The 60,948-nt window shown below is 29.2% G+C and overlaps 2 protein-coding genes across 4 annotated transcripts; one reads left to right on the forward strand and one right to left on the reverse strand.

The window, feature by feature from the left end:
• Positions 1-2,816: 2,816 nt before the first annotated feature.
• Positions 2,817-8,224, forward strand: LOC122502974. The gene is made up of 4 exons (XM_043613343.1): positions 2,817-2,913; positions 3,667-3,782; positions 7,154-7,241; positions 7,431-8,224. Exons 2-4 carry the CDS (start codon positions 3,667-3,669, stop codon positions 7,527-7,529), a joined length of 303 nt encoding a protein of 100 aa, XP_043469278.1. The 5' UTR covers positions 2,817-2,913; the 3' UTR covers positions 7,530-8,224.
• Positions 8,225-8,563: 339 nt separating this feature from the next.
• LOC122502965 (TWiK family of potassium channels protein 7) lies at positions 8,564-36,619 on the reverse strand. Of its 3 annotated transcripts, XM_043613326.1 has the most exons (9): positions 36,503-36,619; positions 32,500-32,605; positions 28,905-29,494; positions 25,549-25,691; positions 19,050-19,261; positions 10,349-10,551; positions 9,836-10,210; positions 9,626-9,706; positions 8,564-9,012 (listed from the first exon to the last, which is right to left on the reverse strand). In XM_043613326.1, the coding sequence occupies exons 3-9, from the start codon at positions 29,181-29,183 to the stop codon at positions 8,824-8,826; spliced, it is 1,482 nt and encodes a 493-aa protein (XP_043469261.1). In that variant the 5' UTR covers positions 29,184-29,494; positions 32,500-32,605; positions 36,503-36,619; the 3' UTR covers positions 8,564-8,823. The 3 variants fall into 3 exon arrangements, with proteins under 3 accessions (XP_043469261.1, XP_043469262.1, XP_043469260.1); XM_043613327.1 differs by lacking the exons at positions 32,500-32,605; positions 36,503-36,619 and adding an exon at positions 32,060-32,197; XM_043613325.1 differs by lacking the exons at positions 19,050-19,261; positions 25,549-25,691; positions 28,905-29,494; positions 32,500-32,605; positions 36,503-36,619 and adding exons at positions 12,672-13,319; positions 13,402-13,787.
• Positions 36,620-60,948: the final 24,329 nt, after the last annotated feature.

Consider the following 60,948-nt stretch of genomic DNA (forward strand, 5'->3'; position numbering starts at 1 on the left):
TAAAATTTCATTAAAATCGGTTCAGTAGTTTTCGAGAAAAATAAGTTTTTTGATTTTGCTTTCCCCCTCCATAACTCCCCCAAAAAAGCGAATTTTGAGTTCAAAATTGCAGAAAGTTATAGTCATATGGATTACTATCCATATATGGGCCAAATTTGAGAAAAATAGATGCGGGGGCAGTTTTTGCACTCTTAACCCCCTAAGCCCTTACCCTTTATTGAACTTACGTGAATTGAGATTATATTACATTAATATAATTATTACATTATTACAAATGAATAGACACTATATAGCACAATTTTCTGAATTAACGCTTTATTGCACTGGCGTTCGAATAAATACTATATTGGGGGGCGTCGAAATTAACAATTCATGGCTAATTAATGTAAATAAGTTTAATAATTTTTTTCCAGTTAATGAAGAATATTTTATTGTAAGATATTCAATATTGTTGGTAATTTTTATTTTATAGTAAAAATAACATAAAATAATTATTATGTAGTAGAATTTATCACTCGGTAAAAGATAATATTAATTGTCAAGAAATTTATCAATCCTCCAACACTAACAATCTAAATCAACATTATGAAACTTTTTTTAAAAAATTCAAATATTAATTTTCAGAAATCAATACTCGATCTCCGTGTCAAGTGTGTATGTGTGTGTGTGTATTCATTGATACTTATTGTATTTCTTTAATGATTGACACCTTTGTTTTATGATAAGTTCACTGACCCTCGATTTCGTACTTTTATACATTTTATTTATAATATTTGTCAGTCAACTTAAGCCGGTTGTGTTGTTCGCACAAAATTTAAATTAATTTGCGGTAAATTTTTCTTTCATCAATTTATGTTTTTTATAACGTTAGATTCTAATTTTGTAATAATATTTAAAATTTTAATAAATATTTTCAGTTTTCTGATGATGTCGAAACGTTAAATTGAGTTTTTAATATTTGTTTAATATTTGACTTAGAGGTTTGATAAATTTCTTGACAATTAATAAATTAATTATGTTAAAACATGTCAATAAAACAAGTACACTGAAAGAATTTAGGGCAGGCTGCAGGCTTTACATGAGTGCCGCTAGAGCTCGCTGCCTCAAGCTAAGCAGCAACTCCCCAGGAGCAGCTGCTCACCTTTCGGGAGTAGATGCTCGCTTTTTTGAGGTGAGCTGCGAGCCCTGAGCAAGGGGCACTAATTTCGGACATAAAAAGTCAGCAGCCTGCCTAAAATTCTTTCAGTGTAGCAATAAATCAAGAATATTTTATTACAAAATTTGTTTTTTGAATTTTTACAGGAGACACAAAAAACTGTTTATTTCAAGCAGCTTTAATTAAAAAAAGTCCAGCTTTTTTTAGTAACTAGGTGCTTTGTTATATGAGAAAATGATAAAATAATTGTTCTTAATGACAGTAGGTTGGTGAAAATTGATATTATAGTTGTCAGAGTTCAGCCCTTTTCGAAATTCATAAACAAAATTTAATCGTTTTAATCACAAAAATATATTAGGGGAATGTAAGGTATCGTGGCTTGTAAGGTATGGTGGCGGACTTGTCAAATCTGGCATGTAACGTCACATCTGAAGCGCCTTATCACTATGGTCGATGTCTTTTATCGTGATGACATTTTATATGCAGTAGTATTAATGATCAAACGCGTGCTTTGTACTTTAAGTGATTTTGAATAAAAAAGTAGTGAAAAAAAGAAAAATAGTTTTATTGGATATGTGTGTTAACAGTGCCAGAGTGAAGATTTTTTGAAAATTGAGTCTGGTAAATGTATGGAACGTATTGTTTAGACCTTGGACAACAGTTTTTTGTATTTTACATTTTTCTCAATTCGCGCTGTATGAAAGTAACACCATCATATTTTCATCAATAGCTTGTAAGGTATGATGGCGCAATTTTTGTAACGTAAAGTGGCGGATCATTTTTTGCTCGAGTTTCAATTGTCTTTGCATTTTTTGTGTACTAATGCCTCATGTGCTCCAACGCAACAATTCTCGAATATGTGACACTTGCGGTCTTCTCTTATTCTAGTTGCGTTAAAACAGCCACCAGCTACTTCACATGTCCAAATTGTAACCATAACTGAAGTGAAACTTTTTTTTCTATAATGTAAAATCATCAGTTTTTTCTCTTTTTGTTATTTTTCATCATTTCTAGTAGTGTTAATAAATAATTTTAACATCTACATAATATTTTAGTTAAATACACCAAATGCGCCACCATACCTTACAACTTTCAAAAATAAAAAAAATCAGTTTTTTGCGCCAAGAGCTGTAAAATTTCACTGAATTTAAATTTTAACAGCCGCTTCTGACAGAAATATGCTTAATAGATGTCAGCAACTGCCTGCTTTTGAAATTTTGAAAAATATTGTTTTTTGAGAGAGAGAGACGCAAAAAAGAAAGTGTCCGCCACCATACCTTACACTCCCCTATTGAATTAAATTTATGTATACTATTAGTTACTTTTTTACAACATTAAATGTATTTCTGAAACATTGCATGTTTAGAATCACTTCTATTAAATAATATATATACATTAATTGTAAGTAAACTATTGTAATTATCAAAAGGAAAATATTTAACATTTAATAAACTATCGAAGTGGTTATTTCCTAGATAGAAAAGACTATGCAGAATGTTGACGCACATTTAAATTATTTTCTGAAACCTTAATTTCAAAATTATTGTACTGTAAAGAAAATTACCTTAGGTGTTAAAATGAGTGTACTCTATGCTTGACGGAACAACGGCATGGAGTGAAGAACATAAACAGGACGTTGTTATAAACCAGTATAGTTTTGAAAGCGACAAGTGTTAGTAATAGCAAACTGGAATAGAGTTATTTTTTTAATTCGTATACTTTTTGGTGGATCCAGTGTCAACGCACTCTAAGTGATTGTAAGTTATAATTTATACCAAAAGAATTAATTTTATAGATTTTCACATTTACAATTTTTTAATTGGTTGTTAAAGTATTATTAAATTATATTACAACTATTTACAATGCCGGTGGTAATTGTATAACCGCTACTTTTTTATGACTATTTAATAAATTTTAACTTGAAAAAAATTATTGACAAAATTTTTTTCTTTTTATTTTTAAAAAACTGATAAAATTCTAAAATAATTACACCTTAACGCCAATTAACCTTAAACGTTTATTTTTTTTTTATTTTTAAAAATGAAAAATATATTCTTAATCAGAAATTATATTCGAAGTTTAAACATTTTTTTTCAAATAACGTATTTTACTAATCCTTTTCTAGCATCTTAATAGTAATAATAATGGTTCGAATTTTCTTGATACAACTTTTAGGACTTGCATTTTCTAAAAAAATGAACGTAGATAAATTCTTGTAAAAAATCAAAATTCTACAAAAAATGTTATTTTTTAGAAGATGTGAAGAAATTGGACAAATCACTGAAAATAAGGTTTTTGTTGAACATCTTACTGAAAAATAATCATTTTTTTGCCTGGAAGGTGCATAATGTTATTGTCTTTATATTATTGAATGACAGTGAGCACCGAGGCATTAAGTGTCTTTAGAATAGCCTTATGGTATTTATGTTTGTTCAAAGAACGTCCTAAGGATATCTCATGTTCCACTGCCCACCCTATATTTTGAATATAATATTAATATTTTATTTCAGATGACGTTCAATGTTTTAATGGATATTAGTGGAAAATTAAATAAAAAGCATTTTGGTGTTGAAAGATATCATAGCGGACCAAGTGGTTACTCTGATTCCAGGCATTCTTCTTATAGGTAGAATATTAATTATCACTGGCTCACAGAGGTCTGAAATCACTGAGACATTTGAGAAGTTCATTTGAAATTCGTTACTCTGGGGGGGGGGGGTTCGGAGTCACTGATTACGAATCTAATGTCAGCTTTTAAAAATTCAATATGTCGGATCCAATGTGGCGGACAAAAAGTTTAAAATTTAGTGGATTCAATTCTAGTTCGATTTTCAACCTTTCATATATAAAATGTTTATTAATTTCACTGTCTTACAAGAATTAAATAAAAATGGACAAGGAGTTTTTCAGTATTCAAAGTAAATTAGTGATAAAATTTTCAAATTTCTATATAGAGACCGTCCATGAATTACGTAAGGCATTTTTCTTAAATTTTGACCCTGGCACTCACGTCTGTAAGGCTCCTAAGTTTTTCAACCACCCACCACCCCAATCTTACGTAATTTTTTGCTTATGTATTTTTGACGAGAATTTATTATTAGCATTGCAAAAAATTATTTAATTAATAAAATTCTGTATTTATTAGAATATACTTTTATATAAAATTTTTAAACATGTTTCACTTTGGTCAAAATAATAAATATTAATGCAGAAATTTAGCTTAGAAATATTAACATCTTCGGTACTTACAAATATAATACGATAATTTTCATATTTATAAATTTTTTCGTAAGATTCTAACGTAATATAAAACATTTTCAGTTTAACAAAAATGTAAATATATTAATGAATTATTTTAAACTGAGGTCCACGGGTTTGACATTCAATCTGCTGGTTATTCTAAAATCTGAATGGAATGTGAAGCGTTTACAGATGATCTTGTTCTAGTGGAAACTGGTAAATCTTTAGCATTTATATCTTTTTTCGGAATCCATTGATCATTTTCTGCTTTAGTTTTTTCTTCGTATAAAATACATATAGCTTTATCCTCACGCTCAGCTTCTATGCGAATCGATTACTCTTTTTTAAACATCTTATTAAATGTTTAGCTGTCGTCATATGAGAAGTCTCAGACCAAATGCTAGCTAAAGTTTCTAAATCCTCATTGATGCAAGTATACTACTAAGAAGAGCCATCCTCCTTTCTACCCTATTATAGGGGAGAGTGGGACAAGACGGGGTACTTAAGGTTTAAAGCGCAAAAAAACGAAAATTATCGAATATATACTTTATTATTTTATTTAATAGCCATCTTTGGGAATCAGTCTTTCGTAATAAAGGCGTACAAAAGGCCATCTGCTTCTTAAAAAAGCATAAAATTAATAATATGGAAAAAATTGCAAATCTCCCCATCTTGCCCCACCGGCGGGCAAGATGGGGTACCCTAAGGGGTAAGATGGGGTACTCAAAAAAGCAACCCATTGGCCGCAGACAGAACAAGCAGCCCAGCCTTCATTTGAGTCTAAATAATATAACCATTACAATAGAGACAAGGTGTATTTTCCACTTTACTATCGGTAATAGATGTTTTAACCTGACAAGCTTTTTTCTTTTTGGCCACTCTTATTTTATTCAGTCTGGATTTAAGTAGCTTTCTTAACTTCTCTTATTTCTCTTTTCTTTTGCTTCATTTGTGTACCCCGTCTTGCCCCACTCTTCCCTACCCCATCTTGCCAGCACCTACGAAATTAAATAAAAGGATTAATTACTATAATTTACGATTCAACAAAGAAAATAAACACATGCTTCCCTTCTTCTGTAACCCTTGCCAGTTATAAAAAATTTTATATAGTTCATTAACTGTTATTATTAAATAATAAGCACCTCCTAAAAAAAGTGAAAAAATCACAAGAAAATCGTCGAAAACAGTTTTTTTAGTAAAACAGATAAAAGATTTGTTCTCATGGCTTTTAGGTTTTGTAAACAAGAACGCGATAGTAGATGTTCATTACCATTGGGGATTGATTTTTTCTGCTGTAATGCCTATCTGTACTATCGCCTTGTGAAAGGAAAGCAACTTCTTGTGGTCCTAAAAGAGATGACAATGTTTCTAAATATCGTATCGAAGTTGTGCAAAATCGACCATCTGGATGAGCTTTATGACAATCGTTTTGAACTTTGCAAAGTTTTTTAGGTGTTTTTTCCCTTTAATTGAAGCGGAGTTTTTAGGAAGAAGTCTTAAGCAAGTAGCTGCTCTAGATATTTTATAACCACTTTCTAACAGTTTTGCGTGTAAATTACCTAGAGTAACTCTTATTTCTTCAGTTCGACGTCTATCTTGTGCAGCCGCGCCAAAGGTTTCTATTTCTACTACACCTTTCAAAATCTCCGGCTGATCCACTTCAACTCTTGGCCTTTCAGGATTGTTAAGTCTCTTTTCAGTTGGCCTAAACTGATTTAATTTTGTTTTTACAGATAATCTGTATTTTCTTTGGTAATCGGCATTTAATTGTTTTTTCTTAAATTCTTGTTTCGCTTTTTGTAAATCCCGTTTAGTTTTTTCAATATCACTTTGGAATAATTCACCTCTCAAGGAATCCCTAGTAAGGATTTGACTATTTAATCTGGAGTCTAAAACTTGAATCTTTAAAACAGTTTTTACTTGAGAGGACTTTTGGTAAATTCGTTTCAAAATGTCAGAAGTATCGTCTGGAATGTCATCTTCAGATTGCAAATTATCTTTTTCATCTCCTTCAAAAGTCTTGCTTTCAGATGCTGAAGGTTCATTTGTTATTACCGAAATTGTATGACGTGAGCTCGATGGAACTAAAGCATTTATATTTTCTTTGTTTTGAATCTTGATTAAATTAAATATTATAAATAATTTTTTATAAAGTCTTTTAACACACTTTAGAACTGTTGAGAAATTAACCATTATTCGTTGTAATTGTTTAGTTTTATGTTTATAAGTTTATCGCTTGGGTTTCACTTATCTTATTTAGTTAATCTTTGTTTAATACTGGCAAGCTTAACAGTCTCCGTTATTAGTTCATTATCACAAGTATACTCTAAAATCAAATCATTCTTATTGCTCTCCTCCCTTTCTTCATATTCTCAAAATATGTTTTAGGGGAAGCTAAATCAACGTGGTATTGAAATATTAAATAACTGATATCACACTTATTTCATGGCGGATTTTTTAACATAGCGTACTCACCCATGTAAGTTAACATAGAAAAATTTTAAACACACCCAAATGACCTTACGTAACTTATGGATGGTCCCTTAGGGTACAAAAATGCGTACAACTAGGATTTCGTTCTAATCCGATTGTGACTTTCGAAATGCTTAGTTCGATTTAAGAGACCTATAAACTAATTCAAGCAATTTGAAAATGTGGAGGCCGGACACTATTTATACATTATGCATTTTTCAATATTATTTGCTTATTTAAACATTTAGGAAGCCAACTGAGTTTAAAGTTAATATCTTGTTTTAGAACATCGAAAGGAGGTGGTAAAGGTCATGGAGCCGCTTTGAGTGCTCTAGCATTGCTTGCTTTTTTATTTCTTCTTAACATAATGCAGGTAAAAGTGAAATTACATTCCATTTATGAACTAGATTACTTTTTCACATTTTAAGATATATTCTTTATACCATACGTATTATTTAAGGTATATTGTTATTTTCCGTGTATAGGTGTGAAGAAATGTTATTTATCTTAAAAATTTGTTTTTAACTGTTTAAATTTATCTATCTTCCTTCTATGTTTTCAGCAATCTTTACAAGACACTAGTACAACAACAACAACTACGGCAATGACAGTTATTTTACGAGATCAAGAGCAAGCTGGAGTCATTGAAGGCAGATCATAAGTTAAAAAATTTTAGGATATTTAATATTTTTTTTAGAATTTATCTAGTTATTCTGCATAGTATCTTCACTTTTTCAACTGTCTCGATATTATTTGATTAAAAGGGTTGCAGATGACAATAAACTCAATATAGAAAACTTTCTAGAAACAGTAAAGAATCGAGTACTGCGATACAGAGCCTATAAACTTCCATGATAAATTTAGAAATGGTGTAGACACCATTGATTGCTTTTATTAATACAGTCAGGTCTCGACACTGTAAAATTACCTGAACCTTTCTTTAATCCTTCTCCTGGACTTGACACTGCAACCCAACTTAAAAGTACGACACTGATAGTTGACTCAATACTACGTAAATTAAGTGTCATCGTTTCTTTAAGTTGATTTTTCTTATTATTACTTTTTTCATACATCATAAGTACATTTGTACGAAAGGATACTACCTGTATTAAATCTAATAAATAAATAATCAATAATTTACGAGTCCCACGCTTTGTTCTCGTAAAAAACCAACGACGCGCCAGACCACCTGTTTTTTGGGGATTTTCCTCTGCGCCAAGTAGAAAAACAACCTGAATCTCAATGGTTGCAACAAAGTGTGAACTCTCTCGGTCAGAATAACATACGACAGAGGGAAGAAATAAGGCAAAAATTTACTACAAAAAGTCAAACACAATATTACACTTTAATTTATTTTATTATATTTGAGAAATAAGCGGACAAACGTGGATAAGTCCATATTTTACTTTTCTGAGAAATTTAAACAATAGTGTCCTTACGTGTTTATTTTAGCCTATGTAATTTTTACTTTTTGAAAAATAAACTTTTATACATCTGTTGAAATATTATTTAAACTAATTTTTATTATTTTTATAAATAGTTAACCATTAAAGTACAAACACAAATTCTTGAAATAAATTATTCTTATATTTATTACTTTTTTTAAAATACATTTAAAAAACTCGTAACATTTTCTACATTTTCCAAATTGATTTAATGTTTACGAATTATAATAAATAACAATAAAAAGTAGTTGTTTAAAAAAATAAATATTTCTTACATGCTCAGATAGGGTAGTTGGAAACAAATTTTCTAATTTTCATTTGTAGAAGAATTTTTTTAAAATTTAAAAATTTTATTTAATGAATCCAAAATGTGATGATGTAATATTAATTTCTAAAATAGTATGACACTTTTTGTATAGTTTAACAAACTACAAAAGTTGCTAAATTAGTCAATATAATTTCGGAATCGCAAATAACCATCTGTCACAAATAACCATCTCACTGTAAATACTAGCTACTTTTTGCTACTTTCAAATTTGAGTCATTATCATGTGAGTCCGCTTCTTGTGTGCATATATCTTTTGCATCTACTGGATGTAATAAAATTGGTTGCATTTGTGCTCCATCCCCAGAGACTTCCAAACCAATTGTAGCTCCAAGCTTCTGAGAAGCTTGTTTAAAATGATCTGATAACATTACCTAAAAACAGAAAATTTTATTATATCATATAAAACGACTTGTCATCAGGCATCGGGCAGAAAAAGTCGGGCCTTAAAGGGAATAAAAACTTGTTTACTCTTTTATCTTCTGAATTAACCCTCACAGCACTGGATATCTCAGGTTATCATAAAACATCCCGTAGATATCCAGTAGATATTACCCTAGGGAAATCTGAGGATATCCATAAAATACCCTCTAGATATCCGAAGAATGATTAATTTGTTTGAAACCCGGTAAAATTATGTATTTAGATAATATTTCCAGCTCTTCAAATACGACATAAAAAATAATTTTTACTAACAGAAATAAGCATGAGTGCGAGTGAAGTTCACTGGAACTGTGCATAAGAGTATCATTGCCGCACTTTTTCTCAAAGAAGAGAAAACATAACTTAATGTGCATGAGTGTAATTAATGAGCAATTCCAACGAAAGAGAAATTTTTGTCATGTACATTTTCTTATATAAGTGCTTGCATGTTGGACATACAGGACAGTTTGATATTTCGTTGAAAAATAAATATGTCGAAAATACATTTTTACCTTCATAAAATGTAATATGTTTCATTGTAGTAATTGAAAAAAATAAACTTACTTGCACAACATTGATGCACATAGACGTCAAAGCTAAACCAAAGACAAGATAAATGATGGAACACATCATATATATTGGATGCTAAAAAACAGTTTATCTTTATTATTTTTATATTATTTATATTATTGAATGATCCTTTTTTAAAAATATAGAAAAATAATATAAAAAACTTAACACGAAATAAAAAAGGAGAATGAAAGTAAAACATACAGTGGGTACGTAATCTCCAAAACCAATAGTGCTCATAGAAATGAAGACGAAATAAAAACTTTCAAAAAAACTCCAATTATCTTCCCAAAAGTGGTAAATAGTTGCTCCAATAAAAATGTACCCTAATAATATTGAAATGGCAACTGATATTGGCAAATTGAATTCGTCATCAATAGCAAATGTAGACATTGTTGGTGTCACTGGTGTATCAGGGACAGATACAGACTCCGTTGGTAATCTTAAATTTTCATTAAAACCTTGAAAAGATTTTCCTTCTAGACTTGGCATTTGAGTTGCATCAATTTCTGCATTCATGTTTGACGGTCTTCTAAATGTGGCAAGATCATAAACTAACTGTACACCTTTCATAACTTCCTGAAATAATACACATATCATATTCAAATTTTCGTATTACAGGTTTTTCTGTCATTTAAAATCCTTATCTTGTAGTATGAGGTCTACATCCTTTTTAGCCTTATTAAATTATACGCTAAAATGATGGATGTAACTTACTTGCATAGGTGCAGTTTTCCTAACTTTGCGACAACTTCCAGTATAATACAATCTTCTTATAAAGGCCCAAAGAAATTTTATACATCTAGTAAATAGTTTTCCAAAATCGGCTAGTATAATTAGAAACATTGGAATTCCAAAAATTGCGTAAACTATAGTAATAGCTCGACCAGTTGTAGTGGTTGGTGCAATATGGCCATATCCTGAAAGCCATATAGTTTAAAGAAGTAAAAAAAGTTTGAGACAAATTTTCAATTTACATTAAACAGAGAGATGTTTTGCAATGAAACAGTTTCGAGTCAGTAGATGTAGAAGCAAATTGTGTCGCTTAAAATATTTTAATCGGATTCGCTTGAAACTTATTACTCGAGGGTTTTTGGAGTCGCTGATTATGAATCCAGTGTCAGATTTTAAAAATTTTAAATGGCGGACGAAATTTAAAATTCACCGGATTCACTTGAAACTTATTACTCTATAGGACTTTGGGGTGGCTGTTTACGAATTCGGTATCTGACTTTTAAAATTCAAAATGGCAGATCCGATATGTCGGACAAAATTTACAATTCATTGAATTCATATCAAAATCCCCTCGATAAATGAAGTGTCCAAAGATTATGGAGTTGAAATTTTATCTTTAGTTAATAAATATTCTTTAATTCGTTTATAAAAAAATTTATATAATTCATGTTTACATATATAAATATATTTATATTTCAGCTTAAAATTCCCGTACAGGATTCTTAAAAAAACCTTAACGGATCCTTGACTGGTCCTGTACGGGATCCCATACAGGATATTAAGTTAAAGTTCCTGCGTAGGAACCTGTATAAGAAACCGTGTGGGAACCTTGATTGTTGGGGTCCTTCGCCGGTTCCTGTGTGGGAAATTTAACATCAGATTTTTCACAAAAATTTTTTCTCGTAGGGACCTGCATGGGATCCTTCTTTTATTGCCATCCTTCAAGGAACCTATGTAGGATTCAAAGAGGGATAAGAAAATATTATTATAATAAGCAAAATACAATGGTTCCTACATAGGATTCTACATAGGTTCCTTGAAGGATGGCAATAAAAGCTTTCCTGTGCAGGATGCCATGCAGGTCCCTACGAGAAAAATTTGTTTGAAAAATCTGATGTTAAGGTTCTCACACAGGAACCGGCGGGAGACCCCAACAATCAAGGTTCTCACACGGGTTCTTATGCAGGTTCCTACATTTAATAATTAACTTTTTTCCAAAATGTTGTTTAAATGTTTAATTGGAATGTTGTTTAAATCATCATTTGAAATACCTGGCTGTTTATTACCCAATGTATATTCTAAAATGGTTAAGGTATTTGTTGACACTCTCTAAATCTGAATCAGCGAAATTTCACTGATTCTCAGCGATAAGTATGCCACTATTTTAAAACAGCGTATATGCGCTAATTAATCAGTGAAGTTTCACTGATTATTTAGTGAAATTTCACTAATTCACAGCGCATATACGCTAATTGAAATAGTGGCATACTTATCGCTGATTCAGATTTAGAGAGCACGTTTACGAATTTGCCTCTTATTTACAGCAAATGTTTCAATAATTTTTTGAGTTTGGCATTAAATATCTTTTAAACTAGACGGTAAAAAATTTTTATTTTTTTTATAAAAGTTCATTTTGGTTCAATAAATAAAACTTTAGCTTTTTTTTAAAAAATTTGACGATTAGTATAGGTGCAAAAATTAAAAATCTGTAATTAATACATGGTTTTCCTATACCGTACATGTTAAAAATCGAAACTTTGATTTCATTTTTTGAGACTTATTTGCACTTAAACCTCGATTATAGAGTGATTGGGTGTGTGTCCGTATAATCCAAGACGGTCACCTTTATGAAAAAGCAGAAAAATGCAGGTAAGTCCGAACATTTTTTTGCCATCGGTTAAAATTATGTCATCTGCTAATTCTTTTCATATATTTTAAATTTATTGATATTGTGAAATTGATAATTTGGCTATTTAAACGAATAAATGAATAAATTAATTAATATTAGATTAAATAACTTGTATTCTATATATGTCATATATCAGGAAGAAAAGCGGATTTCGTAATACAATCTTGCAACAAGCTATCTACGTGTAAAAAATGGTAAAAATGTTTAAGAAAAATTAAATTTGAGAAATGATATGAAATCACAATTTGGTCAAATGTTAAAATATAAATAAAACTATTATCAAAGTCTAATAAAAAATATTATTGTTGACTAGATAACAACTCATTTATACATCAAATAATGATATAAAATTTAATATGAGTAAAAATAAGCAAAAAAGAGAAAATTTTCTCTCACCTATTGTTGTAATTACAGTTAAAGAATAAAGCACAGAATTTAAAAATGTCCAACTTTTTTTTCCACTATATGAACTTATTCCAGCTTCATGAGCTGCATGAAGTTGTTCTTCAAATTCCATAAGTTTTCTGCGTGCCATACTCTTCCAATCATCTTCTTTTAAATTAAAACTACGTTTCCACAAGTCGTCCAAAAATTCTCTCTTTACTCTTTTCACACCGCATTTGTAAAAATTTTCAAAACTACTCTCAGTGAATCTAAATATGAATGCTCCTAATCCGCAATAGACGACGATTAAAAGTAATTCAGTTAAACATTGGTTTCCAAGTAAACGTATAGTTTTAACTTCTTGTGGTCGTTCAATTAAAAACTTATTAAACTTCAAACTGAGATATTGAATGCTTTTCAGAGAATTAAAAAAATTTAATTTCAAAGAAATTTTTTCAAAAAAAGATTGCTTCACTTCTGTGGAAAGTTTTTTTAAATTTGAAAAATTCCCATTCTCGTTAATTCGTTTCTTTTTCCGTCTCAAACGAATTTTTGAACTTTCTTGTTTTTGAGCTTTATCCAAATCATCAATTAAACTGTCCTCTCTTAATGGAATGATTTTTTTACATTTAAAATTATTTTCTGTTTTTAATAATTTGTCTGCAAATAGCAACAAATAATTATAGCAAAACAAATTTGTGAGAAACTTTGGACTTTTATTAAGAAAATTATTTCTACTTACAAGTATCACTAGCACTACTCTCTTCACCATAATTACCATATTGTGGAACTACAGGTGAGTTAACATTATTCTTTGAATTCTTAATTTTATTTAATTCATCATTTTCTGTTTTAATTAAATTTTCTTCACTTAATTCAATAGGTTTATCTATTTCTTTTTCTAAGACAACGCATTCTTTTTCGATATGTTCTACTTTTGAATTCGAAGATTCCATCACGTTGATTTTTTGTTACTTGCCAGAGCAAGTACATTTTTTTAAATCACTCTTAAATGTTGTTTGTTTATAAATTCTTTTTTTTACTTTTTCATTTTATTTAAGTTTGTTTTTATTAATTAGTAAATGTATACACTTTTTAACTTGCTTCTACGAAACCAAAACAGATAGTAAGTTTAAAATTAACTTCAAGTTCTGGTGATCCATTAGAGATATAAATACACTTCAGACTTCTCCCCACTACTCCAAAAGATGTAAATTAATAGAAATGTAAAAATAATTATCTTATGGGCAGCTCCATACGAAAAGCAAATGGTGGATCACCGATTTTTCTTAAAGTTTGTAATTTTGTAGTACTTGGGGTACTAAATAACTGTGCCAAACAGTTTTGCAAAAAAAAATTTTTTTTGCAAGATATTTAGATTTGAAAAATCGGAAACTGAAAAAAATGACTTTTTTTGAGAATTTTTATTTCGAAAACTATTGATTCTACAAGAAAAAGTCATTTATTCAAAATTGTAGAGAAAATGTCAATCTTTTATAATATTTAAAAAAAAGTTAAGAAAAATTAATTTTTCAATACTTTGTTTAAACAATAATTTTTTATTGTTAAAAAAAAGAGCAAAGGACATCATGGAATATTCTAGAAAAATAATTTTCTCAAAATTTGAACCTTCCTTAATAAGTGGTTAAATTTTTAAAGAAGTGATTTTTGGTGTTTTTGAGAAAAAAATTTTTGAAGTTTGCGCTACGAGTTTTTGTGCGTTGCGCTAACTAAGCAGCGCCTATATCAGTGTATTTTAAAAGATAATATGACCTTTACTGCTCGCCTCTAATACATTTAATAATTATATACGTATATATATTATTATTATAAACAGTTTAACAATATATTTTTAACTTTTTTATAAACATTATTTTCCTTTTTTAACCCATTAATACCCATAAGCACAGGAACGCAGGTATAAAAAGTAACTATTGGGATCCTGGCATAGGATCTAATAATAATTTTTAACGTTAAAAATTAAAAAAAAATTATTTTAAACAATTTGTTATAAACAAATGAAGAAAAATTATTTTTCATAAAAAACTGATAGCGCCATTCGATTCGACGCAAAAAACTACTACGAGAACGTATATTACATAATTTTCAAAAAAGGAAATATTGTTGCAAAAATGTTATAAACAATTAGCCTGCATTTATACTGTATGAGATAGAAGGATCTATATATTCTATCTCGTACAGTATAAATGCAGGCTAATTGTTTATAACATTTTTACAACAATATGTCTTTTTTCTTAAATTATGTAATATACGTTCTCGTAGTAGTTTTTTGCGTCGAATCGAATGGCGCTATCAGTTTTTTATGAAAATTAATTTTTCTTCATTTGTTTATAACAAATTGTTAAAAAAAATTTTTTTTTAATTTTTAACGTTAAAAATTATTATTAGACCCTATGCCAGGATCCCAATAGTTACTTTTTATACCTGCGTTCCTGTGCTTATGGGTATTAATGGGTTAAAAAAGGAAAATAATGTTTATAAAAAAGTTAAAAATATATTGTTAAACTGTTTATAATAATAATATATATACGTATATAATTATTAAATGTATTAGAGGCGAGCAGTAAAGGTCATATTATCTTTTAAAATACACTGATATAGGCGCTGCTTAGTTAGCGCAACGCACAAAAACTCGTAGCGCAAACTTCAAAAATTTTTTTCTCAAAAACACCAAAAATCACTTCTTTAAAAATTTAACCACTTATTAAGGAAGGTTCAAATTTTGAGAAAATTATTTTTCTAGAATATTCCATGATGTCCTTTGCTCTTTTTTTTAACAATAAAAAATTATTGTTTAAACAAAGTATTGAAAAATTAATTTTTCTTAACTTTTTTTTAAATATTATAAAAGATTGACATTTTCTCTACAATTTTGAATAAATAACTTTTTCTTGTAGAATCAATAGTTTTCGAAATAAAAATTCTCAAAAAAAGTCATTTTTTTCATTTTCCGATTTTTCAAATCTAAAAATCTTGCAAAAAAAATTTTTTTTTGCAAAACTGTTTGGCACAGTTATTTAGTACCCCAAGTACTACAAAATTACAAACTTTAAGAAAAATCGGTGATCCACCATTTGCTTTTCGTAGGGAACTGCCCTTATAACCTTTCTAATATAAAAATAATATTTTCCTAATAGGAATAAAATTTTAAGGGTATTTCACGGACATTTTCGATATTTTTGGTAACCTTGACCGATCGGATATGTATGAAATGTCAGAAATATCTATTGTTAATAATCTATGGACATTCTAGGTATAAACAAAACGTAAAAAGTTATCAAATATTCGAAACATTTTTTTTGTCTTATAAACTAAAAACTACATTATATTTTTACATTATTAATAAAGCAAATATTAATGTAGACTATATAACAGATAAATGACAATCATATATATTACAAAAGCTCCGTGTGAAGAGATTGATTAAAATGTATTAAAATTTATACACAAAATTGATTAAAACAATATTGTTTCACAATTGAAAACTTTGTTAATAATTCTATAAAATTTTGCTTAATTATGCAATTTAATTATTTTTATTATCAAGAAATAACGTATCCAATATTTACGTTGTAATAAATTTAATTGGTTTGAAACTTTATAGTATTAAAACATTATAAACTTTCATTTATAATTAGACAAAGAGAAAAATATCCTGAAATTAGGTATTTTTATCGCGCAGAATATGCGTCTCGAAGCAATGTGCCAAGTAGGGAGACCGGGGCGTATTAAATAATTGTTATTTATTAAAAACCCTTAATCGAAATATTTTTGCTTCATAGACAAATCATTATACTTGATGAAATCTAAGTTTATACCAAGTTTAATTATAATCCATTCGTTGTGCGTCGATTAATTTCGAAGTGGCAGATTTAAATCGAAAGCTGGCCGAGTCGAGTTATGCAATTCGAAATTCGAAACGCCGATTTTCGAATTGACTATAGTTCGAATCGAATTTTCTCTCGAAAAGAGAAGAAAAATTGTTGAATTTTAAAAATTTCGGTTTTTAGTAGGGGAGAGGTACGCACGTTGAGACGGTCCGCACGTTGAGACACTAAGATATTATAACCTGTGTAACTGATAATACCAAAAATTTTATTGGCATTTTGTCGTATCATTAATACCAAACTTTCTATTAAAAAAAGCGCAATAACTCCTGTTTTTTTCGGTAGAACTAGAGTGAACCAATTTTTTAGTTAAAAAAAGTGTTTTTCAGAATTTCTGTTTAGTGTATTTACTGTATTTTTTAGTGGCAGAAAAAATTGCTGATAACATTTACATATCAATTTTGGTTCTACTTTAAAGTTCCGACGAAAATTTAGACATACGTTAACATCTACAAATAATTTCAAAGCTTTAAAAAAATAACGGCAAGGTCTGCACGTTGAGACACACTGTGGTACGCAGGTTAAAACGCTCACGGTTTGAAAATAGTACTGTCATTAAAATTGATTTTGAATCCACAATTTTTAAGCGTTTTACATGTTTTTCACCTGTAAAAATTGCGAATATAAAAATTTCGATTAATTATTTTTGTGCAAAATAAAATTTTATTTTTTTATTATTTTTTTTAAGTTAATTTTTAATGCTTTAATTTTTTTTCTTTGAGCTAAGACCATCAAAATAAGTAAATAAAGAACAAACAATTAGAATCTGACGTAATTATTCATTTTGTTTCAATTTAAAATAAATTATTATGGGTGTCTCAACGTGCGTACCACTTTTTTTTTGGTCAAAAATAACATGTTTAAAAAATCAGCTATAAATTTTTCAATTTTGTCCAAAAAAATAACTTTCTTTGGCAATGTTGTAGCCCTGGACAATACTTTTAAGAAAGCATTTCGAATTTTTCGCTAAATTCTGTTTTTTAAAAATTATAACTGAAAAACAGAACCCGTCTCAACGTGCGTACCTCTCCCCTATTTTTCATAAAGGCTATTTTTTACTAAAGGGTGGAGACAAAAAAATGGGTAAACTGTTTTTGAAGAGCCCAAAAATAATCAAGCTAAATCCCATAAAACAGAAGAAAAAATTTTGAATTTCAAAAATTTCGTTTTTTCGTACATTTGGTAAGGATAGTTTTTTTACCAAAGGGTTGATCCCAAAAAATGGGTAGGGTGGTTTCGAATATACCAAGGAGACTTAAGCTAAGTCCCCTAAAAAATACTAAAAATGTTGAATTTCAAAAAATATATATACAAAAACTGTCAAAACACCTCCGATCGAATAGAAACAACTGTTAATAATACTACTATGAATAGTACTGAAATCTAAAAATTGCTTAATATCCTTCGAGTATTAGCGTAAAGAAAAGTTTTGGATTTTGATACGTCTGGAGCCTCAAATGATGTAGACTATCATCGGATTATTAAAAGCAGATTTTAATAATTTGTTTGATGTCATTTAAATAAAAATCTGAAACTCATCTTGTAGAAGTGCAAAAACATGTCTTGCATTATTGTTAATAAAGCTTCAAACAAATATATGCTAGTTGATAATTCTTTCTTCAAAACAAACTTTAATGGAAGATTTCGTTCCACATCATCTTGAAATGGCACATATAAGCAATATCTTGAAGGAGAAAGGAAGAAACTAGAAGACAAAGTTAAAAAAAGAAGATGCATCAAAGAAGTAGAAAAAGAGGAAGAAAAGATGAAGCGAATGACAGTGGAAAAGATTAGAGTAACATCAGAAGAAAATAAAGTAAAGGACTTGAAAAAGAATGAAGAGTCAAACAGGAAAATAAACTTTTCGAAGAGGCCAGCAGAAAACTAAAGACCGCAATACAGAAAGAAGACTCTGTAGAAGTGGAAAATATTTAAAACCTTTTTGGATGAAGTGAAGCCAGGAAGAGAAGAAGCCGACACGGTACAAAAAGAAATCGCCAAAAAGAAAACTAAATTAATAACAGAATTCTTAAAGAAAAAATTATTTTGTTTATCTTTCTTGTCTTACAAAATAGAGTCATCTTCTATTCCACGCTTGACTTTGGAATATCTTTAAAAATAACTACTTTTTATGGTTTTGTATTTTTTCAAAGTTAAAACAAAAGCCGAACGTGATAGGGAGAAAAAACTTGATATTTCGTTTTAGGGATCCTAAAAAGTAGAAACATATAAAGTAGTCATGGTCTAACACTCAGCTTAGAATATCAATTTTTAGTGTGCCTGTGTAATTTTTCAATAATTATTTAGAAACATTATCAATAATTATAAAAAATATATCTTTCCATGAAGTTTGATGTGATTGGTTACCTATCGTAAACGAATTTTCTCCGATATAATTCAGTTACGAAGGATTCTACTGTAGATAAAATTCTAAAAATATCTTTAATTTTGCATAGTATAAATAAATTATGTCTTATATTACCTATTGTTGTATAAATGGTACCGCAATAAAAGACAGCATTCCAGAAAGTCCATACTTTTTCCTTTTTATCCATTAGACCGCTTTTATAGAACTGAAATAACTTTTCTTCGTAATTACTTAGTAGGTTGCTAGCTTTTCCTTTCCATATTTGTGGATCTTTAAGAGAAGAATTATCCTCATTCAAGTCTTTAATGGCTGATAAAGTTTCATTTCTATCACAAGATTAGTTTTAAATTAATGACAAATAATACTACCAAGTAATGCAGTTTGGGTCACTTAATTTAAACATAAATGACTATAATACTTTTTAAACATTAGACATTTTTTAGTGTTTTGTTTACAGCCCTATAATTGAAAATTTCCACATGGAACACAATATGTTATTTTACGTGGTGTCTTATACAAAAATCGATAATTTGCAACACAGCTTCTAAACTAGATTCTCTGCTCTTATAAGTTCTAGGATCATCTCAACAGGGAGAGAAATCGCTTTCGCCATGTGGCGGTGAAAGTATACGATCTATAGTATTATATATCATTATTAAAGAAACAGGTAACCATCCGTAGGCGCAACGTTTCGTTCAGGTCTTTACTCAGTAGATGGATTTAAGTGATTTTTGCATAAACCAACCTTATAAAATAAAATTGTAGCCATGGAGTAGTATAAAGAGACTTAACGACTGTAACAGTATCATGTTAAAAGTGTGCTACCTTTTCGTACCTCCAATACCTCTGGTCTAACTTTTACGAACATCAGCGCCCCTCAAAGATAAAAATACTACTTCGGTTGTAAACAAGAAAGCAGGAGATAACCTACAGCGGTATATTTTTGTAAATTTAAACACTGTTTCATAACGTTTAAGTTATAAGAGTGGTTCGATATAAAATCATTTGTCAAAAATGTGATTTTTAAATCATTCCTTTCACGTGCATAGTGAACAAATATATTTCTTCTCTTTTAATCAAGGAAGGACATTCAACTGTTTTTCTTTAAACATTGAACTTTTAAAAATAATAGGGTCTTTGGAACATCCTTCATCAGTGATGTTGTACACCTTGATAAGTTCATTCATACGTCATGAATTAACAAAATTTTGATAGATATGTAACGACTTTTTAAAACGCCTTCAAAACCGAAAGGACAGCATCAAAGCATCAGGGTGTATGATTTAATTTTTGTTCCGGAAAATGTTTTAATAAATGTTGTGGGAAAAATAGAATTTAACCAGATACTCCTTTCTAAGTGACTGAAAAATTAAATGACGGTTCACTTTTACTCATCACGTTGCGTTGGATGCCTTTATTCAAATCGGCAATGTTGACACGTCGCACAATTGCTTTCTATGAAAGTTTTATTGCACTGCAATCAATGAAAGGACCAAATAGACCTTGTGCAGTCTTATGGAGTATACACGTAGCTGGACGCAAGAAAGAGGAAATAATTAGTACCTTTCATCACTTCATGCTGCATTGCCGCGATAAAAAAATTTTGTAATTTGGTTGGACAACTTCGCAGCTCAGAACAAAAATTGGTGATTTCTGAATTTTTTAATATATATTATAAATTCAGACCACGTATTTCCGGTTATCCCAATACCAAAAAGATGACATTACTGCCAATTATTGGCGGGTCCGAACAAGACCTCTTCAAACACCTGCCCAGTTTACAGATTCGAGTATCTAGTAACAAATAAAAGATATTTAAACAGAGGTGTCTACTCTCGTGTTTGCGAGAGATACATCGTCCTTCGAGGTCCGAGCTTCCGAGTTTACCTGACACTGGATATCGTAGACGTCGCATCAATGCTCCGGCAATGCTATAACGTCTATGTAACCAACGGAGGCGGTTCAGGGTCCATCTTGGCCAGATGGTAGTACCCTGTTTAGGCTCGATCGTTCCCTCGACATGGAACAAACACAAAGTATGAGCGATTGTAAAAAAGAGGAAGAGTACCTGCGGGGTAATGTTACGGATAAATCCCTCACTGGTTCCGATCTTCAAGCACCTAGCGTGAGAACAGTGGCCCAAGGATGCAGGAGGGCAACAACGCGTTAGGAGTGCCACAGACTATCGTGGACAAGGCGGAGAGACGAGGGAGTACGAGCAGCGTGACGAGTCAAGCCAACTGCATTTCTGTCTTCAGTAATGCTTCTGCGATTGACATTGCTAGCTGCAATGAAGATCGAGATGAATGCGTAAAGCTGCGAGAGGAAGAGGCAACAAGCATTCTAGAAATGGAGGAAGAGGTCAGCAAGATGCTGAAGTCCTGTGAAGTCCAGAAGAATGTCAATAGGACAATCAAGGATGGACTCAGAAGCTTGACATCGCTCATACAGGAGGTAAAGGAAAAGCACGCAGCAGCGGCAAAAAAAGACGAGAAGTTCTACCAGGGACTAACTTGGTCAGAAAAAGGACGAAAGGATCGAAGAATGAGACGTGACCGTTTTAATGCAGTAATGCTTAAAAACGTTGTCTTGGAGTCTCAGAAGCGGAAGAGTAACTTCTCAGAACAGAAGTGATCCTGCGCTTACAAAAGACCCAAAAAAGAAAAAGGAGGAGGGACCTCCTAAAAGGTCCAAAGGCAAGGAGACCAAAACGGCACCAAAGCCATATCTAGATAAGAAGGGAAGAGCCACAGTGGTCGTCAAAGTGGCTGAAGAAACTACCTTCGCCGAAGTGCTGGCAAAATTTCGAAAAGAGGCTGACCTGGAGGCCAGCCAGACAAGGGTTGTGGGAGCTTTACCCACTAAAAAGGCAGACTTGCTCATTAAAATTGGGGGGTCTTCAAACAAGAAGTTGTTCGCTGTAGAGGTGACAAAGATAATCGGCGATCTAGGTAAGGTGCAGATGGCGGACCGGCAGACTGTGCTGGAGATCCGCGACATGGACACCCTTACCGCACAGGAGGATGTCAAGGTGGCCCTAGACAAACTATCTACGGTGCCAACAGAAAGCAGGAAGGTGACGGTCCTCGGACCAAATAAACGAGGTATTAAGCTCGCTGTCGTGGTCACCATCCAAGAGGACGCTAACAGGCTGAAGAAGATAGGGCACATTAAAATCGGTTTTGTGTCCTGCAGAATCAGTAGGAGAGTGATGGTCACAAGGAGTCACAGGTGCCTTGATTATGGCCATATAGGCAGGGATTGCCAAGCAATGGATAGGTCGGCTGCGTGCTTCAAGTGCGGAGAAGCCGGTCATAAGGCAGCAGATTGTAAGAAGAGCCCATGCTGCTTCTTATGCAAGGCGAAGTTCGGCGAAAAGGAAAACATCCAACTCGTCGCTGGATCAGGGAGATGCAGAGTCTTCAGAACTGCCTTCGAGGAAGCAAAGAAGACTCTGTCAAGGACAAGGAGGAAATAAGGCCAGAATAAGAGCGGCACCGAAGAATTGCGTCAGCGACTAAATGGTCCATTCATCTGCGAAGTCTGAAGCCACTAGGTAGTTCCGTAGGTAGATAAAAGGTTCGGTAAAAAGGGTTTTTAACATGGTATGGTCGATGTCAGTCCTTGGTGTCAAATTCCAACGCAATCGACAGACTCCTGTTTGAATTAATTTGTAAAAAATTGGTTCTCTATAAAAGATTTTAATGTTTTCATAACCTTTCCAATTGAATTTATTCTGTTGTATAGTTTATGTTAACTACCCTGCAGAAAGCTAAAAAACCTGATGATGTAAATAGAATTAGTTTAGATTCTGCTTCTACTGATTCCTATGTACATTCGATGATTCCTAGGAATAGTTCTCAATTATCTAAATAACAAGAAAACTCCAATAACACAAACAAGGAAAAAACACAACAACTAACAATAGCTATTATACACAATTAATACCCTCCCCCCTGAGAAGGACCTTTTTCAGAAATCCAATTATCTTCGAAAAATCAGCATCGAGTAATCTACAAGTGGACATGAATACTAGTTGTGGAAATAAAAATTGGTATTTGGTTCGATACGAATCAGAAAAAGATAAGCACGCAGAAACTTAAACACTCATAACCATTAGAAACCCTGATAGCTGATAGACCTCGGCGACACTTCCACTCTCTCTGCTTCGCCACGGTCCCTTAATCTCTTCATCGCTGCAATCACCGATTTTGCGCACTTGTTACGAAAATAACTATTTCGTTGGCTGATACATTTCCCAATTTATTTTTCTTAATCGTTAAAATTCCTAATATATTGTTTTACCAAAGTATATTTTTCCATTTCAAGAAAGAAACATTTCCAGTTTACAATAAAAAGAACAACTCACGAAGCATGAGATCTTTCCAGAAGCTTTCTATTTCTATTATTATTTTCACAAGGTTTAAATGGCAGATTTTCTAGTTTTTTAATTCAAATTTAAGTAAATTATAAAGTGTATATTGAATCATGGCTGAGTTAATTAAAACCAGGGGAAAAGGATGCTTTTTACATATTCAAGGATTTTTATATTATAAACACTCTAAAAATAATGGACATGTTTTTTGGAGGTGTTGGCATACCTTGATTATTCGGTTGGTGGCATCACTTAGTCGAAAGGAATGAAATAAATTTAGTAAAAGGACCTGAGAAATCAAAGCACGAGAACCACGCAGTAAATTATGATGAAGTGAATGCTGAAAAATTAATGTCATCTTTGAAATGAAAAGCTGTTGAATACCCAGAAGCACCTCCAACTCAATTGCTGTTGAATTCCATCTGATGCTTTGTCACATTTCCAGATCTTAAAAGTCTTACCAAGCAATTGCGGCGTCAACGTTTGAAAGACATATAGTCAAATCCAACCACAATGACGGACATGGAAAATTTTCCAGAAAAATTTCAACACATATTATGCGGTGAGAAATTCAACCTCTTTGATTCCTTTGGAGATGACTCCATTGGTCGAATTAGAATATTTGCTACGAAAGAAAATCTCAAGAAGCTCATGAGAAGTAGTGATTGGTACGTTGATGGTACTTTTAAAGTAGTGCCATCGTTATTTTTACATCTTTTCACAATTTTGGCGTCTTTCCCACAAGACTCAAACGGTGTGGAGCAAAATATTGCTTTTCCTCTATTGTATTGCCTTCTATAAAATAAAAGTAAAGCTTCTTACCCAAAAAGGTTTGAAGTCATTAATACTGAATCTAACTGCACATGCCACCTTTGTTTATCAATAAATATTAATTCTTATATTATTTTATTGAATACGAGACCTTTAATTAAAACAAAACCATCCTAACACATTGTTTACGCGTTTCTTGTTAAACTCTAGAAAGAACAGAGCGATACAGAAGCCATGATTCAACAGTTGGAAATAGGAACCGAATAGCTAATCAGTGGAGTCCAAAGTATACTGAGCTTAAAGATCGCCTAAGAGGAAGATCATCTTTGGAAAAATGTATGCGTTTATGCAGAGCATCAGAGATTGCAAATACACAGGTACAAATCTTGAAAGGTCCAAACAGCGGAATTGTAGAAGCAATAAAATTTCAAATTAGAAATAATAACCAAATTTTCAAAGAAAAATTAAGGAAATTATGTAGTTCAAAAAAAGCAGAGAATCCAGACAATGCAGAATAGAGAGAAAAGTACAATTTCAGTTAAATTAGATACTGTTTTCGGGTGTAATGTAATTTATTTTAAAGATCTTAAAGACGTCTGTCCGCAAATTCAAATTAAAAAATCAAATTGTAATGATACAAAAATTCCGATTATTGGTACAAACAAAGTTTCTTGCAAAATTCTAGAAAGGAAAATAGAACTTGAAATATTTGTAGTTGACTGTGAAAATACAAGTCCAATTTTAGGTCTTAAGAGTATCGGCTTTAATGCTTTCCTTCTGGTTTTACGGCGTTTCAAAAAGTCGTGATATATCTATCACAATGTTGTTAGTTCGTGACGTCCCAGTAAACAAAAGTATTGGATCACTGCGTTTTACTCATTAGCGTTGCATCCATCCAGTGCGTTATCGTGAAAAGTACGGATTGGGTTGCATTGTGAATATACGTTCACCCCTCAAACTGAAGGCGTTCACTGTAATTACTTGACAAGCATTGACAAGAACTTCAGCACGTTAGAAAGAAAAAGAAGTTTCTTCCTTACTGACGGAAGATTTTCTTTGTCAAACCAATATCGCTCAGAATGGTTTGACAAAGAAAATTTACCGTCGGTAAGTGGGAAACTTCTTTTTCTTTCTAACGTGCTGAAGTTCTTGTCAATGCTTGTCAAGTAATTACAGGGAACGCCTTCAGTTTAAGGGGTGAACGTATATTCACCATGCAACCCAATCCGTACTTTTCACGATAACGCATTGGATGGATGCAACGCCAATAAGTAAAACGCAGTGTTCCATTACTTTTTTTTACTGGGGTATGAACGAACTTATATGTCACGAACTTACCACATTTTGATAGATATGTCACGACACACTTCCGTCAAAACCGGAAGGACAGCATTAAAGCATCAGGGTGTACTACAATTATTTAGACATCAGGAAATAAATTATACTTATAATGCCACTTATATTCACCTGAATTTTCTCATATCTGAGCGAAACTTGCTTTCTTGTGTTCCTTCTACAGTGACAAATATCATCGCTCCAGCGATACTGTATAAAAGCACAATAACGAACAAAAATATATGAGTAAACCATCGTTTACTCCAGGAACTAACCTGTGAATACAATTTTATTTAAATGATTTGTACAAATTCAGTTTGTAAATGGGACATTCCTAGTAAAAAAAGGATTTAGCATTTTTGTATTGGTGGTAACTTTCCGTGAACGTGCTTTAACGTGAGAACTGTATAGGGTTATTATGATGAATGATTTTCGCTTACAGCGAATACTTATTTTTTCTTAAAAAATTATAGCTGTGTAACCTGTTACTGGTACACAACCGTTATAGAATCAATGGGTGTTTTCAACGTCGTTGGTCGTACCGGTCAGTTGCCACAAAAAGGTGCATATTTGAGACTATTTAGGTTAAACTAAATAATCTCAAATAAACAGTTTGAGCACCTTTATGTGGCAACTGACCGGTACGACCGACGATGTCGAAAACACTCATTATATGCAACAGTAACATGTTACACCTATAGCTGACAATTGCATAGAATTGTTCCATAATTTTATGCGCATGTTGTTATAACTGTGTTTACTGGGTTTGGCTTGCTGATCAGACTCTTAATTCCTGTGTATAAGGTTTAGGGGCTTGAAACCCATCTTATAAAATTTTTTTCGTCAATTTTGATATCACAGTAAAATTACTGTAATATTACAGCATAATATTACGAATCTCCAATGTAATATTACAGTGATATCAGTTGCAGTTATGCGCTGCATGGGAATATATTTCCAAAGATGTATTTAATTAATTATAAACAATTGTATGATCCGTTTTCACTAGTGCTGTCTTTGGAATCTCTTAAAAGTTTTTCTTGTATATAAACGAAAATCAATTTCGGTTACAAAGGTGTAGATCTGCTGTTCAAAGTAAAAACCTAGTAACGAAATTTTTCGTAAGGTCGAAATTCACTTAGGTTAAAAACAGATCACAACCTTATGGAAAATACGATTACTAGGTTTTTACTTTGGTCGGCAGAGATAGAATTTTTATTTTATAAATTAAAAGGGACAAAATATCCAGCCAGGATCCGTTGTTTCATGTAAAGGTTCCTATACAGGAACACTTGCACCTTTGTAAATTGTAGGTAGGGGAGACTAGGTACAGTTGTTACAATTTTGATAAAAACAGTTACAGTGATTAGAGTTTAACTCCAATTTGTTTGGTCAAACAATTAAATCAAAGCTATATTATCTAGTTTTAAAAGGCCATAAATGATTTAGCTCTATATCTATTATTTAATTAACTACAAGCATTTGAGTGACAACGTGTAAATTGTAACAACTGCACAAAGTGATTGTCGGTTGTTACAATACCAATAATCATCTATAACATTTCTAAATTGAAGACAAATAATTTCTTATAACAACTTTCATTACAACCAATATCATATATTATGCTTTCCTTCCGGTTTGGACAACTTTTTGAAAAGTGGTGTGCCTTCTATAAAAATGTTTTAAGTATATGGCGTAATAGAATTGAGTACGCTATAGACTTAAAACATTCTTATAGAAGGCACACCACTTTTCAAAAAGTTGCCCATACCCAGCCCGGTGACACTGCTTTACAACTCGTGGCAACATGCTGACTGCTGCCACCGCAGCGCTGATTAACTTTAAGGCCAATATTTTGGCGGGAATTTAAAAAAAAATAATATTATTTTAAATATTTATTAATTATTTTATATTAATAATTATTAATTTTGCAAAATATTGATAAATAATTAATAAATATTAATAAATATTTATAAATAATAAAAATAATGTTATTTTTTTTTTAAATTCCCGCCAAAATATTGGCCTTAAAGTTAATCAGCGCTGCGGTGGCACCAGTCAGCATGTTGCCACAGAATTATATGGAAATGTATAGGAGTGTCACCGGGCTGCCCATACCGGAAGGAAAGTTATTCATAACTTTTGACTCAACGTAATAGTACGTGACAGTTCCATAGAGATGCCAGCATTAATATTGTTTCGAAGTGAAAGAAACTTAAAAAAGTTTTTTTTTATTAATTTTGAAGACGAATTTAGAAAAAACATGAGATTTTTCAAAAAATGAGTGTGATTACACTTTTGACAAATACTTTACATTTCAAACGAATCTGCTGAATTTTGTAAAAAATATCCGATCTCATTATCACTTGTATCAACTGCACAACAGGTACATTTTTTACAATAAAACACTTTATTAAAAAATATACATTAAATGTGGACAACCAAGGCAGTTTTTTAAAGCTTCATCCTCATAGAATTGATAATAAAAATATTTACTTTGTTAAGTATAAAGGTCTATTAATTATTTAAAAAATATCAAGCAGAGAAATATTTACTTTTGACCTCTAAAAACCAATGTGCCTATTTTTTACTTGTAAAACTTGCATATAATTTTTAAACATATTGCAGTAAATTCGTACATAAAAACTAAACGTTTTTCTCTTTGGAACCCCATCTCTATAACTAATTGTTTCTGAGATAATCGATTTGTAACAACTGCACAGCGTAACAACCGCACCTACTTTCCCCTACTTTTTTGTAAAGGATCCTGTAAGGAATCCGTAAAGTATCTTGCATGGTTTCCTCAATTAATTTATTTACTTTTTTAATATCCTGCGCAGTAGTTTTCTATGAGTTTCTTGAATGCGCAGTACATGTTTCTGTACAACAGTGCATTCAAGGAGCCTTACATATTGAAATATAAAGTATATGTACGTCAAATGTTTCTTAGAATCTTAAAAATTAAAACTTTTCATCTATAGAATCATGCAAAAGAATTACTTTACTACAAGTCATTTTCTTGGATTTTTATAAGAAGGAAGATAGCGTTTTTTGATGGGATAACAAAATGAACCGATCGCTCGAATAATGGCTTAAGTTGATTTAAGCCGTTTTTCAAAAGACGCTTACCATCCTATTAATTAACATCTAAATTATAATGTTTGATTGGAATTGTTTAAAACAAAACCTATTAAATTAAATAGTAATGCTTTAAATTACTTATAATTTATAAATTAGTGTTAGTTTTAAGATTTTCCAAAATGCCTCAAAAACACTTAAGCCGTTATTCGAGCGAACGGTTCATAATATATTAACAAAAAAAAACACCAAATTTTCTAAAAATGACGTAGTTTGTTTAGGTTATTTTTGTATACCTCAGTTTTACTGTCTAGGCTTAGAGAATTTTGACCCATATATGTATACTTAACGTTAACATGATATTTGACAATGTTACTGAAATTCAATATATTATAATAACCATATGTAACCTTTTCGTACAACCAAAATGCGCTTCTTTCTCCCAAGCTTAATCCAGTTTTTGTAAAGTCCTTTATTCCACGAAATTGTGTAAAAACAAAACCGTTGTTCTCCTTATTGTAAATTACGCTTCCTTCACCAACAACAGGGGTCATAATGATAGGAGATTGTCCATATGGAGTCGAAACATAACCAACAGGTGTTTGCTGCATTTCTCCACATTGTCCCCGTAAAGGAAGTACAATTTTTGGTTTGATAGGCATAGTCCGTGGTTGCTTTGGATATGACATATTATATTATCGTTATCAAAATTTGCATTTAATTTGTGGTGTGCCTTTTGACTATAACAGTCTTTTATAGTTGTAACTTTCAGCAGAATTTTACGTAATTAGGAAAAAGTTTATAAAAATATAACTTCTTATTCTTTCTAAGCATGGAAAAAGTTATGTGCTGCTATAACTGGTAATAAAATATCTTCTTCCTCATTGCTCATTTATAAATGAATTCATTTTCTCTTCTTCCTTACTCTTTCTTTACACTAAAGAGGATTATATATATGATCAAGATATATGTCTTTTAAGTTCAGTCACCAGTATTACATCTGAAACAAGTATTTAAATCAATTAAAAAATATGGTTATTGAAATGTTATAAAATCTAAAAAAAGAAATGGCAAATATTTGATTTGACAAACAAAAATAATCTAAGAGTCATTGACAGCTTTGATTGAATGTTTTTGCTTCCTCATGGAGGAACTATTTTGTAGTCCTTCAAATTGTAAAATTTTCAAAAAGATTTTAAAAAGATTTTCTTTATATAGAAATAAGTTATATAAGTCTCTGATCAAATGTCCGGATATATGGGACGCCAGTTTATCCCCGTTTCTTAACAAATCCAATTCATAATTTCATGAAATTTACAAATTTCAAATGTTCAAATGACCTTAATTTATTTAATCATAATTGTAATATGGAATAATTAGAATACCGTCCAATCCTGAAGAAGATGGAAATTAAAGTGGAAAAAATTTGTGATTTATCCTATTATTATTATTTTCTAGTTGTCATTTATTCAAATGTTGAACTTTTTAAAATGTAAGTTAATAAAATATTTATGTTATGAAAACTTTATTTTCCCGAACCTTTATTAACTTAAATTACCATAAAATATATTTTTTTAAGTTTATAAATGTCATATGACAGAATGTTTACTTTAACAAATGTTAATTGCAAATAATGTTTCATATGACATTCATAAACATTAATAAATATTTTATTAACTTACATTTTAAAAAGTTCAGCATTTGCATAAATGACAACTAGAAAATAATAATAATAGGATAAATTACAATTTTACCAGTTTAATTTTCATCTTCTTTAGGATTGGGCGGTATTCTAATTATTCAACATTACTATTATGATTAAATAAATTTAGGTCATTTTAACATTTGAAATTTGATGAAATTACGATTTGGACTTTTGTTAAGAAATGAATTTAGGGAGGTTCTTATTTTGCAAGAGTTGGAGTTTTTAAGGTCGCTGGCGCAGAATGTGATAAAAATGAGCTGCGCACAAGAACAGCCCATTTCATGTAGAGGGGTTTCAGGAGGAGATGATTTGAAATCTGTAATCAGTTTTTAAAAATTAAAAATGGCGAAAACAATATGACGGTTTAATTTTTAAAAAAATTTTAAGTTTTTTGATAATTTGTTTCTAAACAGATAGAATTTTATAAACCTTTGTATCAAAAGGTTATAGAGGTCGCTGATTACGAATCTAAAATCTGGTTTAAAAAATTCAAAACGGCGGATCCAATATGGCAGTTTAATTTTTTAAAAAATTTTAATTGTTTTGGTAATTTCTTTTTAACATGATGGAATTTTATTAATCTTTGTATGTAATTTAAAATTTTTTAAATTATTTTGATAATTTCTTTCTAAAATGAATCTGTCATTTAAAAATTTTGAAAATAGACAATAATAATAGAAATAGAAAGCTTCCGAGAAGATCTTGTGCTGTGTGGGTGGTTCTTTTTCTTGTACATTGAGAATTTTTTTTCGAAATGTATTACTTTTTGAGTTAAATAAATAAATTTATCAATTAATAATAATAATAATAATAATAATAATAATAATAATAATAATAATAATAATATAATTAATTATTAAATGATGAAAATAGCACAGACTATTTCTTTTGTTTCTTAAATTTAAATATGTTATAGAGTTAGCACTTTTCTAAAATATTTTCAAACCATAAAAATTTTGGCATAAAAAACTTTAACAAGGAATTTAAACTTATATGGATCTGAAAAGGTATTTTAATAAATTATTGAATCATTTATATCGCAAAATCTACAATAGCAATAATTCAATAATTTCATCTTGCCCTGGACATCTTCGCATTTTATTTTGAGTAAAGTTATACTCCTATATAAGATTTTTTCTTTCATTACTTTTACCCCATGATAATTTTTAATATCTACACCTCAAAACATTACCACCCTTTTTTGTGATTTATTGTACCTTCTATTCACTAATGTCGCTCATAAGATATAATGAATGACATTATTTTTAACTATTTTTTACTATGTCGCTTTCACTTTGTAACATCAAACAAAACTCATATATATATAAGAAATTTCCAATCTCCTAACATTTCACCTAAACAATATAAATATTATCAAGAGATTTTAAAATTGAACATAACAATTCTTATGTATCTAAATTTTATATTATATATTTTTTTTGAAATCTAATAAACTTAAAACGTGCGAACCGCTTTCGCAGCGAATTCCAATTTTTCCGTACTGTCACCAATTTATTTTAAGATACATGTTATTTTCGTATCGTTAATATACAGAGAAAGTTATTCTAGTAAATATGAATGAACTTTTAGACAATATTTAATACAATTTTTTTCCTAATTTAGAAAAATGACTTAATAATTTAATTAATTAATTTATATTCTTTTAAATATTTTTTTAAAAATAATAATATTATATATATTAAAAATAAATATTTGCAAAACTGTACAAGAAAAGAAAAATTTAAAAATCCCTTTTGAGGAGGATTTCTGAAATGTAATTTAAACAATGCTGTTAAAAATTTAGTATCATCAAGTGCTAACGCAGAGTTATTAAACTTATTGACAAACTTATTTACTTACTATTTTTTTAAATACATATCAAACTTTAAAACAAAAGCTGAACGTTACAAAGCAATGTTATTTTTTAATTAGAGCCTATATTCAACAAGGTTCTATACAATGTGCACTTCAAACAAATTTAATGCGGCTGCGTTGCTGGTTTAATATTAACTGAGCTACCAGCTTCTAGCATGACGCTCTAAAAAAATAAAATTTTTTTATTTCTGAAGAATACAACTGATTATATACCTATATTGGAGAAATTTTTAACTTTATGCTAATTTACAAATAAATATTGGTTGCAATAATTTTTTTTAAAGTGATTTAAATTACAAAAATTCTTTCTCAGATCAAAGTAGATAACAGTAGAGTATTTATAAATTTACGAATGTAGAGAATGATAATTTTTTGAAAAGGTGAATTATAATTGTCATTTTGAAACGTTAATATACGTCTCTTACACTTTTTGTTCGCCTTTAGATGTATTTTTCATGTAATCAATTTCATTCTGTCGAAATTCGTAATTCCTTTGAAGTATTGCTGACACTGTTGGACGAAAGGAACTACCTGCAACATTATCATTTATATGAAATCCTTTGCGCACCCTTATGCATAATCATTAGTCTACCGCTTTCTTCTAAACGAAAGTAACAAGAGTTATTTCATACATGATTAGCATGTAACTGTGTGACTGGTGCAAGTCTTTTCAGTGAAATGTAGTTTAAACTATTCTTCATCATTTTTATCTTTGTTTAATCAATGATTGCGTTTATCACAATTGAATCGAGAATTTCGAGAAGGGCTCAACTTCGAAAAAGCGTAAATCTCATTTTCACGTAACATTATTGCCAGTGAAAATGTCTTACGGTTTTCAGAGTTGGGCCCTTTTCGAAAGTCATGATTAAATTTTACTTTATTTATTTATATTTGAAGCTATTAAACAGCAAAAATGTTTATTTTTTTGCAAAACTATTTTTCTAAGACATGTCATGTCATTACGATTGAAGATCGTAATTCTTATAAAAATTTTGCTATTGCGAATGTCATTTTTTCCAGATAGCATGTTACCTTGCAGCAACATTGCACAGTAACATTGTATATGGAATGGTAGAGCAACTGAGAGCAACATTTTACTGTAACATTGATGTAACATTACCAAAACTTTAGGTTCAAAAGTTTTGGTTTGTTAATTAAAATAACATAAAATTTCGTGAAGAACATTTTTATTAAATATAGTAATATAAAGTATGTTATTAATTTTCTAATTTATTTTACTAATTGAAATCAATTTTAGTATTGAATTTATTTGTTATCTTTTGTAATATTAAAAAGAAATTAAAATTAATCATTCGATGCAATAAATAAGAATTTGGACTTATGAATTTATATTTATGAATTAAATGTTACGTCCGTGAATGTGAGAGCAGGTATTTCTCTTCTACTTTGTGCTAATGGAATGAATTTAAAAACAAATTAAGAGCAAACAGTTGGCCATCACTGGGTTAAAAGAATATAATAAAAAATAAAATATAGACAATTGCAAGTTACGCCTGCAATGAATCTTAGTAAATTTTAGTAAATGGAAAATTAAAATTTTTTGAGTTTTATTTTTAAGTGCCTAGATGATATATTTTCTCAATATCCTGGTAGACTGAGAACATTGAAAGTATGACAAATTGTTTATACTTTCGTCGCACTTTTGATTTCAGTCATAGCCTTTGAGTGTGAAAACAACAATCTTATGTGAATCTACGGAACAAAAATGAAAAATTACGGACCACTTGCTAACAATTAAACTTTTTCAAAAAAATTAATTTTAAAATTCAATTATTTCTAAAAATTCACGCTATATTGCTTTTAATATTCAATTATATTCTGAAATTTTAACTGAAATCCATTTTTAAATCAATTTTTATAGAAAATTCTAGTAGAATTCAATTATTGAAATACAAAAGAAAACAATTTAATGAATAATTGCATGTTTCTTAAAATTGAATTTTCATAAAGAATTTTTTCAATAAATTTTTAACCTAATTAAATTCTTTTGACGAATTTTAATAAAATTTTAAAGAATAATTACATTTTTCAAGAAATTCGATTAAAATTGTATTAAAAATATTTAATAAAACATTGAATTTAACGATCATTCCAAGTTAGTAAATATGTAAATAAAGCAACAACAAGTTGTTTAACGTTACGGTAGCGCGGCTGTCCTATTAAAAATAATTGAAATTCTGCGATGAGTTTTATTATTTGTGAAAATAAGTAATTGAATCCCTAAGAAGAATTTTATTATTTATAAAAATAATTGAATGATTACGAAGAAATTTATAAATATTTGTAAATAATTGAATTCCTGTGAAATTTTTATTATTTTATGAAAATAATTAGAGGTTTGCGTAGAATTTTATTAAATTTTTTTTAAATAATTGAATTCTATTGGAAAATTTTATTAAAATAGTAGATATTAAAAATCATTGAATTAAGGAAAATTTTCGGAGAAGAATTTAATTATTTCTAAAGATTATTGGAATTTTGACGAGAATTTTTTGAAAAGTTTTGAACAGAATTGAATTTTTGCGAAGAATTTTATTACTTTTGAAAATAATTGATTTTCTGCAATTATTTGTAATTTTTCTAAAATTCTCCAAATTATATCCTACAATTTACGTGATTTTCATTTTTTCTAAATCAAATTACGGACTTTACGGATCTTTTTTTGAAAAATCTGATTTTTACAGACTTAAAGCAAATTTACGGACCTTTATGGGATTTACGGACCTGCTTCGAGCCCTGCAAGAATCAATCATCCTTTTTGCACTTTTAAGAATTTTTCTATGCTTTTTTACATATTTTCTAATTGCTGTAAAAAAGTGACATTTTTCCGCACCTTCTCCTCTTTACACTCATATTTTAAGAAAAATAATAAATATTTCAACATTATCCTTATTATTTCGTTCCCCTGATATCATGAAGATTCACTTCGAAAAGAATAAATTTTTTTTAAAATTAGTCCGCAACGACTTGCACGAACGGAATAAGTCACAGGAAAAGCTAGTTTGGAGCTTCAGAAAATTTTTGGTCAATTGTAGGTTAAATATTTGGACCATTAAAATTGCGGTTATAATGACGGCATCCAGTCAAATACAATGAGAGAAATTACGTTAATATTATCTTATTTGTCAAACATTTCTAGTAAGAGACGATGTTTCAATTTTTAAATTATTAGAATGAGCGATTACTTTTGTTTAAACTTCAGACAAAATTACATAAACATTTTTACAAAATTAAAAATATATTTAATTATCATCTATGAGTGGACGCCCCTTTCTTCCTTATAAAGTATAAAAAGCGTTAACCGTGAGAAAGAAAAGGAATAAAAATGTTCCACCAAAAAAATCCACCGCATGAGGGAAATTGGGGTAAATCCGGGTACCAAAATATAATTCACTGATACTGGCAAAGAATGAAATAAACTGAATTCAATTCTATTATAGTAAATCTTAGAATTAATACTTAATTTTAATTGGATTATTGGTTTGAACAGCTCTTTATTGTTATTGGTTTAAGTGGAAAGCGGAAGCTACTTTTCAGTTTCCAAGAGTACTGAGAGGATGGAAGGATCGTATCAATCGTTGAAGCGTATGTTTGCTTCAATTAAATCGACGTTATTTAAATAACTATCGTTTGGCCACTGCTGTATAATTCCGCGCGTGCCAGACAATGTTTGCAGATGTATTCGGAACATGTAGATACTCCAGGGAAGATTTAATTATACTGAAAGTACTGTATTCTATGTCAATATCCTTCGGTTTTTAGTATATGTGAATGGATAAAAGCAATTTAAACGATATATATTTAAGACGATTCTAGCTGGAAATTGAAAGAAGTAATTACAACTGAGTGATCGAATTGTGAATCGAATTATAAAATATTATCTCACTAAAAGAAATTCTTATTGTTAATAGATTTCATTACTTTTTAACTGCTTTTATAGTAATTTAATAAGTTCTCAATTCCATGTAATTAGAAGTATAATTGACTATCTTCAAAGTACCTAATTGAAGCAAATAATATGCTAATGAATAAATCTATACGGAACTGGTCGATTTTCACATATATATATATATATATATATATATATATATATATATATATATATATATATATATATATATATATATATATATAAAGATGGAAAATTTTAAATTGTTAGCACAACTTTTATTTATGGTTCATTATCTTCGAAATTTATTTCTGAACAATTGTTTTCTTGCGTACTTGCGTTCACGATTCACTCAATATTTTCAATTACTTTTCATTAATATTCTTAAATATTTTCTTTCATAATTATCACTATATAAATTCACTTTAATTATTTAATTCAAAATCAACACTTATTTTAAGGATAAAATACAAATCTCCGACTTTACGGAAAATACAAACACAACAAATACAACATACGCCTTGCAGGAGAAACAATATAATAACACAAGTTTCTTGCGGGAGAAACAAATTAAGATTCATTAGTTGAATCGATCAAAGGTATGGATCACGCTCTGAAATTTATTCTTTATATTTCTCACTCAAAGTGGTAACAAAATGTAGTATCTAATAAGTAACATAAAGCTGCCTCACTTATCGCAATTCAGTGACATTTATCGGTTTACTTTTATAACTGATAATCATAAAAATTGCAAGTAGATAAACGTTTGTCGTTCGTTAAATAAAATATTGTGTATGAGTGAACTATGTAACACAGGAACATAAAATTCTTTTTAAAGGATGTATTGACCGGACCATGTTTTTTATATGTTTCTTGGTCGCTGTATTCGAATCCGAACTCAGTTTTTCGCCATATTAGGCCAAGTTTCTCTACAAATTAATAAAATTGTCAAAAACTGACTGTAAACACGATATAAATAAAAATAAGCAGAAGATTCTATTAAAAAACAACTTTGAAACACGTTAAGCAATCAAAGAAACTTGTATAAATATTCAAAATTTAAGATGTCGGATCCAATATGGCGTTGATTTTTTAAAAATTCACCCAATTCTCCTGAAACTTGTTACTCTGGGGTTTCTGGAATTGCTGAATATGAATTTAACCTCAGTTTTTAAAAATTCAAAATGGCGGATCCAATATATCTAACAAATTAAAAAAAATTGATTAAACTAATGTGAAATTCGTATTTAGCGATCCCAAAAACCCCCGAGTAACAAGTTTCAAGTATTTCTGATAAATTGTTAAAAAATCGACGCCATATTGGATCCGCCATCTTAAATTTGAGCTTTATAAAATTATTTTACTTTCAAGGAGAAAACTGGATATTCAAAACTTGATATTAAAAAAATATATTAACTCTTAACATCAAAAATATTAAACTCTAATATCTAAATATTCAAATCACATGCTGGATATTAACGCTTAACATCCAGATGTTTACTTTTAATATCTAGATAGCTGTTCCTATATTAAAGAATAAAAATATTAAACTCTAACATCTAGATATTTACCTTAAATATCTATTTTTCTCCGTGTTGTAAACAATAATAACAATTCTAACCATAATTCATCTTAAAAAGTAAAAACAAACGAATTCGCAAATTAACCTTTTTAGTCAGACTTTAAATTATCAAGAATATTATAATTTTATTTCAATAATACTTTTCATATTAGAAAAACAAAATATTAAAAAAATTATTCTCAATGGAACTATAAATAAAAGTTATTATTCGTAAAACAATTGTACAAAAGTAAAATTTAAAATCTGACTAAAAAGGTTAATTTGCGAATTCGTTTGTTTTTACTTTATATTTTGAATAAGCATGTTCTTGCCTTTTTTCTGAATAAGTATGTTCTTGCTTTGTTTGTCGAATAAGTCTGATATTGCGCTAACCCGACGTTATATAGAAAAATTGTATGTCTTTTTGCTCTATAAAATCTAATCTTAAGTATAAAAATAGAAAATAAATATTAAAATACTTAATATATTTTGTCTTCAAATCCTTAACAATTCGAATATTAAAATTGCAATTTTTAAAAGGGTCAAACCATTATATTTCAAATAAAGTCGTTGCGGTCTAGTTTTTAAAAAAAATTGATACTTTTAGAAATGAATCTATATGATCTCTGAAGAACGAAATGAAAAGAATTATACTAAAATATTTATTACTTTTCTTAAAATATAAGTGTAAAGTGGAGAAGGTGCGAAAAAATGTCACCTTTTTATCAATTAGAAAATATTCCCGTGCAGAAATTTTGACCGGGGCCATGGCACTTTGCCCGATCTGGCCGTCCTGTCGGGACCCGGTCGGGGCCATGGGATTTCCCCCGATCTTTTCGCTACCCAGGTAGAAATCCAATACTGACTGCATTTTATTATATTAAAGCTCGTTATTTGATTATTAAAGCATGGGGAGTATTTACTTCAATATTAATAATTATTATTAATATTTTTGTAGTAAATAAACTTTTATGAGTGTCATTAAAAATGTAAATAATTATTAGAATTTCTTTTATTGAACTAAGTTTTTAAAAAATATATTTTTCTTATTTTCTTTCATTAATTTAGACAGACTATCTTATTTAAATTAATGCCTAATTTATTATTATTATTGTTAATAATTATTTAAACCTATACTTTATGTAACATTATTAAGAATTATATACAAAACACTTAAAACTAAGACGGAAAAATATCGCACGCACAGGGGATCGAACCCTAGACCTCGAGGACGCAAGTCGAATACACATACCGCATAGCCACGCAAGCTTGGAAGCGACCTCGCTTAAACTTCCTTTTGAATCATGGGACCGTTATATACAGTGTTATCATAATAAATTGACTGTATCATATTTATTTATAGAAAAATTATTAAAAATGTATGTTATATATATAAATTAATATGTTTATCATAATAATATGGTAAAAATTAATAATCTAATTATTTATTCTCTATTATTTATAATTTAACTATTTTTTAAAATAATAAAAATTTTTTTATTATTAATAATTTACAATAATACTAAAAATTATTAATTAATAATAATTTATTTTTTTGCCTTAAACATGGAATTTCAATTTAAGTGCGAAAAATAATTAAGAGTTTTTAAGAGTTATAAATGTAAAAAATAATATGTCAATATTATAACCACAAATAAATTTAACATTTTAGGCAATATTTTCGGTTATCACCATGATAACATCGACAAATGGTTCACCCTCGACAATTAGTGCGTTTGTCCTATTATTGTTTTAAATTAAAGGAGAATAAATTCTTAAGTCATCCCTCGAGGCCAATTTTTGAGTTTTTGATTGTTTATAATTTTTATTTTTAAATTTCAATCAAAGTTAACAAATTAACACAATTTTTTAAAAACGGACGTTTATTTTCTTATTCCGTTACTGCACATGCTCTAAATCAGTTCAAATTAATCCAATATTACCAGCAGACAATTAAAAACCCATAAAGTAATATATTTCAATTGTCATAAACAACATTAATTAACAAATAGTTAACTTTGATTCCTCTCCAATAAAAAATATTTTTTTCACATTTTCTTTTTAATTTTAATTCATTTGAAGAATATTTTTCCTTTATGATTAAAAAATAACTTATTTAAATTGTTATAAACAATATTAATTAACAAATAGTTAACTTATGATCCTGTCCAACAAAAAATTTTTGTTACAAATTTTCTTTTTTACTTAGGTTCTTTTAAAGAATATATGTCTTTTTTGCTTATAATAAACTTATTTAAATATTTAATATTATATATCCGTGGTCTTTTAACATTATCTAAATAAAAAAGTAAACGTGAAAAAAAAATTTTTTGTGGAAAGGAACAAAAATTAACTATTTGTTAATTAATATTATTTGTAACCATTTAAATAAGTTATTTTTTAAATAAAAAGGACACATATTTTTAAAATGAACTTAAATTAAAAAGTAGACGTGAAAAACATTTTTTTGGTGGACAGGAACATAAGTTACATAACTATTTGTTATTCAATATATTGTTTATAACAATTTAAATAAGTTATTTCTTAATCAAAAAGGACAAATATTCTTTAAATAGAATTAAATTAAAAAGAAAATGTGAAAAAAAAATTTTTAGTGGAATAGGAATCAATGTTAACTATTTGTTAATTAATATTGTTTATAACAATTGATATAAATTACTTTCTGTTTTATTAATTGTGTGGTGGTCATATTGTATTAATTTGAACTGATTCAGATCATATGCAGCAACGGAATAAGAAAATAAGCCTCCTTTTTTGAAAAATTGTATTAATTTGTTAACTTTGATTGAAAATAAAAATTATAAACAATTAAGAACTAAAAAATTGACCTTAAGGGATGTCTTAAGAATTTATTCGCCTTTAATTTAAAATAAAGAATACTGAAACCGGATAAGAATTGTAGGCTGTAGACAGTTTTGAACAGTAAATTGTTAAAAAAATCCCATTGTGCGCTGTTTGTAGATCCTTGGGCAAACCCGGCCTGGTCCTGGTCGGGGCCACGAAGTCGGGGCCAGATCATGAAAACCCGACCGGGGCCAGGGCGGTAATCGGGAACAAAAGTGGCAATTTCTGCACGGGTTTAAAAAAGTATTGAAAAATTCTTAAAAGTGCAAAAAGATTTATTGAATCATGTTTAAAATTAGTTGATTAATTATTCTTTAATAAAAAAACTAGTAAAAATATAAAAATAATAGATGAAATATGTTTTTAAATTCGATCCGACAAATAACATAATTTTGATGTTTTTATCAATTAATTACGAGAAGGTGGAATTATTGAATTAAATAAAAACTCACCGAATATAGAGTATTTTTGATGAACTTTCAGGATTTCTTATCACTTTTTTAATTTTTCCTTTAAATATACAAGAATTATTGATTTGAAACTTCTAAATCACAACAAAATCTATACACACAAAAATTTTCATTTTTGTCCCGGGATTAATTTAAAAAATATAAAGGTTTAAAAATTCCACACTTTTTCAGGTTAAAGCTGTTTATTTTCTAGAAATTAAAGTTGCGTTCTTGTTGTTAATCACGTTCCGATCATAGTGTTTAAATTAAAAGCCAACTTCAATTTCCAGAAAATAAACAGCTTTAACCTGAAAAAGTGTGCAATTTTTAAACCTTTATATTTTATAAATTATTCCCGGGACCAAAACGAAAATTTTTGTGTGTATAGATTTCGTTTTAATTTAGAAGTTGTGAAAGTGCCAAATTTTTTTATTTTTTTTTTAACGGAGTCATTAAGTTGTAAAGTAAGCAACAATTCCGCAATCGCGTACTTTCAACTCAATGTTTCTTGTAAATTTAAAGGAAAAATTAAAAAAGTGATAAATCCTGAAAGTTCATCAAAAATACTCTATATTCGGTGAGTTTTTATTTAATTCAATAATTCCACCTTCTCGTAATTAATTGATAAAAACGTCAAAATTAGGTTATTTGTCGGATCGAAATTAAAAACATATTTCATCTATTATTTTTATATTCTTACTAGTTTTTTTATTAAAGAATAATTAATCAACTAATTTTAAACATGAATCAATAAATCTTTTTGCACTTTTAAGAATTTTTCAATAGGTACTTTTTTAAATATTTTCTAATTGATAAAAAGGTGACATTTTTTCGCACCTTCTCCACTTTACACTCATATTTTTAGAAAAGTAATAAATATTTTAATATAATTCTTTTTATTTCGTTCTTCAGAGATCATACAGATTCATTTCTAAAAGTATCAATTTTTTTAAAAATTAGGATGCAACGACTTTATTCGAAATATAATAATGGTTTGACCCAAAATGTTTACAGACGCATTACGAGAGAAAAGTTGCAAGAATTCTTGGACTTTTTTTAAAGGGACCGTTCACAAATGATGTCACGCACTTTTTGAGATTTTCAACCCCCTGTCTTACAATTTTACGGACTATTACGTGAGAAAAATACACTGTATCACGTTTAGTAGAGACCCCCCCCCTGCCCTCAAAAACGTGACATCATTTGTGAACGTTCCAAAATAACCTTTTCACTTTTTTGAAGTTTCAACATTTTTTTCTCGTTTCCAATGGCGCAATAAAATAAAATTAATTACTTCACAATATATAATTATAAAAAGATTTGAACTTATAAATAATGATTTTAACTCATTATTTATTAAACCCCGGGTGGTTATCCAACGAGCCTTGTCCCAGGGTGTATTGGATTGCTCTGCAATATGCCAGACAAACAATATTTATAAAAAGTAGAAGGAATTTATCGGAATGTATTTTTTTTTTAAAAAAAGCTAAGATATTACAGTCACTTTTCTGTGAAATCAACATTTAATTATTGCAGAAATGACGAAGCAAGACAACAAACAGTGAAAAGTTAGCTGCATAACCCTCTTGTTTCTCTCAACTTCTTCGCTGTGAGGAGAAATATCTATAAAGTAGATTCAAAATGTTAAGAAATTTTTTGATGACCAAAATTTGTGAGATTGGGTACACTTATGGTTTCGGGGTCTCTGATGATGAATCTGAAGTCAGATTTTCGAAATTGAAAATGGCGGATCCAAAATAGCGGACGTATTTTTTTGAATTCATTGGATTCGCTTGAAACTTGTTACTTGGAGGTTTTCAGGGTCACTGATAACGAATCTAAAGTCCATTTTTAAAAATTCAAAATGTCGGATTCAATATGGCGGTCATATTTTTTTTAATTTGTTGAATTCGCTTTAAAATCGTTACTCGGGGGTTGTCGAGATCGCTGATTACAAATATGATGTTAGATTTTCGATATTTAAAATGGTGCATTCAATAAAGCAGACAATTTTTTAAAAATTCTTAGAAATTAATTAAATTCTACTTAAATTTGTTTCTTGAGGGTTTTCGGGGTCGCTTATTACAAATTTAAAGTAATAAAAATTGCAAATATGAGATTAAATATAGTGTAAAAATAATTAAAATATTATAAATGTAATTCATCCTCCTCAGTTTGCTAGTATCACAAAATACCATAATTGTAAGGAATAATAACCTTATTTTTGAAACATTTTTAACACGTAACAGGTATCAAGCAAATTTTTTTTCTAAAATCTAACTTCATATTCGTAATCAGCGACCCCGCAAACCCGCGAGTAACGAGTTTCAAGCGAATCCGACAAATTAAAAAAAATATGTCGGCCATATTGGATCCGTCATTTTGAATTTTGAAAATCTAACTTCGTATTCGCAATTAGCGACCTCAAAAACCCCCGAGTAAAGAGTTTCAAGAGAATCCAATAAATTAAAAAAAATAAGCCCGCCATAATGGATCCGCCATTTTGAATTTTTAAAAATAGACTTCAGATTCGTTATCAGCGACCCTGAAAACCCCCGAGTAACAAGTTTCAATTGAATCCAATGAAATCAAAAAAATACTTCCGTCATCGAAATTCATATTCGTATAATCAGGCGACCACGAAAACATTTTGATATAATTGTGTGAGATATTATTTTGATAAGATAATGTATGCTGCCTGAGATTTAATGTAATAAAAAGTATCCTTTAAAATAGTCTACTTTCGAGCAGCCATATTGGATTTTTGTTTTGGAATTTTCAAAATTTGACTTCAAATTTAGATTCAGCATCGAAAATACCATAAATAATGTATGTGTGATGTAAATTTACTTGTTTTTTCTGCCTTTTATCAATTTTTTGTATGTACGTCTATAGACGTACCTCACACTGGAAGCCCACTTTATAATATACGTCAATAGACGTACCCTCACACTTAAGGGGTTAATGTTAAAAAAAATTTTTTAAGGGGACTTTCTGTTGTATAATTGGTAGAAAACACTTTTTAAAACTCATATTGTAAAAAATGTATTAAGGTTATTGCAAAAATTCTATTTTTATTGTTACATATTACAAGAAGAGAATTCATAGGTAAATTTCACGTGGAATAGCCCATGTACAGTTTAAAGCTTTATTCGTTTTGAAGAAAGTACACTAAGGTTGATTGAAAAACTTCATTTTTGTTAGAAATAATAAAATTCTTCAAGTCCTAAATTTATGTACTGACGGCAACACGTAAGTCATAATACAACACGCATAACATACAAGGCAGCACATTGTACATAAAAGATCTAGACAATCTGTTTTGTAGGAATCACATGGTGGTTAATAAAGAAACTTGCTACTATTTATTATTTGAAGTTTTTATTTATGATAAGTTTTATACTTTAAAAAAATAATATTAGTTTTTGTTTGTGAATAATATTACCTATATTTTACTATTTTTATTTTAGTCATTTCTGCACGGTGAAAAAAATTTATCTATTTCAGCTAAATAAATTGTTTAGCTACTTTTGTTAATTTAAGTGCTCTTATATAGGGGAAGCAATTATTCCAAGTACGAAATCCCAAGACTGAAGAACGGTTCATCATTGGTCCAGTAATGATTGTCGAGTAATGTCCAAAGTTACTGTGGCAGGACCTACTTTGCCAATAATGAGCCAGTGTTTGCTTTGAGAGCCACAGTAAATTGTGAGGTATTAAAAAGCGTTGCAGATTAAATTAACACCAAAAAGCATTAAAATAATCCATTTTTGTGTTATTTTTTACTATGACTGAAATTTTACTTCAAATCAAAACCAAGTCAACGATTACTAACAACTAACTAATTAAAGTAGTTTACAAACTGACCAACTTACTAACTAACTTACTAACTATCTTAGTAACTAACTAACTAATTAGCTAACTTACTTATTTAACTTAGTTACTAACTAACTTATTAACTAAGTTACTTACTTAACTCAGTTACTAACTAACTTACTTACTAACTAACTAATTGACTTAGTTACAAACTATTTTACTAACTAACTTACAATTAGTTACTTACTACCTTACTAAGTTAGTTAGTTATTCAGTTGGTTAGTAAGTTAATAGTTTGTAAGTTAGTAAGCTACTTAGTTAGTAAGTTAATTAGTTATTGAGTTTGTAAGTTAATTAGAAAGTTAATTAGTAATTAAGTTTGTTAGTTAGTTAGAAAATTAGTTAGTTAGCTTGTTAGTTAGTAAGTTAGTTAGTTGAAAAGTTAGTAAGCTACGTAGTTAGTATGTTAGAAAATTAGTTAGTTAGTTAGTTAGTAAGTTTGTTTAGTAAGTTAGTTAGTTAGTTAAAAAGTTAGTAAGCTACTTATTTAGTAATTTAGAAAGTTAGTTAGTTAGCTCGTTAGTTAGCAAGTTTGTTAGTAAGTTAGTTATTAACTAACTATTGTCCGTAGTGAAGCTAAAATTCGTCGAATTTCGACAAATTGTTGACTTGGTGTTTGATTTAGAGTAAAATTACATTTATAGTAAAAAGTAACACCAAAATGGATTATTTAAATCCTTTCTGGCGTTAATTTAATCCTAGAGAGATTAAATTGTTGCAAATTATTTTAATCCATTATGGTGTTATTTTAACACCTTACGATTTGTTGTGAGTTAATTATTATTAGATGCCATAGCTAAAAATTTGCTATCCATATATAAAGGCAAACTTATATTTCGAATCCCCTTGTGAAAAGAGCAGAGAGCGAAAATAATGAAAGCAATTAATTAATTCTAATGCAAAATACACTTTTATCGTAAGCATAGAGTTCAGGGTGTCAATTGATTGCACATTTCGAATGCAACATTTCGTATTCCATACACCCTATTCCATATTTTGTGTTCCACATCCCTCATTTCATATTCCCCATATGGCAGATTAAATTCCGGATCGCACCGTAATCCGAAATGTGCAATCCGGAAAGTGGTTTTTGGAATGTAGAATCCGAAGAGTGGAATACGGAATATCGAATGTGGAACGCGGGATATAGAATTTGGAATCTTTTGGTATGTAGAATTTTGATTTCGAAATGTGGAAAACGGGAAGTGAAATTTAGAATGTAGGATCCGGAATTTGGAATCTCAAAAGTGGAATTCGGAATGTGGAATCCGAAAAGTGGAATACAGAATATGTAATCCGAAATGTGGAATATGGAATACGGGATGTAAAATTTGAAATTTTATCAGGATTCGTATCTCAAAAAGAGAATTTATCTAACACTTTTTAAAAACATTTTAAATAAAAAAGTCCTTCTTTCTGGGAGGGAAGAAATTGAAACATTTCCAATTGTGCATGCGATATTCGTACTCGTAGAACTAAAATTGTTAATGTTGATAATAAACCTTGTTTGAATATTGTACAGCAATAGATTGACAGAAAGTTGCGATTTACTGTTAAGAGAAAACGAAATTTTTATTAAAATCACACTATAAATTTTGAAAGTGTAAAGGAAATATAATTTTAATATTACTATTGAAATGAAATGAAATGCATAAAAGGTTTATATGTAAGAGAAATGTAAAAAATATTAGTAAGAAAAAGAAATTCGCTTAAAAACTTTTTTCGCCGATACTTTTATGTCCTGAAAATAAAGCAGGAAGACAGTCTTAAGAAAAGAGAAGTATATGTAGAACTAGGCAACTATGTACGTCACGTCTGGGTTCTGGATTACATTTATATGCTCCATACCTGTTATACGAAGCAGGCGGTAGTTGAAGCTAAGGGAGACATGCGTCAATACGTGACTATATTCTTATCTCTCATCCTCTTTCATTCATATCCTATAGTCGTTTTCGGTTCTTCTTGATTTTCTCGCTTCTTTCTCCCATCAGTTCCGTTTTTATAATTCCTTCTACCCTTCCCATATTCAGCGGCATCAGTTGCGGCTGTAAAATGACAATAGACAAATTATATAATATCCACAACTGCGCACCGCATTTGCAATTATGTAACTCTTAACTCACGCTATTCCTATTAATTGTATTTTTCAAATAAGTCACGTCACAATGTAGCCCGTGAAATAGCAGCTTGAAATTTGACTGAAATAAACATATTTAAATTTCGCTGCCAGTTTGTACTCTCTTCACATACATTGAGGGTGTGTAACACTTTTGTATTCATTTCATGCACGCAGTGCCTTCTTATAGAGGTCACATCATTTTTTTTATTTAAAAAATTTAAATTTATATATCAATTATAGGGAAGACCGAGGTGAATTGTAACAAAGTCGATTTTTCAAAAGCCATGACCTTTTTGAAATTCTAAAAACACGTAGATTTATTTCACTGTTTAATCCATATTTTGTTGACTAGCTGAAAAAAGTTTTTCGGGTGTATTTGACATATGTCCAAAAAAATATAAGTTAAAAAAAATTGCATATAAGTAGATTGATGCATTGTTAAAGTAACTATAATTCGATCAGGTTATTATAAAAATGAAAAATCCTAATAAAATTAAAAAGGTTTGAAAATGTTCACAACTCTGTATAGAATAAGAACAGAATTTTCGTTAATTAGCTAAAAATTTTTTAACATTGTTCAAAATTAAAGTCCTTATTCTACACGGAAAAAAAAGTACGTGAATCCTTCCTTGACAGTGCTTGACTTTTGGATAGGACACAAAATACAAGGCTGTTGCATATACTTTTTATTAGAAAATATAAGAAAGTATATGCAACAGCCTTGTATTTTGTGTCCTATCCAAAAGTCAATCACTGTCAAGGAAGGATTCACGTACTTTTTTTTCCGTGTATGATTGAATAATTACTGTAAAAATATTTTTTCTATTATTGATTACAGAAATAAATATTAAAATTTAGTTTTTATAGACAATAGCATGAAACAAATATGAATGGAAAAAATTTAACATTTTTGTAGTTCAGCAAAAAGGTAAACAAGAAGTACATGTTCTTCAATTTTTGTCTGAAAAGACGTTTTTCACCGTTAAACTGAAAACAGTATATCTCTCTCTCCCCACGTGACAACCCTATATGTGTTAAAGTTTAATGTGAGTTTAAAGTATAGGTTTTTCGAAAACTGTCACTTTATTATTAATTAGAAAAAACAAGAAAAAAAGAGACCTAGAATAATTTTTAATCAAACTGTAAAAAAATTATTTGTATTTAAGTAGAATTTACTAAATTTAAAAAAATTTACTATAAATTTCCCTAACTATTTGAAAACATACTACATAAATTTGTAAATTTAATTTGAATTTTAATTATGTGAGTTCTAAAATAAATATATTTGCTTCAAAATTTAAATGAAAATATTCAGTAATATTATTGAAAGTGAAAATAGTATTGAAAATAAAAGAAAAGAAAGAAAAAAGTGCAAAATGAGTGAAACTACGATTATTAAAAAAAAAGAAAGATAAGCAAGGCAAAATTATAGAAATTATAACAATATATATATACAAAAATTACACGACATTCATAAACGAAACAAGCAACGACAGAATGAACATAATGCAATATTGCAAAAATAAAATTAAAAAAAAAACAAATGATCGAGATACAATAAGATGTAAAATATTCTTGAAACAAAACTGTACATTTAATACTTGTTATATAAGAAGTAAATCAACTGCCACAGACAAATAAATCGAATTTCACTGCCGCTCAAATAGAATTTTTAAAAACGAAATGTAAAAGAATCGAAAATGACCACATCGACACACTAATTGAGGAATTGACATCGAGATTTATAAAGTTTATGACACTATAAAAGTATAACAATAACATAACATTTGACAATACAAGACCAAAAACCGCTGCCAAGTTGTACATTTTTATAATTTTGGTGTTCATTTCATGAACACTTTTCTTCCTCAATGAAATAATAATAATTGAAATATAAGAATTAATTTTTATAAAAGAGTTAAAAATCATTAAATCTTGGTCCAAAAAATATGTTTTTATATATTCTATAAGATGGTTATAATAGTTTAATAATTACACATAAGTTAATAAACAAGAATGTTGAAAAAATGATATTTTCCACAATTTTTGATTTTTCAAATACCAATAATTTCATAATTTCTGCCCGAATCAGGTTCAAAAATAGGTCAATCGAAGCCTTTTTTAATGCTCTACAAGTTGGTAATGATACTTTTAAAGTTACTTTTATATTTTTCAACAAAATTTTCAAAAAAGTGTTATTTTCGAAAAATCTAGATTCTTAAAACTTTAATATCTCTGGCTAATATAAACGAAAAATATTCAATGAAGCCTCAAAAGATGCATCTGGAAAAACTTTACAAAACTAAAGAAAAACATTTACACATACACATCGGGACATTTTTTTATAAAATCCGTTTTTTGGACTTCTGAGATAAAATTACATCAAAATTTTTTTTATTTATTTATAACATTTATACGGGCAATGCCCATTCGTGCATAAAGTACTAAAAGATTAGGTATAATGAAAAAAGTCTATAAATATGTCAAAAAATCACAATCGAAAATTTTGCTAATACAATCCTTCCTCTATGAGGAGGCAATTAGAAAATTTTAATCTGAACCACGAAATTTTTGATCACATATCGTCTTTTAAACTCCATTATTGTTTCGAACAAACATTCGAAATACAAAAAGAAATAAACGTCAATGAAATGTTTCATATTATACAACAGGAATAATAATTTAATTAAATTTAAAAAAATACCACAAAACCGTATCTATCTTAATGGAAAACCAAAAATAATAAAAACGTTGATGAAAGATAATTAAAAAACAACGCAAAATACTCGAGAAAAAATGGAGCAACGAATCAACGTATTGAAATCATCAGATATATAACTTCAAAAATGCAAAAAAAGGTTGATCACGACAACTACAAACCAAAAAAAACCGGACAAGTGCGAGTAGAACTCGTACTAAAACCGAGGGTTCCGTACCCACGTTTAAAACTTCTACTTTTTTGCTAAAAAAATATAAAGATCAACTCCAATATTTTTCGCTGTATTTTTTCTGTGGGCGCTAGGGTGAAAAACACGCATTTTTTATGAAATTTTTAAAAACTTTGAGTTTTTCGCTAAGAAAATATGAAGATAAAATCCAATTTATGCTCGGTCTATTTTTCCTGAAATCGACACATGAAAATTCATAAAATAAGCAAAACTATAGTCCAATAGGCCAAGAATTGTGAAAACCAAGGGGGGGGGGGGGGTACACACTTTTTTTTCTAAAACGAAAAAAAATTTTAGTTTTTCGCAAAAAAAATATGAAGATGAACTCCAATAATTTTTTCTGTAAGTTTGTTGAAATCTACACGAAAAAATAAATAAAAATGTATAACGCCAGTCCACTAGACTAAGAATTGAGAGAACTAGCATAGGTATAATTATTATCAAAAATTGAAAAAAAAATTTAGGTTTTCGCTCAAAACGCAATGAAGATCAATTCTAATCATTTCCACTATTTTTTTCCTTTAATCTACACGTGAAAATACAAAAGTGTACCAATTTTCAGCTCTTTAGGTAAAAAAACTGTGAGCATTAGAGTGAAATAAACGCTTTTTTGACGAAATTTTTAAAAACTGAGTTTTTCGCTGAAAAAATATGAAGATCAAATCCAATCAGGTTCGCTATATTTTTCCTGAAATCTACACACGAAAATACATAAAATAAGCAAAACTGCAGTCCAATAGGCCAAGAATTGTGAAAACCAAGGGGGGGGGTACACATTTTTTTTTAAAACGAAAAAATCGATCTACACGAAAAAATAAATAAAAATGTATAACGCCAGTCCAATAGATTAAGAATTGAGAGAACCAGCAAGGGTTAAAGAATTTTCGAGCTTGCAAAAAGAGATTTTAGTTTTTCGATAAAAACACCATGAAAATAAATTCTAATCACTTCCGCTATATTTTTCCTGTAATCCATTTTTGAAAATACATATGCATACCAATTTTCATCTTTCTAGGTAAAAAACTGTGAGCGGTAGGGGGGGGGTACATGTCTTTTTTTGCAAAAAACGGCCAAAATTTGATTTTTTTCGCGATTTTCTCTATGAAGATCAACTCCAATCACGGTCGCTATATTTTTCGTGCAATCTACGCGTGAAAATACATCGTGTACCAATTTTTAGCTCTCTAGAAGAAAAACTGTGAGAGCTAGGGGGGGGGTACATGGTCATTTTTCGTAACCGTTTTAATAGGGTTCCTACCGGGTACGGAACCCTAAAAAGAGGAAATAATAATAATATTTATTTAATATAAATATTTAAAAATTAATTTTTTATTTTCTTAATTAAATATTTTATTAAATATTAATGTAAATAATAAGAATTCAGCACAACTGTTAATAAATAATTTAATTATATTTACTTTCAATTACAAAAATGAAAATTGTCTCCACTGTTTTTAAAACGTAGAAATGTTTTAAATTACATGTGTATTTTCGCTTTAACAATTTGAAAATTAAACAAGTTTAACCCCTTAACTGTTTGAGGAAAATACAACATGATTGTCCCAAACTGCCCAGCGGAATCTGATACTTTTTCAAATAGTATAATATATTTAAATTATAACTAATTATTCAATTATTTTCTAAAATATCATTAATGACCCTTATAATTTCTTATAATATTGATATGAAGAAAAATATCTATCAATTTATATACAAATTATATTTATTTTAGTGATAGTGAACTCGACCCACGGGTGGGTCGGAAACAGTTATGGCCATACTTTTTCACGACCCACCCGTGGGTCGGAAACAGGCAACGGGTTAATAAAAAATTTAGTAATATAATTAGAATATCTAATATATTGAAATATCTTGAAGATTTCCGTATGCATTTAGGGTCAGATAATTTAAAAAATCATCTCTCAAAGCATGAAATTTGTTAAAAATATATATTCCGTATTGGATTTAGTAAAAATTTATATGCGTATATATAAACTACTTATTAAAAAATATCTTTCATCGCTTTGCAATAGAGACTGGAGCGTGATTGAAAGTAACTATCTTTAGTAGACATTCAATTTCAGTGAGTCGAGCAGTTTCATAGATATTTGCTTGCAGGCGATTCGTACCATTGATAGCCTGGCTGTAATACGGTAACGAGCTCTTGATCGTAGATGTATCGTTTTTCAATAAACTCGCGTGCCAAATCACATTTCTTTTCGTCTCCAATTAATGTAGGTATACACGAATGTTGTAGAATTTTTGTCACATGCAATCGTCAAATTAATTAACTCTGCAGTTCATAATATAGATTTATTTTTCAAATATTGTTACTAAAAGTCCAACAAATACAATTTCATATAGTTTACAATCAAATACATGTTTTTATATTATAATATTTATTATAGAAATTTATTGATCAAATAGTTACGGTTGGACAAAAGCAAACACATTTCACCGTCCGATATTATTTTGCAGAAAAAAGATCAAGCACTTTCAGAAATATTTCTGTCCTTTTTTATTTATCAATTCGTTGCAGCTACTAATTTTTTTATTTAAACTATAATTTAGGATTTAATTGTCTTTAATCGATAAAATTCTTTTCATTATTATGAATTGGTTCGATATTATAATTATTATGATTTATTTTATGTTATTACAAAATTCGATCTAATTTTTTGAAATAATATTTTTTTCTAATTATTTCTTTGCTATTTTAATTCACTTATATTTTTTAAAAATAATTTTTCACAATGAACCACTTTTTTTATCTGAAAGTGTTAGTAGATTATTCATGTAAAGAAGTTTTTATTGAACTGAACATTTTTTATTTTATTTTTTTGAAATACAGTTCTAAATTTTAAATCATTATCTCTTAACGTACTGAATAAATGAACTTTTATTTAAATTACATTATTATATATTCATATTATATAATATATAATATTTTCTTATCATATAATTATTTTCTTTCACCAAATTTTTTTTTTCAATTAATTTTGTTTTATTATTATCTTATCATATTATAATAAATATTAATTATTTTAAATAGTTGAGTATTAGTAGATAATACTAGTTTTCTCTCTCAAAATTTTGACTACAGATTTGCTAGTATCGCTAACTCAATAAACTGAAAGACAATTGAGACACTGACATGGCTGGTCTGAACAGTGAGGACTCCTTATGCTTCGCTGGGATCTCAGGCTAAGTACTTTTATACTTAAGCCATGTCATCCTTCAGTCGAAAATATTCAATTTCTAGTAAAACACAATTTTCAAAAAATAAAAAATATTTTAATAACATAATGATTTGTAATAATAAACATAAAAAATTCCAATGATTTGACTATCAAAATATACAATAAAAGTTAGTCACATTTCAAATATTTGAGGAAACAAAGATAAATAAATAATTAAAAGTATTTCATTCTAGAAATTGAATTAAAACTCACAAGTTCAAAAACAGGCGAATTTATTAATTCAGGATTAAATAGCTGGAATTATTCAGAAGCTCAATTATCAGCTTACTGTCGGTCTAACTAACACTGTAGCTAAAGGCGTGAGAGGCAAAGCAGATGGCAATAGTACGCTTGTCGAGTTCAGAATACTGCAGATTTCATAGAATCTTTTTTTATGAAAATTTTCTCTTTATTTAGTCTTTTAAACATCTGATTGATTAAATGAGGGTCAACAATCTCAATTATATTAGACTCTTAACATGCCTGTAAAATAAAAATTTTTAAAAAATATTTTCACATTTCTACAAATACAGTATTTTAAATTTGATAAATATACATTTTTTTAAACTCGTTTTATTAATGTACACTACCGTCTGAATTTGTCGGTACAGCATGCACACGAACGTTTCAAAAACATACCTGCCTTTGAATCTCCATTTATTAGTAAAAGAAATGTCAGAGAATTATAAAACATATAGTATATTCTAAAGCTTATCAAATTCTGCGTTTAATGATATATAGATGAAAATTTTAATAAATTCCCGTGTGGAAAAATATTGTGGCAGTCTAGAGTCCAATGATTTCCCGATTAGCAATCATCAAGTCCGTCTAATTCTAGACGGTCCATCAAGTCCCGAATCAGTGACTTAACAGATTGGCTTATTAGAAAAAATCTAAGTCAAATATGTCCGTCTAGTACGGTGTTATTAAGACCGTCTAGATTTGGTCTAGGATGTTATATGCGCATGCGTCGATGAATGCCCAGCTGCTAAGTAACATGGCGCCTAATGGCGTCGCGTCGTTTGGCGTCGTTAGATCAGTCAGTGTGTGATGCATTTTGTTTGTGAATTATAGTATTTGTTGTGGTTTCTGTTTTACGTGAATAATAATGTGCTATGTTGTTGTTGTTTTCTGTATAATTTAATTTTAAATGTGCACTGAAAAAAATAGATTTTGATGTGTATCTATGTGTTTTGATTAGTCGGCTGAAGCTAGCAGTCGTACTCAGCATCAATGTTTAGGCGTCATCTACCAATATGCCTCTCCTTCAAATTTTGTAATACTTAATGATTTAAAAAACCATCGAGTATTGTTATTTGAGAATCAATATCCACTAAATAGCAAATTTAGTAAGTTTTTATTTATTAATTTCATTAATTAGTGGTTGACGCCTAAAGATTGGTGCTGAGTACGACTGATAGTTTCATCCGGCTGTTTTGATTTGCAGTAAATTTTATTTTACAAAAAGACTACTATCTCCAATGCCAAAGATTGGGAGGGACACAAAGCCTTACGCTTAAAGAAAGTTGAAGTGAAAAATACAGAAAGTTAAAATATTTTTTAATACTTTTTATATAAAAAAAAGTCATTAAAATTATTTCAAATATAATTAAGTTTTATTATTCTAAGAATAGTTGTCATAACATATAATGAGAAATTTTGAATAGACGTAGATTAGAATTTACTAGCACTGCTGATCAGACCAGAAACGCTGGTCTATTCTAGACGATAGCGTGGAAGTTTCGTTTCAATTCTGAACAGCCGCTCGACAAGACCGTCTGCCCTGGGTCTAGAAAGACGTTAGACAGTCTATTAAGCGCTTGGTCAGCGCCCTAAAATTTTTCCACACGGGTTACACAAAGCTTTTAGCACTCGACAAGTTTGAAAGATTTCTTTTATTCTCATTGGCTATTTTTTTACCCCTTGAATATTCTTGAAAAATTACAAAAAAAATTTATATAGAATTGATATCTATCTTATCAATTCAATCTCATCTTAAATTTAAGACAAAAAACTTTTAAAAAATCTCATTCGGTTCGCGAAATATTATACAGAACGCTCGATCATGTTCTTGGATGAATGCACGGGATTAATTCAAATTTTGAAAATTATAATTGAGCCGCAGTGTGCAATAGCAACAACTACGCTCGAACACTCCTTTCTAACGAAATAAAAGTACGAGAAAATTATTTGAAACGAAAGAGTCGAATAATCGAAAAAATTAAAATTGTTTTTGATAGAGTAAATATCAGATTTAAAAAATCCAAAATGAGGGATCTAATATGGTGGGCATACATTTTTTAAAATTTAATTTTAAGAAAACTTGGTATCTAGGCTTTTTCTGAGTCGTTGATATCAGATTTTAGAACTTTAAATGGCGGATTCAATATATCAGACATAAATTTTTTTAAATAATTCGATTTTGATGAGACAGGGTTTTTTTAATCTAGGGGCATTTAGGGTTTTTAAATCTGATTTACTTTTAAAAATTCTACTGCCATACTGGATCCGCCATTTTGAATTTTTAAAATCTGACGTCAGATTCGTAATCAGAGGCCCTAAAAACTCGATTGTATAAAAAATATCCCTGAGAGAAGGCATTCCTAAGCACAACTGTACAACTAAGATAATATCCATCTTTTAATAATTATCATGTAGAATCCGCCATTTTTAATTTTTAAAAACAAATGTCGGATTTGTAATCAGAGACCACCGAAACCCTCGGGTCACAAGTTTTAAACCAACTCGGTTAATTTTTAATTTTGTCTTCCGTCATTTCGGATCCACCATTCTGAATTAATTTAAAAATCTGAAGCTTTACTTACCTTAAGAAAAAACCTTGCCAAGTCTAATGCACTAGTTCAAATTATAAAAATAAAATTTTTTATTAATATTCTGTGTCAAAAAATTTTATTATAGAAAAAATTTTTCATTAGGGGAGACTGGGGCCTTCTAAATGTATTTGCTAAATATCTTTAGTCAGATTTTCTATATTTGTTGTCAAAGCCAAAAATGCACCTGCGGGCGAAAAGTTAAATGTATTTTTACATGTTGTTAAAAATATTTTTAAAATTTTTAGTTTTTTGGGTTTATTTGTTTAAAAATTATTTATTTGACATTAGGCAAGTACTCTGTCAAAAAATAAGACCGCTTACGTGAAATAAACCAAATTTTTTTTTGAAATTTCAGTTTATTAACTTTATAACTGTTCTAAATCTTTTGTTAAATAAAGACAGATCTTTTATTAACTAAATTACTTGTTTACGTATACTTTAACTTATCTACTACTTAACACCTATCAGAAAATAGTTTTAGTAGGCTGAAAATAGAATTTATTAACATATAGCCCCAGACAAAAAAACAAAATTTTCAAAAAGGACAAAACATGTATTTTATGCGAAAATATCAGAGACTTTTTTTATTGAAAGTTGTAGAGGACAAGTTGCCCTACAATATTGATATATAAATATTTGCATCTAAGCGTATTATATTGTCTAAAAAAAATAATTTATGCAAAATTTAACCTTTCGCCCCAGTCTCTCCTACCTATAGTTTAATGAAGTTTTCCTAAAAATTTTAACTTGTTTTATAAAAAATTGTATTTTTACAATAAACACACATTTTATTTCAACACATCAAAAGATGTGTCAGAAACAGTTAGATCTGTTTCATTATATGCGTTGAAAAGGGGTAACAAATAACACTGAAAATACGATCGTTGAACTTTGAAATTCATTCAATTGACAAATTCAATGTTATTTATCACCTTTTTCCGCCACCTATAATGAAACAGTTCCAACCATTTTTGACTCATTTTTTGAAGCTCTTTCGAATAGTAATAATTAAAATTGAAACAAATTTTAATAGACACTAATAATCACGTTTTTGTTTTCGTTAATGTTTTAATGTTACGTTCTTCAGCTCAATTTTGGGAACTTGGGGAATATACGTTCCATAATGATTCATTGAGCTCATTTGTCAAGAAAAAAATCGATTACTAATAACAATAATAATAATAATTTCAGAAACATCGTTAAGTGGAATTATTATTTTCCGAGACAATTTGAAGCTAATAAGGAACTTGCTGTTTACCAAAAGTTTTTATTAGCTGCCCTTGGTATAATAGAAAACAGATTTAGAACTGTAAAATAAAAATTAAAAAATAATTTGTGTTTAAAAGACAATATAGAGGAAAGATAACTCATTTTACAAAACATATGATTTGCAATTATAAATTCAGCAGCATTGTAAAACTTTAACCCATTCAACGTCAGATGATAATACCAGATTGAATTATTTTATTGATAATGTTTTAACCATAAGAAGCTTGTATAAATTTTTTTTAGATTATTACAAGTCAGTAACTGGAACATAAAATTTTTTTTTAGATTATTACAAGTCAGTAACTGGAACATAACAAAAAGTTGTTGAATATATATGTATGAAATTGAAAAAATTAATATTATCAACATGTAAAGAAAATTTATGTATCGAATTCGGCTTAGGACAAAATCTTGGACTTCCAAAATTACCTGTATGCACACAATTTTTTTTACCATTAATTTCGCTGCTTTATCTTACTGTTTAAAAACGACTTAGTAACTCAGAACTTTAAAATTACCTTACAATGATAAGTTCTTTTTATACAGGAATTCATAAACTTGAGTATAGGTATAAAAGTCATTAAAACGATCTTGGGACATTGGAAGATCCACATTTCTCTGAAAGCAGTAATTTTTGTACAGACGTAAATTAATGAGTTTGAGGTAAGCTGTAAAATAAATAAAGGCAATTCTTTAAAATATTAAAATTTATTTATACATCACTCACTACAGTTTATTTCAAAAAAGAAAACAATACAAACAGTCTAAAGGGCACAAAATATTGTAACAATATTCCAATATTACGTTCAATATTTGTTAAAAATTTCTATTCAACATTTTAAATCAAGTCATGGAAAAATTGGTACAATATTTTATGTTGTTTGTAGGAAAGCTTAATCGGTGAGTATATAAGTGGTGCAAGTATATTCACTTTATTTGTGATTAAGAAGATTTTATATCCCTCAAATGAATATTCAAGGGATATCTCAAAAATATCAAGAGTTGACAGACATATCTGAGATATCCTGCATTACTCATGTACTGTGAGAGAGGGGATGGGACTATACTTATCATTTTCACTGATCAAGCTTTAAGTGTAACAAAATAGCCATCTATGCTTTTAAGAAACGACTTTGACATTTAGTTCGAATATCTTTAATATATATGTATAGTAATTCAATTCATTAAATATCGAAAATTGTTAGTTTAAAAATTTGAGCATCGAAAACTTGATTTGTTTCTTTAAAAACTTACGCACAATGTTAATATACTAATATAGTAACGTAAGTTTTCTTCATACTTTCAATATGGTTTTGCAAAATCTTGAAATCTTTTGGTGAGTGTTTATGACAAATAACCCTTAGTGTTTTTTTCAATTGCGTAAAATAAAAAATCGTTAACCAGTGCTAACTTAAGTTAGCTATGCATAGCAATGAATCTAAAAATGATTATTAATACTAATATCAGAATAACAGTATACTTTACTAAATTATGTTTATTGGTAATATTAATTAAAGTATATTATATTTACAAATGAAGTTTGATTACCGACTGTGTTTTATATATTAATATATCAGCTTACAATGTTGGCACTGGCAGGTCATATATTTCTTAAACAAGTTAGTTGGTATAGCGACTTCTTAGTTACTACAGTTAACCCCCTTTTCTGCACGTTTACTTAATACAAATCGAAGAAGCTGTTCAAAGCACAGAGGGATTTGTACTGTAAGTAAAATAGAGTATGCGTTACAATATTTAAAGAATTTAATTTTTTATGCAGCTTAAATGTTATTTACATGGCGCACATAACTTGATCACTGATCTATTAGTTCGTCCAAATGTTCGCTTTCTACAGCACGTCATAACATGAGTTTGATTTTATGTCAATTCCACATAAACCTTTTGGAAAATTGTAAAATTTAAATGTAAGAATATTTAAAAATGTTCATCGTTTTGTATCAGGTTTCATCTTCTAATGATATTTTTTAAATGTCTGAAATCGTAGCAATATAAAATTACTATAAAAATATAGAACTTGTTTGTTGGTCAATAATTGAGATTTTTTAAATGTTTGCTTCATCATGTTTTTATATATTGTCTTACTAAATGAAGATTTATGTTAATTGAATTGACATAAATTTCACAAGACAGCGAACTGACAACTTGGACAGCTCATTTTATAATAAAAATAACTTAATAGGGAATGAGATTTATACTTTTTTCTGTCAACTGCAATTATATATTTTTCTTTCATTATATTTATTTCTTTCGAGCTTAGTTCATGTAGCTTTTTGTTCACTTTTAATACTTTTATATTATTGTAGCTTCGTGTTTATGCCACCAGATAGCTTGTTTCCATTTTTGTAGTCAAATAATTATAATGAAAGAAGACAATCACTTAAACATCCGCACTGAAAATAAATGTTTTAGCTGGACGTTTTCAGTGAAATAATAATAAAGTTTGAGGTAAATGACTTAATTATGAAAAGTTTAATGCATCACAGTCATAGACAGCTTATGTCTTATTCAGCTAATAAATGTATCAATATGTATAAACTGAAACTAAATGTAAAGTAGTGACCACATTTTCTCGAGTAAGTTTCTATGGTAGACATTGCGAAGCCTAAAAGTTTGCTTTAACATACATAAATGAATATATTAGTTTAAATGGATTAAAATATAAAAAATAAATATTTTGATCCTTTAAATATTTATATTCAAAAACAAATAAACTTAAAAAATTATTTATTACACATATCATGCATATATAATGTTTTACTTAATAATTAAAGTAAAATGTAAATATCTTGTCGATGTATGTATATAACCCAATCATTAATAATTTTACTTCCTGTGATAAAATATAGAGAAAAATAGGTAAGTTAATTAAAATTAAATTTCTGGAAGGTACCATGCTTAAAACCACTGTTTGATTTCAGAAACCGAGATGGAAGATCAAAATCTTATGTTTTTCTACCAGCTGACGGAATTCTCGATATTCTTTTGTTTTTAACCTCAAAAATTTAGTAGATTACCTCCACCAAAATATTCAGGCGATATTAAAAGCACATTACAAAAATATTCAACCAGTGAAGTGGTTGAGGGTAAACTCTGAGAAGAGATACCATGATGCCTTCCCCTTGCGAAAACTTCCCGCTATCTTGGAGAGATACATCGACCTCCACGTCCAAACGTATAAGACGTCGCATCAATGCTTCGGCAACGCTATCACGTCTATGTAACTAACGAAGGTGGTTCAGGGTCCATCTTGACCAGATGGTAGTACCCTGTTTAGGCCCGATTGTCTTTCGATACGGGACAACCAAAGTAGCATGACAAAATGAGCCATTCTAAAAAACGAGTATCGGCTGGGTAATGCTTCGGCTGAATCCCTCACTGGTTCCGAACGTTAATCTCCTGACGAGGTGGCCAGTGCCCCATGGATGCAGAAGGGCAAACAATGCTTTGGTGGTACTGAGAATTGTCTTGGACAGAGTGGATATACAAGGAAGTACGAGCAGTGTAACCAGTCAAGCCAGCTGAATTTGTTTTCAGCAACGCATCTGAGCTTGACATTGCAAGCTGCAACGAGGACAAGGACAAATGCATTAAACGGCGAGAAGAGGAGGCAGTATCATTTATCATCTGATATCATTTCAGAGGAGGTCTGCAAGATGCTAAAGACCTGTGAGATGCAGAAAAAAAGTCAATTTCACTATTAAGAAGGGACTGAAAAGTCTAAAATCGCTCATTTAGGAGGTCAGAGAAAAGCATAATGAAGCAAAAAAGACAGACGAACGTCTT

Source organism: Leptopilina heterotoma, unplaced genomic scaffold (assembly GCF_015476425.1).
Source record: "Leptopilina heterotoma isolate Lh14 unplaced genomic scaffold, ASM1547642v1 Lhet_24, whole genome shotgun sequence".
NCBI classification, from domain to species: Eukaryota; Metazoa; Arthropoda; class Insecta; order Hymenoptera; family Figitidae; genus Leptopilina; species Leptopilina heterotoma.

Excerpts from the sequence above, each read along its gene's own strand:
- LOC122502974 (XM_043613343.1), top strand. The coding sequence starts at position 3,667 with ATGACGTTCAATGTTTTAATGGATATTAGTGGAAAATTAAATAAAAAG. Across the intron at positions 3,783-7,153 it reads TCCAGGCATTCTTCTTATAG|AACATCGAAAGGAGGTGGTA; the intron begins GTAGAATATTAA and ends ATCTTGTTTTAG. Across the intron at positions 7,242-7,430 it reads TTCTTCTTAACATAATGCAG|CAATCTTTACAAGACACTAG; the intron begins GTAAAAGTGAAA and ends CTATGTTTTCAG.
- LOC122502965 (XM_043613325.1), bottom strand. The coding sequence starts at position 13,615 with ATGGAATCTTCGAATTCAAAAGTAGAACATATCGAAAAAGAATGCGTT. Across the intron at positions 10,211-10,348 it reads GGAAAACTGCACCTATGCAA|GAAGTTATGAAAGGTGTACA; the intron begins GTAAGTTACATC and ends GTATTATTTCAG. Across the intron at positions 9,013-9,625 it reads TGTGCATCAATGTTGTGCAA|GTAATGTTATCAGATCATTT; the intron begins GTAAGTTTATTT and ends TTCTGTTTTTAG.